The sequence below is a fragment of the Ascaphus truei genome, chromosome 19 (genome assembly GCF_040206685.1).
Source record: "Ascaphus truei isolate aAscTru1 chromosome 19, aAscTru1.hap1, whole genome shotgun sequence".
In the NCBI taxonomy this organism is placed as follows: Eukaryota; Metazoa; Chordata; class Amphibia; order Anura; family Ascaphidae; genus Ascaphus; species Ascaphus truei.
In genome coordinates, this window is record NC_134501.1 from 23,715,819 (window position 1) to 23,787,907 (window position 72,089).

At 46.6% G+C, this 72,089-nt stretch overlaps 2 protein-coding genes across 4 annotated transcripts in view; both read right to left on the bottom strand.

Moving 5' to 3' along the window:
• Positions 1 to 5,276: 5,276 nt before the first annotated feature.
• Positions 5,277 to 29,228, bottom strand: SLC6A2 (solute carrier family 6 member 2). The gene is made up of 4 exons (XM_075577187.1): positions 29,031 to 29,228; positions 28,005 to 28,441; positions 7,962 to 8,093; positions 5,277 to 5,730 (listed from the first exon to the last, which is right to left on the bottom strand). The coding sequence occupies exons 2-4, from the start codon at positions 28,312 to 28,314 to the stop codon at positions 5,489 to 5,491; spliced, it is 684 nt and encodes a 227-aa protein (XP_075433302.1). The 5' UTR covers positions 28,315 to 28,441; positions 29,031 to 29,228; the 3' UTR covers positions 5,277 to 5,488.
• An 18,910-nt stretch (positions 29,229 to 48,138) lies between these two features.
• The window catches only part of LPCAT2 (lysophosphatidylcholine acyltransferase 2), a 52,424-nt gene continuing 28,473 nt past the window's right edge, over positions 48,139 to 72,089 (bottom strand). For all 3 annotated transcript variants that reach the window (XM_075576965.1, XM_075576966.1, XM_075576967.1), the window contains exons 3-15: positions 67,029 to 67,165; positions 66,316 to 66,533; positions 61,833 to 61,945; positions 60,510 to 60,570; positions 59,203 to 59,261; positions 58,729 to 58,763; positions 56,954 to 57,008; positions 56,722 to 56,804; positions 54,883 to 55,008; positions 53,430 to 53,583; positions 51,903 to 52,001; positions 50,293 to 50,434; positions 48,139 to 48,653 (exon numbers count right to left, since the gene is read on the bottom strand). In XM_075576965.1, the coding sequence (XP_075433080.1) occupies positions 48,445 to 48,653; positions 50,293 to 50,434; positions 51,903 to 52,001; positions 53,430 to 53,583; positions 54,883 to 55,008; positions 56,722 to 56,804; positions 56,954 to 57,008; positions 58,729 to 58,763; positions 59,203 to 59,261; positions 60,510 to 60,570; positions 61,833 to 61,945; positions 66,316 to 66,533; positions 67,029 to 67,165 (1,491 nt within the window). In that variant the 3' untranslated portion in view covers positions 48,139 to 48,444. The remainder of the gene's footprint in view (positions 48,654 to 50,292; positions 50,435 to 51,902; positions 52,002 to 53,429; positions 53,584 to 54,882; positions 55,009 to 56,721; positions 56,805 to 56,953; positions 57,009 to 58,728; positions 58,764 to 59,202; positions 59,262 to 60,509; positions 60,571 to 61,832; positions 61,946 to 66,315; positions 66,534 to 67,028; positions 67,166 to 72,089) is intronic.

Below are 72,089 nucleotides of genomic sequence, written 5' to 3' on the forward strand. Positions count from 1 at the left end.
GCAACTCGAACACAGTATACGTTGCTTAGAGGGTGTGCAACCTTTCTGCATTATAGCGTTTGCTCCATATACCTTTGATCAATTCTGGCCATGTCCCCTAAGCAGCGCTAGATCATAAAAGCACCACTAAGGGCCCATTCCCTTGAATGCGCTGGAAGGTGTCTCACGGAATAGCACGGTCAATACGAGCCTTGGGGTCAGAGTGACCGGTTCGTGCCGTTTCCTGAAACTGCCCAGCCTTCCTTGTGTTCAGCCCTCACCTCCTCCTCCTCCTCCTCCTCCTCGCACAGAAATCTGGCGTCCGGATTTGCCAATCTGTCATTGAGACGGATAAAACTTCTCACACGTGGTTCTCGCGGATCCACCAACCGTCTTCTCCAAAACCACAAACAAGAACTCCGTGGCATTAATCTCTGCTCCAAAACCATCGGAATACCCGCCTGAAATGTGCCCGGAATGTATTCTGCCCCGTGAGTACAGCCCCGTCCAACCCCTCTACGCTTAATGTGTGCGCGCTGGAGAGCGCGCCCTGTTCCTGTTTTTGCTTGGCGCGTTCTAATGGTAACTACAGTATTACCACAATGTCCTTAGCAATCATAATAAAAATGTCATTTTCCAACCGCAAATTCTGTTCGTCCCCCCCTAACCTTCCTTTTGTGTTTTAAGTAAATACAAATACCTCTTGTGGTGGATTTGCAGGTTTCAGGCAGGTCTGCAATCCTCTTTCACCATTATCGCTTAGCAAACAGTGCTTCCACTGCAGCAAGGGATTCTGGTAATGACATGCAAATGAGCACAGTGTATTGTATTTTTGAGAGCCTAAAAAATGCTGAACATCTTCCTGTATGCTAGTGGAACGGATCAACAAATGCATTCTGACTATTACATAGAGATATAGTATTGGAGTCAGGAAGCCATTTATTTTCCCCCTTATGAGACAGAATTGGATAATGCAACAATGGGGGGGGGGGGGGGGGGGGGGGGGGGGGGGTGGAGGGGCGCGGCTGTGATGTCTTCTTCTGGATCAATAAACTTTAAATACAATGTCTTTTTTTCAACCTCATCTACTATGTAACTATGTGACTACAGTATGTGACTATGTGTAACTATGTGACTATGTAACTATGTGACTATATATAACTATGTAGAACTTGACAGCAAACACAGTAAGAACCAAATGCCCTTATCCCCACCCCCTCGCATGCCTGCCCCACCAATCACCCCCTCGCATGCCTGCCATTTCCTTACCTGCTGTAAAACCTCAGACCCGGTTTGATCCTTGGGGCTTTGTTTCATATTGAAGATTTAGCCTTCTGTCTATCCAAGCATGTTTTCATTCCCTTACTGCAGTAGCCCCTACCACCTCTGCTGGAGGCTCTTCCATGAAACTACAACCCTTCTGTAAATAAGTACTTCCCCTTAGCTGCCACCCTGCAGCTTCACTGCACAGCCTCTTGTTCTAGCGCTTCTACTCCTCGGATACACTATGTGCTTCCTTCCTGTACTGTGCTGAAATCCTTTATATATGGGACAGCGTCTCTCATATCCCCTCTCCCTTCTCCCCTATAAGCTGCACATATTAACCCTTTTGTATGTGTGACAGTTTATCTAATCCCCTCTCCCTTCTCTCTCCTCTAAGCTGCACATATTAACCCTTTTATCATATTCCCCTATCTCTTCTCCTAGCTGCACATATTAACCCTTTATATATGTGACCGTTTCTCTCATACCCCCCTCTCCCTTCTCTCCTCTAAGCTGCACATATTAACCCTTTATATATGTGACAGTTTCTCTCATATCCCCCTCTCCCTTCTCTCTCCTCTAAGCTGCACATATTAACCCTTTATGTATGCGACAGTTTCTATCATATCCCCCTTTCCGCGTTACGTGTTTGGGATATATTAGGGTACCTCTATTAGTGCAGCAAGTGGGAAATATATCGGCCCCTCAACACAACCCTGGTTTAGCCAATTCTAATCTGAAATCTCCCCTTTCCCAGTCCTGCCGCGCGGATAAAACATCGCCCTCTCTCTGTCTCTGGAGAACTCCCAAAGCACGTGATGCAAATACAGAACGTTTCCAATAGAAACGATAACATCCAACGTCCTTCCACAACCACGGACGCGTCCTATGCATCTGATATCAAATGCGTCTGATATCAAACATTCCTTGCTTCTATAATATCTTATACTATATTAGTGAAAGCACTGTATGTTTGCCTGCCTGCATGCATGCCTGCCTGCTGGATGTCCGGTGTCCCTAGGGGAAATCTCATTGGTCCCTTGGGCCGCCCCCGCACACCTCTCATTGGCCTGAGGCGGAGTGACGGCCCAAAGGACACACAGGGACACACACACACACAGGGACACACACACACGGACACACGGACACACGGACACACACACACACACACACACACACACACACACGGACACACGGACACACACACACACACACACACACACAGGGACACACACACACAGTAGGGGGGGTGTGTACATTAGCAGCATGTATAACCCGGGGGGGGGGGGCCCTCACATACCCGCCGGAGCCTCCGCCTCTTCCTCCCCGAAATCAGCCTCCTCCTCTCCCCGTGTCTCCCGCGCTTTCAACCCCCCCCCCCCGGCGCCGCTACAGTCAGCGGAGCAGCGAGTGCCCGGGACACAGCGGGGGAGCGGCCACAACAAGCTGCCTCCCGCCTCAGTTCCACGTGGAGCGGCCGGACGGGTGAGGGAGCTGCCGGACGGGTGAGTGAGCGGCTTTCACCCACCCCTCACCCCCCTTCAAATCACCTCCCCTCCACCCCCCCCCCCCCGGCGCCGCTACAGTCAGCGGAGCGAGCGAGCGCCCGGGACACAGCGGGGGAGCGGCCACAACAAGCTGCCTCCCGCCTCAGACCACGTGGGACCTTCCGGACGGGTGAGTGAGCGGCCTTCACCTCCCCTTCACCCCCCCTTCACCTCCCTCCACCCCCTGGCGCCGCTACAGTCAGCGGGGGAGCGAGCGCCCGGGACACAGCGGGGGAGCGGCCACACAAGCTGCCTCCCGCCTCAGACCACGTGGGAGCGGCCGGACGGGTGAGGGAGCGGCCGGACGGGTGAGGAGCTGCCGGACGGGTGAGGGAGCGCCCTTCACCTCCCCTCACCCCCCTTCACCTCCCCTCACCCCCCTTCACCTCCCCTCACCCCCCTTCACCTCACCTCCCCTCACCCACCCCTCACCTCCCCTCACTCCACTTCCCTTCCTTCCACCTCCCTCCACCCCCCCCCTTCACCTCCCCTCCACCCCCCCCTTCACCTCCCCTCCACCCCCCTTCACTCCCCTCCACCCCCTCCCCTCCACACCCCCCTTCACCTCCCCTCCACCCCCCCCTTCACCTCCCCTCCACCCCCACCTTCACCTCCCTCCACCCCCACCTTCACCCCCCCTTCACCTTCCCTTCACTCCCCCCTTACAACCTCCCACCACCTCCTCACCACCTCCACCCCCCAAAGCCAACCCCACCCCCCTTCCCAACTCCCCACCACCTCCCCCCCTTCCCACCACCTCCCCCCCACCCCCCCCTTCCACCACCTCCCCCCACCCCCCCCTTCCCACCACCTCCCCCCCACCCCCCGAAACTGTCACATATATAAAGGGTTAATATGTGCAGCTTGGAGGGAGAAGGGAGATGGGGATATGAGAGAAACTGTCACATATATAAAGGGTTAATATGTGCAGCTTAGAAGGGAGGGGGGGATATGAGAGAAACGGTCACATATATAAAGGGTTAATATGTGCAGCTTAGAAGGGAGGGGGGGATATGAGAGACACTGTCACATATATAAGGGTTAATATGTGCAGCTTAGAGGAGAGAGAAGGGAGAGGGGGATATGAGAGGTGTGTTATTTGTTAATAGCGGTATCAAATATTAAAGCCCATATCTCCCAAGAATTTCTATGCCACAAGACGCTCTTTCAGCACCGCTTTGTAAATATGGGCCAATAGTTGTCTTATCATAAAAAGAAAGATTTTACTGGAAACAGGGAACTCTGGGAATAATAACCGTTTCATGCGCAACCTTCCACAGTTCCACTGACGTTCAAACCGCAGCCACAGTTCAAAGAATTAAGTTCCGAATTTCATTTGATGAGATTGTTATTCTTAGTATTTTATTATTATTTGAAAGACAAATGCTTTGATTGTATCTGCAAGGATTGTGTAATTACCCCGTTGAGTCTGCGTTTCAGAGGTCAAACATTAAAGTCCGATCCTATTCTTTTAACGATAGATGTTTATTATAGTAAGGGAATGCGGTTTCCTGTCTTTTCTCTTCGGACGCGTTCCTGGAATTCCGTTCGCCTCCCAACTCTTTTTATGCCGAAATCTAAATATTTATGTCCCAGTATCTGAATGAGACAGGACCGCCTAAGTCCTGCAACATCAAACCCACTAAATACCAAGATTTATGTCCGATGCACAAAATATCCGTTATATATAATGGGGTGTGTGCGTGTGTGTATGCGTGCGCGTGTGCGTGTGCGAAGGCGGTATTTATTATGTGGGAGAATAGTGATTATAGGAGGTTTACAATAATGATATGGTGTTAATGCAGGTTTCAGGCAATATAGTCCTTCTTGTGCACCTTACTCAAGCAGAGGCTCTAGAAGAAGTCTTTTGGAAGACGTGTTCTTCTGGGTCACTTCCAGTTTCGGACAGCTAGGCCCCCCTCTGATGCCAGCTCTCTCCGCTCCTGTCGGGGCCCTGGGTGTAGCTAGGAGGAGCCTTCCAGTTGTGAAACTACATTTCCATAAGACACGGTCTGGTTTAGATAAGAATAGTAAATACATGGGTACGGTTTCTTTGTAACCGCCGCCATGAAGTCTCCCCCAAACTCCTAGACTGTCATATCTTCCAGCCATGAAACCAGGGAGCCTGAAACATTACCTCAGACTCTGAAGGAACTGATGTCCCCAAGACCCTGAATGTCTTGATGTCCCTCAGATCCTGAAGAAGTTTGTTCCTCAGACCCTGAAGGTGTTGATGTACCTCAGATCCTGAAGGAGCTTTTCGCCCCCGGACCCTGAAGGTGTTGATGTTCCTCAGACCCTGAAGGTGTTGATGTTCCTCAGACCCTGAAGGAGTTTGTCCCTGAGACTCTGAGGGAGTTAATGTCCCTCATATCCTGAAGAAGTTGATGTTCCTCAGACCCTGAAGGAGCTGATGTCCCTCAGACCCGTAAGACATTGATGTCCCTCAGACCCTGAAGGAGTTCATGTCCTTGAGACCCTGAAGGTGTTTATGTCCCTGAGACCCTGAAGGAGCTGATGTCCCTCAGGCCCTGAAGAAGCTGATGTTCTTCAGACCCTAAAGAAGTTTATGTTCCTATGACCCTGACGGAGTTGGTATCCCTCAGACCCTGGAAGTGTTCATGACCCTCAGACCCTGAAGCAGTTGATGTCCCTGAGACCCTGAAGGAGCTACAATTCGTTGCGGAAAATGCAAACACTTACTCATAAAACTCAGCGGCCGGTGTGATTTTATACTTGGAGTACTTGGTTCCGTTGCTAAACAAGGACACGTTCAGCAGCTTTGGGTCGGTACAGTTGGGGCTGTTCCACTTATTGCCACACCTCGTCCAGGGCAGGTCAGAGGTGAATGAGCACACAAGGTAATACAAAGACCACGCGATGATGACGTTGTAATAGAAGCCCACGTAGAGTGCAATTAATATCACGGCGTAGCCCACACCTGGTCAATAAAACACAATAAAACACAATAACTCGTCCACATTCACTGGGAAACAGATTTCCTGCTATGGCTCCAGCTGGGAAGGGTGACCCCGAAGCACAGGATCTAAATGGCTCTCTCCCCCGCCTCCTCCTCTGTGCTTATTCTGTACAATGGCTATTGTTTGCTATTCTTTGCTTGGTGCACTGCAGGAGCATAACAGCTACATTTGTCTTTACATGTGTTTATTTTTCAGTGTTGACATGATAAAGCTTGCAACCCCTCCTAGGACCAAAGTGAACTAATTCCAGTAACATGTTTATGGCGTCTCATATAGGGGGATTGATACTTGGGAGGGGTGTGATTTCCTCTGGCTGCTCTCTTGTGTGTGATGTCACTGTGTGATGTCACCGTGTGGTTAGCGAGCGCTTGTACAGCCAGCGTTCCCCCTCCCCACCTCCCTTTATAATGACAGGGGGGGGGGGGGAAGATAAGGGGAATTAAATCACTTATAAGAAATGTAACTGGCCGCCTATACGGGATTACACATTTAAGGCCGCGCTTATAGTGCCGGCGATGGCGACAGCGACGCGATGTCGCGTCAAAACAAATGCATTGCCGTTGTCGCGTGCGCTTATAGTAAGAGCGACGTGACGGCGCGACGGCTTGGTCGCGATCGCTGGAAGTCATCTCAATTTGATTTTTACAGCGACCGTCGCCCGACGTTGTCCTCGCCGGCACTATAAGCGCAGCCTAAGGCCGCGCGTATAGTGCCCGCGACAACGACACGACAGATGACATCACCCGTCGCCGTCGCCACGTGCGAAAGTTGAATTTCGCTTTGCAGCGACGTCACAAGCGACCTGGCCATTGATTGGTTCAGAGGCTGTCACATGTGGCGACAGCCTCTGAAAAATCAAATTTGACCGGTTACCAAATCCCGCCGCGTCGCGCTTACTATAAGCGCTTGCGACGGCGACAATACATATGTTTTAGAGCAACGTCGCGTCGCGGCACTATAAGCGCAGCCTAAGGCAACAATCCCCTCTACTCACCATAAAGAAAAATACACATTTTCTTTTTGCCATTGCCAAGTCCTATTGCTGTTATCTCTAGAAAAGTCACTTAAAAAAAAATTGTTTTGTATTTGCATTCTGGAGATATTAGTTGTTGCAAATATGCCTCTCGGGGGAATTAAAATGGCCACTGCTATTCACAAAACAAAGGATGGCGTAGTAACAGCTGATACCAGTGCTAGTAATACACAGCAAAAATTAAAAGCATGACACAACAATGCATGTTATTTCTTTAGTTTTGTTTATTTTTGGGCAGGGGAACAGCTTTTTTAAAGTTAAAACTTGAAGGTATCGCTATGTCTGCAGTGCACTAGGGGTTCTCTGTCTATGTTGGGAAGAGTTACAACCTCTTCTGTGGTCAGTTGTAGTGAATTTAAATTCTACTGATCAGAAATGACCACTCCGCTTGCAATGATTGCATTAAAGAGACCACCACATGTCTTGGGAAGGAATGTTCTTCTTAAAACCAGGGGTACCTCTCAAAAAAAGTCCCATCTTTTGAAAAATGTGATGAATATCTCAATATTCCTGCGAGGGGACTTCCAGTCAGACACGGGGGTAGCACCACACGTGGGTTCCCACAGCCCACACCCCATTGACGTTTCTAGCTATGGTCCCTGGAAACTGTGGGGAGAGTTACCTGAAAAATACTCTACTCTGTTTTGGAGATGGGCAGCAAACAGGGACAAGGGTCCCCCCTTCAAACAGCCAGGATGTCATTGTAATTAAAAATATGTGTACAGTGTGTGTGTGTGTGTGTGTGTGTGTGTGTGTGTGTGTGTGTGTGTGTGTGTGTGTGTGTGTGTGTGTCAACTCCAGTCCTCAAGAGCCACCAACAGGTCGTATTTTCAGGATATCCCTGCTTCAGCACAGGTGGCTCAATCAGTGGCTCAGTCAAAGAGCCACCTGTGCTGAAGCAGAGATATCCCTAAACCCTGTTGTGTTGGTGACCCTTGAGGACTGGAGCAGGGATATCTGCTGGGGACTGGAGTTGGCCACCTTTGCGTTTATCACTGTGGCCGTGAAAGGCGGTTACGTTGATGGGAGGCGCAGTCATTTAGTACCAAAAGTCTACGGCACTGTCCAAACTTTGCCTATTTGTGTCGGTAAAATAACGCGGGAGGGAATGATGCCCGAGATTTGCGGAACGAGAATATAGTAACAAACCCCACTTACCTTTAAAAAAGGGGCATATTTTCCAAACCGTGGCCGCCCCTTCCCGGTTATATTGTCCAAGGGCTAATTCCATGTAGAACAGCGGCATTCCGGCGATGATTAGGAACAGCGTGTACGGGATCAAAAAGGCGCCTGCAACACGTAAAAAGCCTCGTAAATTTGCAGAATACGACACACTGCGCATTCACATGCGCGCATCACAACATTCCCTGCGCATTCACATGCACGCGTCACAACATTCCCTGCGCATTCACATGCACGCGTCACAACATTCCCTGCACATTCACATGTGTGTGTCACTGCGCATCCACATGTGCGCGTCACTGCACATTCACATGCGCGCGTCACAACATTCCCTGCGCATTCACATGTGCGCGTCACAACATGCACTGCGCATCCACATGCGCGCGTTACAACATGCACTGCACATTCACATGCGCGCGTCACAACATGCACTGCGCATTCACATGCACGCGTCACAACATTCCCTGCGCATTCACATGCACGCGTCACAACATACACTGCACATTCACATGCGCGCGTCACAACATTCCCTGCGCATTCACATGCGCGCGTCACAACATTCCCTGCGCATCCACATGCGCGCGTCACAACATTCCCTGCGCATCCACATGCGCGCGTCACAACATTCCCTGCGCATCCACATGCGCGCGTCACAACATTCCCTGCGCATCCACATGTGCGCGGCACAACATTCCCTGCGCATTCACATGTGCGCGTCATAACATTCCCTGCGCATTCACATGCGCGCGTCACAACATTCCCTGCGCATTCACATGTGCGCATCACAACATTCCCTGCGCATTCACATGCGCGTGCCACAACATTCCCTGCGCATCCACATGTGCGCGGCACAACATTCCCTGCGCATTCACATGCGCGCGTCACAACATTCCCTGCGCATTCACATGCGCGTGTCACAACATTCCCTGCGCATCCACATGCGCGTGTCACAACATTCCCTGCGCATCCACATGCGCGCGGCACAACATTCCCTGCGCATTCACATGCGCGTGTCACAACATTCCCTGCGCATCCACATGTGCGCGGCACAACATTCCCTGCGCATTCACATGTGCGCGGCACAACATTCCCTGCGCATTCACATGTGCGCAGCACAACATTCCCTGCGCATTCACATGCGCGTGTCACAACATTCCCTGCGCATTCACATGTGCGCGTCACAACATTCCCTGCGCATTCACATGCACGCGTCACAACATTCCCTGCGCATTCACATGCACGCGTCACAACATTCCCTGCGCATTCACATGCGCGCGTCACAACATTCCCTGCGCATTCACATGCGCGCGTCACAACATTCCCTGCGCATTCACATGCGCGCGTCACAACATTCCCTGCGCATCCACATGCGCGCATCACAACATTCCCTGCGCATCCACATGCGCGCGTCACAACATTCCCTGCGCATTCACATGCGCGCGTCACAACATTCCCTGCGCATTCACATGTGCGCGGCACAACATTCCCTGCACATTCACATGCGCGCGTCACAACATTCCCTGCGCATTCACATGCGCGCGTCACAACATTCCCTGCGCATTCACATGCGCGCGTCACAACATTCCCTGCGCATTCACATGCGCGCGTCACAACATTCCCTGCGCATCCACATGCGGGCGTCACAACATTCCCTGCGCATCCACATGCGCGCATCACAACATTCCCTGCGCATCCACATGCGCGCGTCACAACATTCCCTGCGCATTCACATGCGCGCGTCACAACATTCCCTGCGCATTCACATGTGCGCGGCACAACATTCCCTGCACATTCACATGCGCGCGTCACAACATTCCCTGCGCATTCACATGCACGCGTCACAACATTCCCTGCGCATTCACATGCGCGCGTCACAACATGCACCGTGCATTCACATGTGCGCGTCACAACATTCCCTGCGCATTCACATGCGCGCGTCACAACATTCCCTGTGCATTCACATGCGCGTCACAACATGCACTACGCATTCACATGTGCGCGTCACAACATTCCCTGCGCATTCACATGCGCGCGTCACAACATTCCCTGCGCATTCACATGCGCGCGTCACAACATGCACTACGCATTCACATGTGCGCGTCACAACATTCCCTGCGCGCGTCACAACATGCACTGCGCATTCACATGCGCGCGTCACAACATGCGCTGCGCATTCACATGCGCGCGTCACAACATGCACTGCGCATTCACATGCGCGCGTCACAACATGCACTGCGCATTCACGTGTGTGTCACAGCATTCACATGTGCGTGTCACTGCGCATTCACATGCGCACGTCACAACATTCACTGCGAATTCACATGTGTGCGTCACTGCGCATTCACATGTGCGCGTCACAGCATTCACTGCGCATTCACATGTGCGCGACACTGCACATTCCTCATCCATTTATCAGCCGACCTACCGACGCACAATTACGTCACTGCGCATTCACATGTGCGCGTCACAACATTCACTGCGCATTAACATGTGCGCGTCACTGCGCATTCACATGTGCGCGTCACTGCGCATTCACATGTGTGCGTCACTGCGCATTCACATGTGCGCGTCACAGCATTCACTGCGCATTCACATGTGCGCGACACTGCACATTCACATGTGCGCGTCACTGCGCATTCCTCATCCATTTATCAGCCGACCTACCGACGCACAATTACAACGTTTCCACACTCGCTGTGTGTAAACCCAGCACTAACACCCTGATAACAGGCATTATATTCCTGGAATAGGAAGTCTCCGGAGCAGCAGGAACTACAAATACACGCGACATTCAGTGGAAACGACTTTATTCAAAAGATCTTTTGATCTATATTGTTACCAAGAATACCTGGGAGGTCCTTGGTGTAGTGCAGGACTGGCATGGCACGGAATGGTTCATTTGTCCAGATTATATAGGATACTCTAAATCAGGGGAGCGCAAATTTTTGCAGCTGCGCCCCCCTGTCTTGCTTGCCCCGGTTCTCGCACCCCACCCCTCCCCCCCACCTTCCACCCGTGTCAAATGACGCTGCGGGGGTCATGCAATGTCACGTCACGTGACCCACTGGGTCATTTGACGCGTGTGACGGCACATGGCCTCGCGGCATTATTTGACGATGCGTTGCCATGGCTACGCGTCACACATCTGGCTGAATCACGGTAAGTGGAGTGTTGCAGGGGCTTCACGCTATCCCCCGGCATTTAATTGAAATGCCTCGGGGAAGAGCGCTGGGCCTCTGCAACCGCCCGCGCCCCCCCCAGAAAAATCTCCCGCCCCCTCTGTCACATCAGAGATCAAAAGGGCATCACATTTTGTTTTTTTAATACATTTGGAAATTATGTTTCTCCGAGCGTGAGACCATTGTGGTCACACTCTGAGACTACCTCAGTGTAGGTCCCGTTGGGGTCCAAGTGGAACAAGCCAAAAACCATGTGATCGATGCCTTATGTTTTCAAGTCAAAATAAGCAGAACTAAGTACTCTTTTTCATCGGCTTCTTCAGTAAACGTGACAAAATGAGGCCAATATTCACATCACAGCACACACCGACATTTCCCAAAAAATACATCTGATTTTTTTTCCCCAAACAGATTTTCACTTGAGATACAATAAATAAATAATTGCAATGTGTTTTCATCCTGTAGTTAAGAATAAACGTCATTCATGTTTGTTTTAGCATCTCGAACCAGCAAAATGAAGCCTCATGCAACACATGGTGCAAGACTTTAATAAACATTCTGGCACAATGACTCTTCGTAACTAAGACAAACATGTACCCATGCCTCCTTACAGACAGATAGCATCCTGATATTCAGCGTGTTGTAGTAATGTATGGATTCTCCCAGAATTCAGCTGGATTCTATCACAATGCAGTCAGTCAGGGGCACAGACATATCATGTGGGGATACTTGTCTCTGAAGTGCACTACCCAAGTCTGAGACTCCCTACTACTACGATACGCTCCCGTTTCCAATGAATCTGTTGACACCCAACTTGAGAGTATGACCAACCACTCTGGAAACATACAGTATAGCACCAGGGTTTCCAACTCCAACTCCACCACCAAAAGGTCCGGTTGTAATGTTGTCCCTGCGTTAGCACAGGTGGCAGAATCACTGCCTCAGTCAATGTCTACACCACCTGTGCTGAAGCAGGGATATCCTTAAAATTTGACCTGTTGGTGGCCCTTGAGGACTGGAGTTGGCCAACCCTGGTATAGGATACCCTCCTGCTGCACCTTTTGATCAGGTACACTATGTGGTGTAGTGTTCTGTAAGCCCAGCTGTACCAATTAAACAAACATTGTTGTGGGTGGTAAGCTGCATGGGTTAGGGGGACTTCTATTGGAACCACATGGAAGGGTCTCCATCCATCACGAGTAGAGAAACCACAGTGGTAATGACTTTTATATGCAACATGTTGGAGGGTCTGCTATAGGCCCATATTTACAGAAGACCCCTTCACCTAAATGAGCCATACAGTGTTTTTTGGCATAGTACTACTTAGTAAACATGAGCCTACATGTATAAAACGCTTCTCTCCTGTGACTTTAGGGGAGATCAGTATTAGTACAGTATTCTCTGCCGTGACTTGTTCCATTGTTTGGCCAGTCCAGACCAGTCCCTTCTTCTGAGGGTATGAACAAAGCATCACTGCATCCAAGTGAATGGGGTGCCTCTTCGTTTATTAAAACTGCTCTGATACTTGGTATCATTATACAATCCAACATGTTCTTTTCCAAGAGAGCTAGGGAATCTGCTTATTTAAATGGTAATGCTTAAAGCTGCAGTTCAGTCAATATCCTGCATGTGTGGTTTTTTTAATAAATCACTTCTGTAGTAAGAAAAAATACTTTTAGCATTTTCTGTTTTAAAAAAAACAACTTTGAAAGACCAATTTTCTTGTATTCTATTTAAACAGCCATTTGCTAAGGCACTGCCCGTTCATGTCCTGTCACAAGCCCTGGCACACCCCTTTGTCAGCCCTGTCCTCCCTCTAGCACATGTCAGTGCAGGAGTGCTCATGAATATTCATGAGCTTCCACTGACAGACAAGCAGATTATAAACAAATCCCAGCTTTTAATATGTCACCAAATTTCGACCTATCAATACATGGAGAACGAATTGACTGGCAGCTATACAGTTCTTTAGGTAATTAGAGATTGCACACATGAAACTATTGAAGTAAAAAAATAAATGTAAAAAAAAAAAAAAAAAAAAGACTGAACTGCAGCTTTAAAGGCAATGCACGGGAGACTTTTTCCCCAAATCAATGCATTTCTGAGCTCCCTGGTTGCCAGGGGGTTAATGTTGCAATGAGATGATAATGAGATGATGAGATGATAATGAGATGATGAGATAATGAGATGATAATGAGATGATAATGAGATGACACAATATTAAATGTGAGCAGTGAAACTGATGATATGACAGACCCTCTGAAGCCAGCGTCCTGACATTTCTCCAAAGGGCAGAGCAGAAGATATCCAACAGAATGAATAAGGGTCTTCTCCTCCAGGACGTAAAGGACAGAGCATCAGAAACCCTGTCCGCAAGGCTGGGAAAACCTCCTGCAAAGGAACAAGCCACGAAAAACAATTCCAGGCGTGGCAGAACTCCTTCCAACCACTAGAGACTCTAAGGCACGTTCTATAGTGCCGTGCGTGTGCTGCGCCGGGCGTGTGCTACGCCGCTGCCTGCGCTCAAATGTGTGTATGCGTGAATAATTGCAGAAGTAAAAAAAAAAAAATCTTATCTAGGACTTACTTTCACTCACACAACCCATGCACACACATATACTCACATATACTCACATATACTCACATATACTCACATATACTCACATATACATTACCTGCAGCTCCCGGCACTATATACAGGAAAAGCATGCGGCACGTACACGTGCGTTCGCATAGGAACGCGCGGCCGCATGCTGTATATTACAGCCCTTATACAGAGAGCCAAGCCTCCTTATTACCTCCCAGCAATAATGACAGCAGCTGACCCATTCCTATATGCCTTTGTACCCCAAATATGAGACCTAATGTGTAATTATTTTTAAATCCTAGTGGGACGAACTGAGACTTGGGAGGGGGTTTCATTTCCTCTGGCGTCACCCTTTTGTGTGATATCACTGTCTGATCAACAAGAGTTTGCGCAGGCAAAAACCGCGCCCCCCTCACATCTCTGTGTTGGCTCTCTAATAAGAACAGGATGGGCTATGGGTGAAGAATACCCTTGATTTACAATTCCCCCTCTCATTCCTCGGCCCCTAAGAAATTCAATTTGTAATAAATTTCCGCAGATACAAAATAAGTCACATTATTAGCACGGCTAGATTAATATGAGGAACCCACAAAATGGCTAAACTGCTTACAAAAGGCTGCTTTTTAAACTCACTACCTGTGTTTATGTCTTTGTATAACAGCTCTGAGCAGCATGTAGAATTATAATAATTGCAGTGTGCATCAGTAGGACAAAGTTAAGGGTTTCCTTCTGCTTAGGACTGGCTGGTTTAACAAGGAATGCTTCAGCAAACCATATGTCGACCACACAGCCACACTTCGCACAGCACAGCACATCAATCCTATAACAGCTTAATTTATATTGCATGCAACCCAAACCCTCCCCGGTTATTCCCACAAAGGATGACGTAAAAGATTTTAAATGCGTCAGCTGAACCCGAGGGGAACGGGGAAAGCCTATTACTGTAATAACCAAGCATTAAGATGTCAAATACATATTTTATCTCTTCCTCAAAAAGTACCCCTGTGGGATGCCCTCACCTCCAAGTAATTGTAAGGTTAAGCACCAGTTAATGCGTTTGGAACTTGCAAAGAATGTTACTTAGTGTCTGGTAAGTCTTCAGCGATGCCAGATCTATGGCAGAAATACGCTAGCATCCTCACGAGGTTACCGAGAGTACCATTAACTTACTGTTTCAAAAACACACACGGTTTCAATAAAGGCAGCGCTGAAAGAAATCGCCAGCTGGAAATATTAGTGCGAGAGAATCTCAGCCCCTAATTGACGGTAAAAGCTGCGTTCCCCTGCAGAGCGAGGGTTAATGCAAGTGGCCAGAAGTCCTACAAAGCCCCCCCATGCCCCCCACCCTCAGAGGATAATTAAAAGAATTGTAGACCTTCTGTAATTAGTACCTTTTCCCGTTTTTAGCTAGAGAATTTTTGTTAGAAATATTTTTTTTTCCCAATGGAAAAAAAAAAAAAGGGCTCAAAATCTTGCCCCTTTTTTTGTCCGAATATGGCCAATCAGAGAGATTTTCCATGAATAAAATGTCTTTCCAATAAATGATGGGTTTTGCGGCTCCACCTTGTGGTTTGAATAAGATGCATCTGTTATTTTTTTTTTTAATGCATCATCCGTGTTCCTGGCGAATAGTCTTAGGGGCCTATTCTAGAAACTTAGATCCCTAACGCATCGAGGATTCCGAGCGGTTCCCGGACGATTTGGCAAGTTTGCTATTCAGAAAGCTCAGATGACCTACCAAACTCGTACGGGAAGTGCATCTCCCTGAGCGGTCTCGCTCCTGCTCAAACACACCGTGCGGGAGATGAAAAACAGCGTTTTTGGGAAAGTCCTCCTATTCTAGAACCTCCGATGAGAACATCGAGGCTCTCACCCAGCGAGCTTATCAGAGATCTCATCTCGCCAACCCAAGGGTGGGCCCATATGCCTGTATCTCGGGAAGCAGGGTGTCCCCGGACCTGACATTAATGCGGTTCTGCTCCGGAGACCCCCTGCACGGTAATTAAAATGTAAATAAAAACACTGCAGTCTCCTGTGAGAGCTGTGTAGGTAGATGCAGCTCTGTGCAGCTCTTACAGGCTGCGGCCAGATCGTACGGGGAGAACATAGAAAAAGGCTGAGATCCCATCGCTGCTGTCCCGTACAGTATTGGTGTCTTCCTACCTCACGGTTTGAGACGTGTGGAAATGCTTTCAGATTCTTTCTGAATACCGTGATAACACAAATGACAAACCGTGCGATGGGCTCATGCCAACCGTGCGATGGGCTCATGCCAACCGTTCAATGGGGTCATGCCAACCGTTCAATGGGGTCATGCCAACCGTTCATTGGGGTCATGCCAAACCATTCGCGATGGCAGCAATTTTATCGAAGCTACTAGAATAGGCCCCTTAGGGTTTATACTGTAGGTTTAGGGAGTCTTCGTTGTGTAAATGTCCCTTGCACCTATTGTGCCACATATGCAAAATATGGTTTGTGATTTGAGAAGTATGGCTTGTACCAATTATAGTAACATGTCTACTAAATCATGGGCTGTTCATTTCCTTCCTTCTTTCTCCATATATTATTAACAGATCAACAGCCAACCATCTAATCTTCTCCTGCATGGTCAACTTTCTTCATTTCCATGCCCTCCTGGACCCTCTGTAATCTGGCTTCCATACAAGTGACTCAACTGAGACACTCACTAAGTTGGCAAATGATCTCCATGAAGCAAAACCACAGGTCGTTCCTCCCTTCTTATCCTACTTCATTGCTCTGCTACCTTCAGAGCCGAGCATGCTCTTCTTATTCAGATTCTACACTCTCTTGGTATCCGAAATATCGCTTTATCCTGGTTCTCCTCATACCTGTTCCACCGCTCCTGTCTCTTGTGTAGACATGTCCTCAACCTCATGTTGATCTGACTGTTGGTGTATCTCAGAGTTGTGTTCAGGGACCTCTCCCTACACAGTATCGCTTGGTGACCTCATCGACTCCTTTGACCTTTATGTAACACTTCTATGCAAATGATACACGGATGTATCTACCCATGCCTAACCTCACACCTGCTATCCAGTCCCAAGTCTCAGATTGCCTCTTGGTCCTTCTGGATGGCGCCTCAAACTCAATAGGGTATATGTATCAAGGCAAAAATGATGCAAAAAATTGCATCAGATTTATCGAAGAAAACCATCACCTGTCGCCAAAACACATTGCCGATATGTGACCTTTGACGCCTCTCTCCATTCAAACTACTGCCCTGGCTAAAACCAGTTGCTTCTTCCTTCCTAACATCGCAAAGATCTGACCTCTCCTCTTTCATTCAGCTGCAAAATATCTACAGCATGGCTTTCTGTTCTCCCATCTGGGTTATTGTAGCATATTGCTGACAGGTCTCCATGCCTTGTAACTTTCATCATTTGCAATCTATGCAGATTTCTGCCGCTGCAATCATTTCACTTTCTACCAGAAAAAAAGTATTCACGTCGCCTTCCCTTGCTTTCAAGGCTCTCCCCTCATCTGCTCCTCCGTACATATCAGCTCTGATATCTCGCTCTGCCCCTGCTCGTCTCCTGCGCTCTGCCCATAATTGTCTCCTTTCCGCCCCTTTCCACTCTACTGCTCTATCACCGTAAAACTTATCCCGCACTGCCCCTTACCTGTAGAACTCTCTCACACTCAGTATACGCCAAGCACGTTCTCTCCCAACCTATAAGTCAAACCTAAAACTCACCTCTTACATGAAGCGTATCAAAAGCCTGGACTCATGGCTACTGTCCCACACCCACAGTCGCTGAAGATGTATAAGCCTGTCACGGTAGCTAGTGATAGGTTATAATACACACCAAAATATCTGGGTTGAATTGAACACGACTTAGATATAATAAATATAGTTTATTCCTTAAAGAAGGTGAACACACAAGATATACAAATAACAGACAAGAATTAGCACTTACTTAAGGGTTGGACAATGAAGCAATCAGGATACGGGATTGGCAATTCATTCAGCAATACAGGTTCAGATGAAGACATTACGAAAAGACACGAAGACCCTGAGTATAGAGCTTACACTCGTTTATATGGAGTTCCACTCCTATACTCTGGCATTGAGTGCAAGTCATTGGAGAACAATTATCTGCACCCAATCCCTCCTTGCCACCTCACCTGAGGGGCACAGTCATACCTGCCCACTGGGCGGATATTATTCTAATCAGGGGCTTATTTCCCTAGCCCCCCTCCCACAAGACTGGCGTCTTAAAGTCTGGTTTGGACAGGAAAGCCTTTGTCCCAAGGTGTGAAACACAACACTTATCATAAAGTACCCACGTCCTGCTTTCCTTTGGGATAGCATACACAAGCAGGCTGGGGGAGTCTTTGATCAGGGGTTTATTGTAGACCACTTGTCTCCCCCCCTCAGCATTAACATACCATATGGGCTCTGGGTTTTTCTACCAGACCCAAAATACAATACCTTCTTTAATATCTACACATATTAAAATAATCCGTTCTGTGGGTCTGATCGGGCTGAAATTTGACAGGTCCTCATGCCGGAAGACCTTTGCCAAAGTGGCCAAGTTTCAGCCTTCCACAGCCCCCAGAACCGGAGATACAAAAAACAAGTTAAAACCAACCACTGTGCCCAAGCACTGCCATCTACTGCACTTATTCCCTCACCTGCTGTCTCTGTAACTCTCCCAACATACCACTTAGATTGTAAGCTCCCCGGGTCAGGGATTTCCTTTCCTATTGTCTGATTTCATGTTTGTGGCACTCATTGTGTTATAATTTCCTGTACTGTATTTTCTTTTTTTGTATAAAGTGCCGTATACATTTGTGGCGCTATATAAAGACAAATATTCAGACGTCAGCAGCAAATGTAAATCACACAATTGTATTTCTAAACTGGATGCAAGTGCACAGAATACAGTATAATTCATGTAAATAAGATACACTTTGTATAAGGATGATACATTTCTCCATGAAGTACAAGGGGGGAATTTCGTCTGAAAATGATCGAATGCTTTGGTGGATACAGAATAAGTCCCATGTCCCTTAAAGAAGGAATGCCCTTTTAAAGACAAGTTTTAGATCTATAATATCCTTTAAACTCCCCCAGGATATTATCAGGAGGCATGAGACCGTCCAGGCGTGACCCTGGGGTCGTTTAGCTGCTGGGGGACACTCTGCTGTTCGCTTTAACAAGAAAGTACGTTTTAGGGTAAGGGGATAACTTTAGGGGATTTAGCAGTTAGGGTAGGGGGATAACTATAGGGGTTTTAGTAAGGGGGTAACTTTAGGGGATTTAGCTATTAGAGAAGGAGGATAACTTTAGGGGTTTAGCGGTTAGGGTACGGGGATAACTATAGGGGTTTTAGCAGGGGGGTAACTTTAGGGGTTTAGCGGTTAGGGTAGTGGGATAAATGTAGGGGATTTAGGGGCTAGTGTAGGGGGACAACTTTAGGGGTTTAGCGGTTAGGGTAGTGGGATAAATGTAGGGGATTTAGGGGCTAGTGTAGGGGGACAACTTTAGGGGTTTAGCGGTTAGGGTAGTGGGATAAATGTAGGGGATTTAGGGGCTAGTGTAGGGGGACAACTTTAGGGGTTTAGCGGTTAGGGTAGGGTAATAACTTTAGGGGTTTAGCGGTTAGGGTAGGGGGATAACTTTAGGGGTTTAGCGGTTAGGGTAGGGGGACAACTTTAGGGATTTAGCGGTTAGGGTAGGGGGACAACTTTAGGGGTTTAGCGGTATGGGAAGGGGGACAACTTTAGGGGTTTTAGCGGTTCCGGAGTGGGGATAACTTTAGGGGTTCTAGTGGTTGTGGGACTGGGTTTGGGACCGGAGCAGGTGTGTGGGACGGACCGGAGCGGGTGTGGGAAGGACCGGAGCGGGTGTGGGAAGGACCGGAGTGGGTGTGGGAAGGACCGGAGCGGGTGTGGGAAGGATCGGAGCGGGTGTGGGAAGGACCGGAGCGGGTGCGGGACCGGAGCGGGTGTGGGACAGACCGGAGCGGGTGCGGGACAGACCGGAGCGGGTGCATGACAGACCGGAGCGGGTGCGGGACAGACCGGAGCGGGTGCGGCACAGACCGGAGCGGGTGCGGCACAGACCGGAGCGGGTGCGGGACCGGAGCGGGTGCGGTACCGGAGCGGGTGTGAGACCGGAGCGGGTGTGGAGTTGTGCCGCTGGTAGTGTGGATAAATAGCCAGTGAACCAGCACATAGAAATACAAGATAAACCAATTGCACATCCGAATGAATAATCCAATTCCCTGCCAATATCCAACAAGTTAAATTACCCTTTGGAAAAGTATTGATACAAGTGTTTAAATGAACAATTTGACATCATCATTCTAACTAAGTGGATTAGCAGCTCTCAGGGCTGCCAGGCAGCGGGCAAATCACATTTTGATTAGAGACCGATGTCGGTGACCTGAGGCTCCGGCTGGCTGATTGTTTCACCTTGTTACTGTAATGCCTGTAGGGTTTGTCTTGTAATAGTGTAACAATCCCTGCTACGTGACACACTCACATTCATTGTCTGTCTTGTGAAGTTATTTCACTGCGTGGAGCTATAAAGCAGCTATCCGTGGGCACCACTTTTTTGGGGCGTTTTTTTTTCTTTCACATAGCAGCAGATCCCCAACAATTTCATCTCCGCTTCTCCAGATACTTTCATTTGTAAGGGGTGGGGGGGGGGGGGGGGAGGGAGGACAGTTGGCTAGCTGGGGTTCTCGTAATGGCGACATACGAAATCTCCTGCGTTCCTCGGGCCAATAGGAGGCTGTGACATCATCCTGTGCAGCTTCCTATTGGCCTGCGAGACCAAGACTGAGATACCGGCACCCCCTACGGAGGTATGTATTTCAGGGAGCAGGGGACCCCCAGAGATGAAATTAATGTGGTTCAGCTGCAGAGACCCCCTGCTTCAATTCTATGTTCAAAAACAAAACAAGAATAAAAAACATCCGCTTGGATTGTTGCTATAAAGCAAAGTTTCATGTAGGAAGTAAACATGCGGCAATATAAATCCATAGCAAGTATAAACAAGAAGCAACTCCTCCTATTGCTCCATATAACTGCTCCCTATAACTCCTCCTATTACCCCATATAACCCCTCCCTATAACTCCTCATATTACCCCATAAACCTCTCCCTATAACTCCTCCTATTACCCTATATAACCGCACTCTATAACTCCTCCTATTACCCCATATAACCCCTCCCTATAACTCCTCATATTACCCCATAAACCTCTCCCTATAACTCCTATTACCCTATATAACCGCTCCCTATAACTCCTCCTATTACCCCATATAACCCCTCCCTATAACTCCTCCCATTACCCCATATAACTGCTCCCTACAACTCCTCCCATTACCCCATATAACCCCTCCCTATAACTCCTCCTATTACCCCATATAACCCCTCCCTATAACTCCTCCTATTACCCCATATAACCCCTCCCTATAACTCCTCCTATTACCCCATATAACCGCTCCCTATAACTCCTCCTATTACCCCATATAACCGCTCCCTATAACTCTATAACAAATGCAGATTTACATTATATTACCAGAAACTTTTTGATCATTTCTGACTGGGTGTCCCCTGATCGGTATATCCGGCTTTCTAACCGCTTCAGTGCCAGATGTTTTCAGGCCCAAGAGACAGCATGGGGTAACGGGAGTGCCTTCTGTTCTAATAATCACAGCGCTCATCAAACATTCTACAGAGGAACAACGCCACAATATGTCAGCAATATGGGGCAATGAGATTAGCATTACAACAAAAGGAAGCAGGATTTTAGGGGTTGCTTAAAGACAATTATATGACATAAATTATTGAGGAGCCAACCAGGAGAGGGGCAGTACTGGATTTGGTCATATCAAACAATGTAGAAGTAATAACAAATATTCAAGTCCTGGAACATTTGGGTAACAGTGATCATAACATGGTCTCATTTGAAATAAATTATCAAAAAACAGATTAAAGACCTTAACCTTTAGAAAGGTAGGTTTTAATCAACTGAGGTCTAATCTACAAGTAATACACTGGGATGATGTTTTGGCAGGGAAAATGTAGTAGATAAATGGGCAGTCTTTAAAACATTGTTAGAAAAGCACACTTATCAGTGTATACCCTTGGGTAATAAGTATAAAAGAAATATGTCAAAACCAATGTGGCTAAATAAACAGGTAGGGGAGGAAATGGACAAGAAGAGGAAGGCGTTTAGATTCAGAAGGGACGGAGACATTGTATCAGAATTATAAGGAATGTAACAAAAATTGCAAACGGGCAATCAAATTAGCAAAAATGGATAATGAAAAAAAGGATTGCAATAGAAAGTAAGGTCAATCCTAAAATGTTCTTTAAGTACCTTAATAACAAAAAAATGAGAAAAGAAAATATAGGACCCTTTCAGTGTGAGATGGGCAGGCAGATTATTGGAGATAAGGAAAAAGCTGAGGTATTAAACAAATTCTTTGCCTCTGTTTACCAGGGAAGAATCAAGTTCAATAGTAGCGCCACAGGAGGAAGCCACAACCTCCATATTAATGTACAATTGGTTAACTGAGGAATAAGTTCATAAGCGACTTGAAAAAATTAAAGTAAATAAGGCACCTGGCCCCGATGGCATACATCCAAGAGTTCTCAAGGAGTTAAACTCAGTAATAGCCAAACCATTATATTTAATATTCAAGGACTCCATTTCCACAGGCTCAGTACCACAAGATTGGCGTAAAGCAGATGTGGTGCCTATATTTAAAAAGGGAGCTAGATCACAACCGGGGAATTACAGACCTGTAAGCCTGGCTTCAATAGTGGGGAATCTACTTGAAGGTTTAATACGGGATAATATTCAGGAATACCTGATGGAAACAAAATTATTAGTAATAGTCAGCATGGATTTATGAAGGATAGATCTGGCCAAACTAACCTTATTTGTTTCTTTGAGGAGGTAAGTAGGAATTTAGACCAGGGTAATGCAGTTGATGTGGTCTACTTAGATTTTGCAAAGGCTTTTGATACGGTTTCACACGAGGTTGGTGTACAAAATAAGAAAATTGGACTCTGTAATAATATAAGCGCCTGGGTTGAAAACTGGTTAAAGGACAGACAACAGAGGGTTGTCATAAATGGAACTTTCAGGTTGGGCTAAAGTTGTGAGTAGAGTACCTCAGGGATCGGTACTGGGACCCCTGCTTTTTAACTTCTTTATTAATGACCTTGAGGTTGGCATCGAGAGCAAAGTCTCCATCTTTGCCGATGATACTAAATTGTGTAAGGCAGTGATTTGCAACCTTTTTTGTTTGGAGGAACCCTTCAAGTATTTCAAAAAATCTCGGGGAACCCCTATCTGGCTGACACATATTAGGTTCGACAGGTGTCAGTCACAAATGTCACACCTCACGAGCCACCTCTATTTCCCACAATCTACCCATGTATTTCTCTCCCATCCATCTCACTAAGGCTGCGTCCATAGAGATGGGAGCAGTGCTGAACCGCGCTGACGCTGAGGCTCGCCTGCTGAAGATTTCATGCCCATGCAGGCGAACCAGCGGGCGCGATCGGTAGGCGGGGGGAGGCTGAGGGAGGCGGGGCAGTGACATCGCTGGGCCAATCACCCGTGACGTCGGCGCCGTGACGTTGACGCTGCTTCGCGCTGATTGGATGTTTTCAGCCGACAGCGCGCTGAAAAACAGCTTGGCTGTTGGCTGAAAAATCCAGCGCCTCAGCACGCCTGCGGACGCTCGCGTGAGCCCCCTCTAGAGACATCCTCATTGAGGATGCCGGGGCTCAGCGCGGAGCGTCCGCATGGCTCAGCGCGGCTTGTCCTTCTATGGACGTGGCCTTACTCTCCCCCGCTCCCCGCCTTGCATGTATTTATCCCTTGCGTCTCACTCTTACGCCCTCTTTTCCTCACTCACTCCCGCCCCCCCCTCCCTTCTCTCACTCGCCCCTACCTTCCATCAATTACCCCACTCTCACTCAATCCCCCGTACAAAATACATACCAAAAAACCCCATCGCCACGGAACCCTGGTTGGGAATCACTGGTGTAAGGTAATAGAATCAGAGCAGGAGGTAATTTCTCTTCAGAAGGACTTGGAGAGACTGGAAACGTGGGCAGGTAAATGGCAGATGAGGTTTAACACAGATAAATGTAAGGTTATGCATTTGGGATGCAAGAATAAAAAGGCGAATTACAACTGAAATGGGGATAAATTGGGGGAATCCTTGATGGAGAAGGATTTAGGAGTGCTTGTAGACAGCAGGCTTAGCAATAGTGCCCAATGTCATGCAGTGGCTGCAGAGGCAAACAAGATCTTATCTTGCATCAAACGGGCAATGGATGGGAGGGAAGTAAACATAATTATGCCCCTTTACAAAGCATTAGTAAGACCACACCTTGAATATGGAGTACAGTTTTGGGCACCAATCCTAAGAAAATACATTATGGAACAAGAGAGAGTGCAGAGAAGAGACACCAAATTAATAAAGGGGATGGACAATCTAACTTATGAGGAGAGACTAGCTAAATTAGATGTATTTACATTAGAAAAGAGGCGTCTAAGAGGGATATGATAACTATATATACAAATATATTTGGGGACAATACAAGGAGCTTTCAAAAGAACTATTCATCCTAAGGGCAGTTGGAGGTTGGAGGAAAGGAGATTTCACCAGCAACAAAGGAAAGGGTTCTTTACAGTAAGGGCAGTTCAAATGTGGCATTCATTACCCATGGAGACTGTGATGGCAGATACAATAGATTTGTTCAAAAAAAGGTTGGACATCTTTTTAGATGGGAAAGGTATACAGGGATATACCAAATAAGTATACATGGGAAGGACGTTGATTCAGGGATTAATCCGATTGCCAATTCTTGGAGTCACGAAGGAATTTATTTTTCCCCTTATGAGATATCATTGGATGATATGACTCTGGGGTTTTTTGTTTGCCTTCCTCTGGATCAATAAGTACGTATAGATATAGGATAAAGTATCTTGTCTAAATTTAGCATAGGTTGAACTTGATGGACATGCGTCTTATTTCAACCTCATCAACTATGTAACTATGTAACTATGTAACTATGTCAGCTCAGCACTGGTTAACTATTAATCTATAGAGATCAATACATAGAGACATGCAGATAGACAGACAGATAGACAGATGACTGGTGCACGAGGGAAAAGTCATCTTATCTTATTGTGCCAGAACAGCACATTTTGATTATAATTATATTATTAGTTATGGTTGGAGACTAACTATGAGAATTGTTATCAAGTGATAGAAATACAATTCCCTCGCTTGGAACAATTTTGATACAGATAAAAGGCCGCTCGTATCTGAAATGTCCAAATAGTTACACAGTGTTGGGTTTGTAGACATGCGTCACTCTAAATATACACACAGTTTGCTGTTGGTGCATATTTAGGGCCATTTCTGTTTTATTGAGCTTGCAGATGATAAAATAACACATTGTGATCATGCAAAGGGCACGATGTTTGTTTTAACACGTTCATTGCAAATATTTAAGGTTGCAAAAACAATCAATCATTCTATAGACAGATGTGTCTTATAAAAATGATATAGAAGGAACGTGAATGTTGATGTTTATATTGATGCTAGCAAACCGAGTGTGGTATAGTTGATATAATATTGTATATAATTATATAATATTGTATATAATGATGTAATATTGCATTTAATTATATAACATTGCATATATTGATGTAATATTGCATACAATGAAGTAATATAGCTTATAATGATATAATATTGCATTGTCTGTTTACACTACAAAACATATCAACTGCTTTGACAAGAATTGGTTTTCTGAGACAGTAAAAGTCAGGAGAAGACTTTATTCTTAGTGTATGTAATGCTCCGTGCGTATACAAGCTCTCCAATAAATAGGATTTAGTGATTAATAGAACCGGGACAGAGTTCTCCTGTCGTAAATGAAACTCGTATTGTTTTATACCTTCTCTGTATCTAATAATACACATTAAGATGTGTGCTGACGTATCTGGCAAATGAGAAACCAGACTTTAATCTTGTCCAGAAAGTTCTCTATTGTGTTGGCAAAGTGTCTTAAAAGTTACACACTTTGGTATCTGTATGTGCTAAGCAGCAATATTACATCCCCCCTTTTTTCTTCTTCTTATTTGTATATGTAAAGCGTGTGGCAATGTATAATTCTACGTTCTTACCTACGCTGGAAATCATTCGGTGCTCATGTTATACGTGTCAAAATCCTGATTATGTGACGTAATGGCTGCTTCTGTCAGTGTAACTCAGCAGCTACAACGTATCCTTATATTACTAAGGTAACATTATTTATTGTTACAGTTTGCAGCTCAAACTGCTGGGAGCATTGGCAACAAATGATCACAAACAGGAAAGTGTTGCAAATATCTTGCACTGCTGGGGAGGTGGGATAAACCTGCTATAGAAATCACAGGATGCTCAGTATATTAACACTCATTAAAAATGGCATTAAAGCAGCAAACGTGAAATCTTATAGGGTTTTTAAAAATAAATCAGTTTTGTAGTATTAGATCAGGGGTGCGCAAACTGGTGGCGCGAGATTTTTTGGGGGGCGCGGGCGGTTGCAGAGGTCCCGCGCTCTTCCCCAAGTTATTTAAATAAAATGCCGGGGGACCGCTCGAGACCTCTGCAATCTCTACTTACCACGATTAAGCCGGCTTCAAGTTTGCGCGCCACTTATTATTCAACTTTTTATGATATTTTTAATGCGTTTTAAAGCATCCTTTGATTTCTAAAGCAGGTTTTAGCTCACCTCCCCAGCAGTGCAAGATCTTTGCAACACTTTCCTGTTTGTGATCATTTGTTGCCAATGTTCCCAGCAGTTAGCAACTACAATGTATCCTTATATTACAAAGGTAACATTATCTATTGTTACAGTTTGCAACTCAAGCTTCTGGGAACATTGGCAACAAATGAGCAAAGATCTTGCACTGCTGGTGAGGTGAGCTAAAGCCTGCTATAGAAAGCAAAGGATGCTTTAAAACTCAATAAAAAATGGCATTACGTGTTGAATAATATATATTTTTTAATGCAGTGAGTATTATCTAATACTACAGAACTGATTTATTGAAAAAAACAAAACATATAAGATTTCAAATGTTTTGTTGCTTCAATTCCACAATTGCTGTACGCCAGGGGGTGGCCAACTCCAGTCCTCAAGGGCCACCAACAGGTCAGGTTTTAAGGATATCCCTGGTTCAGCACAGGTGGCTATATCAATCAACCTGACCCGCTGGTGGCCCTTGAGGACAGGAGTTGCCCACCCCAGCTGTAGGCGCATGGCATGTGAACAGATCACCAACATTTTGCACCGAAAATAGGCGCAATGTCACCGCAGTTACTCTGCGTGTGCGGAACAGAAAAACAGGGCGTTTGTGGCACACACACTCTGATGGTTTGTGGCACACACACACTCTGATGGTTTGTGGCACACACACACTCTGATGGTTTGTGGCACACACACACTCTGATGGTTTGTGGCACACACACACTCTGATGGTTTGTGGCACACACACACTCTGATGGTTTGTGGCACACACACTCTGATGGTTTGTGGCACACACACTCTGATGGTTTGTGGCACACACACTCTGATGGTTTGTGGCACACACACTCTGATGGTTTGTGGCACACACACTCTGATGGTTTGTGGCACACACACTCTGATGGTTTGTGGCACACACACTCTGATGGTTTGTGTGAGCCACAAACACCCTATTTTTCTGTTCTATTCTACTACTAGGAGAGATGTGGAAATCCCTCCTATAAGGACGTTGGTTGCTATACTCTGGACAAGGTTTTCTTATGTAACATATTTTATATTTTTAATATTTGTATCCACTTGATGCATCTTGGTTTCGTAATATATTTTATATATAGATTTAAAAATTTTGGGGGGACCGTTAGCGCTTTCTTTTCTCTCTTTTTGACTCTACTTGTGCTGGATGGAAACACTTCTAAGCAACTCCTTTGGAAGTCCCATAAACTCAGCAGATTACCACACAGAAATCTTTCTCTTGAATAGCGGGTCTTACAGGACCCCCAAAGATTTAGTGTACCCGCTGAATAGGTACAGTTGGGAGGGCATGTCTAAATTGTGTATAAAACATAATCAGGAAGAGAAATGACATCTGCAAGTTAGAAGTCCTGTCTCTATAAATAAGTATATGAAACACAAGACTTAGGGAGACAGTTAGAGGCACAGGACATAGTCTTACCTCCTCCATTCTTGTAGCAGAGGTAGGGAAATCTCCAGATATTGGCAAGATCCACTGAGAACCCAATCACTGAGAGGAGAAAGTCAATCTTTTTGCCCCAAGTCTCCCTCTCTTCTTCTCCCTGAGCTGGGACCGCATCCTGCGGGGATGACTCTGGGGCAATGATGCTGCTGTTGGTGTACTGGACTCCATTCTGCTCCTTCACTAAAATCAGCTCCACTTCTTTCTTCTCAGAGGGGCACTCTCTGATGGGGGCTACTGCTGACAGCTTGTGGTCAGACTGACCCTTGGGCATCTTGACTTTCAGCATCTGGGAGTTGGTAATCACCAAGTACTGGGTCTAACTGTGTGGGGTGGGTGGGAAGAGGGCAGCCCGGGCAGTCTTGAGGGAAAGTTGTTGACCATGAAGGATTCTTTCTCCCTCCTTGATGAAGAAGCTGAGACAAAGAAAGTGAATGTCCATTCCATTACTCCAATGAGTGATTACAAATGTATGTGTTGGTCTTGATCAGCAAATTATCTTTATGTGAATTACATCTGATTGCAGAACAACCACCATCCTACTGCCCAACTGTGCAGTACACTCCCTCTGCACCTCCAAAGCTGGGGAAACCCACAAGACTACACAGAGACATCCCAGACTCATCTGCTCTACCAATAATTATCACTGTAGTTCAATAAATGTATGTCATATTGATGTTGTCCTTCAAGGACAGTGACTCTAACACAACGTGGTCTCTACTGAGACGTGCTCTTCTGAAATCCCAACACTCACTCCTAATGTTAGTGTAGACTTTGCATGGAGAGGACACTGGCTTTAGTAATTATACACAACATGTTTGGATGCAAACTCTGGAGATACTGTTACATCAACCATCTTGTGCTAAAGTATAAACCTCTCATTATTATCCAGGGTCACCCACCACCAGGTCCAAACTTTATCTGAGTGCTGTGAAGTGACTTCTACAGTGTCAGTTGCTCCATACATTTCAGATTCACCCGTTTACGACAGACATATGAACTTACCAAAGTGTGGGCAGGTAGGTGCACTGGGCAGAGCAGGTACAGCACACAAGGAGCAAAGCATCAGCTTCTACAGCTCAACTAAACGACGGGAGTGCTGAGTGGTCTCCTCAGGCTTGTCCATCTTCTCCTCACTGCAGCTGGACCTCTCCCCCTGGCTGATGGAAAGTGTGTGGCTCCTCTGTGAGAGGGAGCTGAGGGGAAAAGTGAAGATGGGAGCTTTTTAAATCAAGCTCCACTCACTCCACGTGATGTGTTTTAATCAAGACACCCTCTGGTGACATTGGAAACTGCGCAGCACCACCTGCTGGCCATGAAATGTATGGCAAGTGGGGCTACCCTCCCTGAAGACTTTGCATTGAGAGTGAGGAAACTGGATCCTTCCCCCTCTGAGGAGAGATACTGGATCCTCCCACCTCTGAGAAGAGATACCATGAAGCAAATTAAGGGAGTTATTCTGTATCTCTTGGGCATCACATGCAAAGTATAGGCAATCTGGTGAATGTAAACCCAGGTGCCCTAAGGGGAAAATCCTCAATTGATTTAAGAAGAAGGAGATGGGTCACCTGCATCCTGTTCTTTATAATAGATAATGACAGTAAAGGAACAATCCCGAAAATCCATGTCAGACACTGTCTCTCCTCCTACACCTGCCTCACTGTCATGGCACTACTTAGTTATCAGTGTTCTTTTCTACTTGATAAGCACACCTACAATCGTACTAATGCAAAAATAGCATTGGGACAACAGATGTGGTGCAAAGGTTATACTGTATATAAGGATAATTATATGATGTCCCTGTGTTGAGTATCGGGTTAATAGATTGAAGTAAAATTAGAATCTTTTGTTCTGAAAGTGGATATGCTGGACCAGTCTCCCCGCTAACATCCCCACCCCCAACCCTTAATGGGATCAGCTGTGCGGCTGGACCACACTCCATCCTACCTGAGCCATACTCCATCTCACAAAGAGCAGCCACTTTTTGTAACACCCTTATCCCTCTTTCTCTCTAGAGCAGCGGTACGTGCAAGTGGTGGGCGTGACCCGCAGGGGCGGCGGAAGATTTTGCTGGGGGGGGGGGGCGCGGGCAGTTGCAGAGGCCCCGCGCTCTTCCCCCAGGCATTTAAATTAAATGCCGGGGGATCGCGTGAGGCCCCTGCAACTGTTTACTTACCGGGATTCAGCCGGCTGTGTTGCGTCGCCATGGCAACGGGGGCGCGAGAGCCGGGGGGAGAGAGACGGGAGCGCAGCACTTAAATTCTGTGCTCCCCTGCTCTAGAGCGTAAGCTTCCTGAATTAGGGCCCTCATTACCTTCTGTTTGTACACGTTTCTGCTTATGCGCTGTTATGCCAATAACAGCGCAACTAAACACTATAATTACAAGCCTGTATCTTATTATTAGATATCACTGATCCACGGACATCCCAGATTTTGGTTTTAACCAAAAAAGACCCAATAAAACACCGTCCGCCAGTCATTTCGGTTTTCCGGTTAAACCGATAAAGCCCGGGAAATGCTTGAGCTGGAAGAGTGCAGAAGGGCAAACCCAGCGAGTAACCTTCATCCTGACGGGCCCAACTGGGACCCGCGCGTTTCACAGGCTTCCACGCGTCACAACCACCTAGCTGCTCAGGGCGAGAAACAGAACGCAGACCGCGTCCTGATGCTTAACAAGCAACACAGAATGATACTATTATATGTCATTGTTTATGCTGATGTATCTGATTAACACTGGAAAGCGCTGATTTCTTGCCTCTGGAAAAATATACAAAATATATATAAACACTGATCTTACCCCAAAAATTAAACACGGACTTTACCAAAAATATAAACTCTGACAAGCGGAATCGCTGTGCAGTGTCCTTTACACCATTCATATAGTCACTTTATTTAAATGAATTTAAATCAAACAATTATGAGCGCTTAAAGCTGCAGTTCAGGCAATATCCTTCATGTGTGTTTTTTTTTAATAAATCAGTTCTGTAGCAAGAAAAAATACTTTTAGCATTATCTGTTTAAAAAAACAACAACTTTGAAAGACCAATTTTCTTGTATTCTATTTTAACAAGCATGCTTGTTCCTATAGCAACGATTTACATTCCCCATATTTAAAGATGTCGCCAAACTTTGCCGATCAATAGACGGAGAACGAATTGACCGGCAGCTATGCAGTTCTTTAGGTAATTAGAGATTGCCCACATGAAACTATTGAAGTAAAAAAGTTAATAAAAAAAAAAAAGACTGAACTGCAGCTTTAAGCCAAAAGCCTATTCTATAATGTGTATATATCACACTAATAATAAGCACATTAAAGCAGCAGTACTACTTTTCCCCTTGTTTTAATGTTATTTGTATATGTAAAGCCTGTGACGATGTATATTTCTACATTCTTACCTAAGCTAGCAATCGTTTGATACTCCTGTTATAAATCTGTAAAAAAATCCTGATTGTGTGCCTAACTAAATGGCCGCCTGTCAGTTTCAATCAATCCTTGATTCAGTCAAACTCAGCAGCTACAATGTATCCTAATATTACTAAGGTAACAATTTCTGTTGTTACAGTTTGCAGCTCAAACTGCTGGGAACATTGGCAACAAATGATCCAAAACAGGAAAGTGTTGCAAAGCTCTTGCACTGCTGGGGAGGTGGGCTAAAGCCTGCTATAGAGATCACAGGATGGGCAGTATATTAAAACTCATTAAAAATTGCATTAAGAGTTGAATAAAATAAAAAATAATGAAACAAAAAAACCCCAGTCATTATTACCGTATACTATAGAACTGATTTATTTAAAAAAAAAAACCCATATAAGATGTCATGTTTTGCTGCTTCAAATCATAAGCTTCATATTGTTCTTTGCTCAACACATACCTAGATATAGATTGTTACACCCCGGTATAACCAAAGCCCCAATTCTCACCTCTTTTAAGTCCTCCTGTTGCTCTGTCTCCCCCGTTATTACTCAATCATAAAACGGGCCGGACACGAGGAAGACGTGAGGATTTCAGATAAAGAAGAGATATTTGAATGGAAAAGCTCTGATTTCCAGGAGTCAGACTTCACCGAAACCAACAGTATTATAAATGAGAGACACTCACTTCACGTGAGTGAAATTGGATTCCTATGAGTGACACTCATTGCTAATGAGTGAGACTGCCTTCCTATGAGTGACACTCATTGCTAATGAATGAGACTGCCTTGCTATGAGTGACACTCATTGCTAATGAATGAGACTGCCTTGCTATGAGTGACACTCACTACTAATGAATAAGACTGCCTTCTATTGAGTGGCACTCACTACTAATGAATAAGAGTGCCTTCTATTGAGTGACACTCACTGCTAATGAATGAGACTGCCTTCCTATGAGTGACACTCATTGATAATGCATGAGACTGCCTTCCTATGAGTGACACTCACTGCTAATGCATGAGACTGTCTTCCTACGAGTGACACTCATTGCTAATGAATAAGACTGCTTTCCTATGAGTGACACTCACTGCTAATGAATGAGACTGCCTTCCTATGAGTGACACTCACTGCTAATGAATGAGACTGCCTTCCTATGAGTGACACTCACTGCTAATGAGTGAGACTGCCTTCCTATGAGTGACACTCACTGCTAATGAATAAGTCTGCCTTCTATTGAGTGATTTATCACATTAAACTATACGTTTTTGTTTTCTTGGATAAATCTGAGTCAGTTTCTTTCCATCACTGTTGTCCCCGTTTTGCAGTCGGACGATATACATGAAAACTGTCCCCAAATGATGAGCACTTCAGAGGTTGGGTGGCCTTTTAATGCCAGAGGATTAAGGCAAAGTGAGCTGATGTATTAATGCACACATTTCCCACGACTAATCAAACTCTTCCCACTTTAAAACCAGGGCAAAACTGGGGCAAAAACACAGCACCAGATTCCCCATCCGCTTCAATGAGAACCTTTTTCCTTAATAAATCTGGTGCTGTTTTTTACCTCCGTTTTGCAGCTGAGAGACCTCCATAACCCCCCTAAATGAGCAATACTTAATACAAGGCTGTCATGTATGTGTGGGCGTCAACTTGGGGGTGTTACTGAAACGGCACCAGATTTATCCTGTGAGCCAATAAACTCAGCACAAAGCACAAAGCACCACCCTGACTAATAGTATGAAGGTAAAGTGCTTCCCATATACCACGCTCTGACACAGCCACGCTCGGACACAGCCACGCTCGGACACAGCCACGCTCTGACACTGCCACGCTCTGACACTGCCACGCTCGGACACTGCCACGCTCTGACACTGCCACGCTCTGACACAGGCACGCTCTGACTGCCACACTCTGATTAATAGTATGAAGGTAAAGAGCTTTCCATATACTACATTCTGACACAGCCACACTGACACAGCCACACTCTGACACAGCCACACACTAACACAGCCACACACTGACACAGCCACACTCTGACACAGCCACACACTGACACAGCCACACTGACACAGCCACACTCTGACACAGCCACACACTAACACAGCCACACACTGACACAGCCACACTCTGACACAGCCACACACTGACACAGCCACACTGACACAGCCACACTCTGACACAGCCACACACTGACACAGCCACACTGACACAGCCACACTCTGACACAGCCACACACTGACACAGCCACACTCTGACACAGCCACACACTAACACAGCCACACACTGACACAGCCACACTCTGACACAGCCACACACTGACACAGCCACACTGATAATAGTATGAGGGTAAAGAGCTTCCCATGTACCACACTCTGACACAGCCACGCTCTGACACACAGAGAGCTTCCCATGTACCACACTCTGACACACACTGACACACAGAGAGCTTCCCATGTACCACACTTTGACACACACAGACACAAACACACAGAGACATACACACACAGACATACACACACAGACATACACACACAGACATACACACACAGACACACAGAGAGCTTCCCATGTACCACACTCTGACACACACAGACACAAACACACACAGAAACACAGATCCACATACAGTACATACAGACCCACACATAAATATACACACAGACACAAATATACACACAGACATACACAAACAGACATACACACACAGACATGCACACACACACACAGACACTGACACACAGACAGACATAGACACACGGACACAGACATACACACACACACACACACACACACACACACACACACACACACACACAGATATACACACACAAAGACACACACACAGACATAGACACACTCATATACACACAGACACACAAATACACAGACACACAGTCACATACACACACACGGATACACACATAGACACACACAAACATACACACAGATACAGACACACAGCTGCACACACACACAGAGACACAGACACAGCCAGAGACATAGACACACACACATACACACACAAATACATACACAGACACACACACACACTGCCCTGAAAGTTATGACAAGTCAAGTATTTGCCATATATTGCTCTGACTTATATTTCGATGCCTGATATTGGATTATTTCTTAAGAGGCTCTTTAACCATAAAAGAATTATGTTTATTCGGCTGCGGCAATGTGAAATCAAATTAAAGTTGGCAATTACTTAGGAAGCATCAAGACGAACTGCTCCTCAGGCCCTGCTGCAGCCCAGATATTAGGGCTTGGAAATAACACAGAAAAGGTATAATTGATCTAAGGTAACTGTGCTAATCTAAATGAAATAAAGAGACGCTGATAAGCTGAAAGGTTACAAACAAGGAGCAGAACTGAGCGAGGCCGGGAAGCTGAAGGAAAACAGGAGGCTTTTAAGTGAACTTCTTTTGAATCTTAGAGCCGGAGTAATATGTAATATTCCCCCTAATGTCCCTGCAGACAGGATGGTGCGGAGACAGCCGGGTGAGACGGGTGAGACGGGTGATACCGGCCTTTCCATCCGGTAAATCATGCTCCACCAATCTTTCTTTGATTCACTCTTTTTTTGATTCACTCTTTTGCAGTTAAACCAAATGACAAACCAAACTTGCAGTGCGTTTTATTCTCTGTGGGTTTAACCATTTCAGAGGCTGCGATGTATGTTAAGACGGTGACTCCCTCTGCTGCGTTAATATAGTGGGGTGTGCACCCCCAACTCGTAGCAATACCCATCGTAAGAACCCACAGCAGTGATTGCGTCACGTGAATAAGTCCAGGGGGAATTAGAGCAGGTTTAGCAGCTGTATTTATTGGTTATACAGTGTGTTATACAGCTAGGAAGACACTATATTTGATACCGTGTTGTGGTATGTGCAATTAAACCTAATAGGACAAAGATTCTTAACACGGGGAAACAAAATGGCCACCTCCATCAATTTGTGGATTCTGTCATCAGATTGTCCTAGTATTGTCAAACTCCAGTTAAAAAAAGATAATGTCTGGTCAATGTGATTCTCGCACTGTTGTGCGATATTATACCAGCCAATAAATAAACCACGTTTCCACTGAAAGGCGAGGCTGCGGTCACGAAGTTGCCCCGGAAGGCGGCTGTTCTCTAACGACGATCAAGCGCGGTCTTGAAGTGACACAAAAATGTAAATACTGAGTATCACCTCAACTCTCACATTATGGCGACTTGCAGAGAAATACGTTTAATATAATATCACAAACGGTAAAACACTTCCATGTAACAATCTCATTCGCAGGAAACTGCCTGAAGGTTGAAAAACAAACAAACAACACAAAACTCATTGTTCTCAAGAAGGCCGTGATGTATGAACATAGTTACATAGTTATATAGTCACATAGTTATATAGTTATATAGTCACATAGTTACATAGCTATATACCTGTAGTTACATACAGTAGTTACACAGTAGTTGAGGTTGAAATAAGACATATGTCCATCAAGTTCAACCTATGTATGCTAAATTTAGACGACAGATACTTATCCTATGTTTGTACTTACAGTATATTGATCCAGAGGAACGCAAACGCAAACCCCAGTGAAATATAATCCAATGATATCTCATAAATTGAAAATAAATTCCTTCCTGACTCCAAGAATTGGCAATCGGATTAATCTCTGTATCAACATCCTTCCCATGTTTACTTATTTGATATATCCCTGTATACCTTTCCTTTCTACAAAGATGTCCAACCTTTTTATTTTAACAAATCTATTGTATCTGCCATCACAGTCTCCATGGGTAATGAATTCCACATTTTAACTGCCCTTACTGTAAAGAACCCTTTCCTTTGTTGCTGGTGAAATCTCCTTTCCTCCAACCTAAAGGGATGCCCCCGAGTCCTTAGTACTGCCCGTGGGATGAATAGTTCTTTTGAAAGCTCCGTGTACTGTCCCCGAATATATTTGTAAATAGTTATCATATCCCCTCTCAGATGCCTCTTTTGTAATGTAAATAAATCTAATTTAGCTAGCCTCTCCTCATAAGTTAGATTGTCCATCCCCTTTATTAATTTGGTGGCTCTTCTCTGCACTCTCTCTAGTTCCATAATGTCTTTTCTAAGGATTGGTGCCCAAAATTGTACTCCATATTCAAGGTGTGTTCTTACTAATGCTTTGTAAAGGGGCATAATTATGTTTACTTCCCTTCCATCCATTCCCCATTTAATGCAAGATAAGATCTGACATCGTGGATATCGTGAAAAAAACAATCAAAACCCTATTGGGCAGTGAATAATTATCCCTGCCACTGAGAAGTCGAAGTAAAGCTACAGGTTGTTATTGTCCAGTATTGTTTGTTAACATGGTTACCAATTTATTTTCCTTTTAAATATTTAATTTCCCTGAAACACTTCAAGCAAATTGTTTGAAAATGTTATACAGGTTGCAAAATAATACATGAAATGTTTTGTATCAAGAATCCGGTCGATGAGATGTACTGTTTACATTTTTTTGTTCTTCACTTCAAAAGACAAAATTCCAAGATGGCGGCTGCACTGATTTGGTTGAAACATCTGGCCAATTTAAGTTAGGACGGCAGACATGTATCCCCAGGATTTCATCAAAACCGGTCAAGGCGTTTGGCCACAAAGTTTACTTGAAGTCTTCGCGTCGCTCATCCAATTAGAAATGAAAGTTCTGGTAGTGGTAAAGTTCCTGAAGAAATGTAGGTTTGTTGTTGGTTGATAGTCATGATAGTCATCGCTAGTATAGATTTATGTGGAAGCCTGGTGGTTAGTGACTGGTAAGGTGGTTAGTGACTGGTCGTTAGTGGTTACTTGTGGCTTAGTGATCGGTTAGCGACTCGGTGGCATTTGTGAGTTAGTGGTTAGTTGGTGGTTGTGAGTTAGTGGTTAGTTGATAGTTGTGAGTTAGTGGTTGGTTCGCGGTCGTGAGTTAGTGGTTGGCTGGTGGTTGTGAATTAGTGGTTGGTTAATGGTTGGTAGTTGTGAGTTAGTGGTTGGTTACTGGTTGGCTAGTGATTGGCTGGTGGTTGTGAGTTAGTGGTTGGTAGTTGTGAGTTAGTGGTTGGTTACTGGTTGGTTAGTGATTGGCCGGTGGTTGTGAGTTAGTGGTTGGTTACTGGTTGGTTAGTGATTGGCTGGTGGTTGTGAGTTAGTGGTTGGTAGTTGTGAGTTAGTGGCTGGTTACTGGTTGGTTAGTGATTGGCTGGTGGTTGTGAGTTAGTGGTTGTGAGTTAGTGGTTGGTTACTGGTTGGTTAGTGATTGGCTGGTGGTTGTGAGTTAGTGGTTGTGAGTTAGAGGTTGGTTACTGGTTGGTTAGTGATTGGCTGGTGGTTGTGAGTTAGTGGTTGGTAGTTGTGAGTTAGTGGTTGGTTAGTGATTGGCTGGTGGTTGTGAGTTAGTGGTTGGTTACTGGTTTGTTAGTGGTTAGTTTTTGGCCCTTATGTGTGGGTAGCTACTGATTCTAGTTCTTATGATCAAGGCTGGAAAGATAGAATCCAACACGAGGGATGTCAAATAATTTCCTACAAGTATCAGAAGCCTTGGGGCTAAAACGCTGGCCTTTAAAGTGGGATACCATACATCATGGATGTTTACTCCATATGATTTTAGGCAAGTCACTTTGTCTTCCTGTGCATTTAGCTCTAAATTATACTTAGAGTGTAAGCTCTTCGGGGCAGGGACTCCTTTTCCTAATGTTACTTTTATACCTGAGCCACTTATTTCCTATTATTGGGTCCCGTGTGTAGCTGCTGCAAGGCGCTGTGTACACAGATGGCGCTATATAAAGAAAGATATACAGACAAGATATACAGACATGGAGTCATGTACACACTAAGCAAAGACTATTCATTGCGATTCCTTTTCTCTGAGGCTGTTTTGCACCAGTTTGGCACCTGGGAAATCTTTATAAATAACGGTGCAAGATGTGGTTCCAAGGCCCATGTCCACGACACGGTGCTAAGCCACAGCACGCCTCAGCGTCTATTCATATGTATGGGAGTAATGCTTAGCACCGTTTTGTGGATCGGGGCCTATGTGTGATGTCTGACAAACCCCTGTAGCCCCGGTCACATTCTTTATTTCTCTCCATTTACATTGAGGGGGCAGTGGATGCATTGAAAGTTGGTCAAGTAGCCAGACTGCACGTATCCCCTCCCCTGCTGTCTCTGTAACTCTCCCAACATACCACTTAGAGTGTAAGCTCCCGGGGCAGGGATTTGCTTTCCTACTGTCTGGCTTTGTTGCACCTATCGTAATATAATTACCTGCGCTGTGTTGTCTCTTTGTAAAGCGCTGAGTACATTGTGGGCGCGATACAAATAAAGATATGGATGGATTGGGTGAGATAAGTGTGGCCTTCTCTTCTCTTCAATCTATCTTCAGTTTAGACGTTTATACAACAGGGGGCGCTCAACTCCAGTCCTCAAGACCCCCGTTCCCCCCCCCCCCCCCCCCCCAACAGGTCCGGTTTTCAGGATATCCAAGCTTCAGCACAGGTGGCTCAATCCGTCCCTGCTACAGCACAGGTGGCCCAATCAGTCCCTGCTTCAGCACGGGTGTCTCAATCAGTCCCTTCTTCAGCATAAGTGGTTCAATCAGTCCCTGCTCCAGGAGAGGTGGCTCAGAGGCTCAGTTATCGACTGAGCCTCTCATTGAGCCACCTGTGCTGAAGCAGGGACTGATTGAGCCACCTGGGAAGAAGCTGGGATATCCTGACAACCTGACCTGTTGGGGAGGCTGGAGGACTGCAGCTGAGCGCCTCTGCTCTACAACACACCAGCGCTGCCGTCAAGCGCCCTCTGGTGGACGAACGTCATTGAACATGTCTATAACTAGGGATGAGCAACACGCACTTGACTTGATTGGCAGGTACGGCCGGGGACACAGGACCTTCCCGCTGCAGACTGCTGCTGCCTTCCAGCCTAATGCAGAGCAGAGGGAGATAACGATGATGCTGATATGTGAGAAGGTGAGGGGGAAGAATGCACCTATACAGGGGGCCTGCCCCATCCCTGCTCACGCCTGTACGTCCCACTCTGACCCTATTACAGGCGATGACATTATAACGTGGGGACAGGAATCTTCTGTTCATAGCAAATCTGCACAGTAACGATGGGACTGGAGGGGCGCGGGTCTTTGTTTCAACCTAATCTACTCTTACATTCCAGGGTTAAAAATGCTACATGTGCGCGCACATTTCCGTGCGCAGGCCGGGAATATGATGTTTTAGGGCAGCGGTGCGCAAACTGGGGGGCGCGAGATTAACTGAAGGGGGCGCGGGGTTTACAGAGGCCCCGCGCGCACCCCGAAGGCATTTAAATTATGTGCCGGGGAAGCGGCGAAGGCCTCACCTTACTTACCTTGGTTCAGCCGGCATGTGGAGACGCGTCGCCGTGGCAACGTGGCATCAAATGACGCCGTGGGGTCATGTGACGTCACGTTGCTATGGCAACGTGACGTCATGACGCCCAGACGCAGGTAACCACGGTAAGGTGGAGGGAGGGGGCACGCGGAGAGGACAGGCGGCAGGGGGGCGCAGGGGAAAAAGATTGTGCTCCCCTGTTTTAGAGACTCAAGAGGTTTGGGAGAATTGTTTGCCGGGTTGTGCTGCATGGTGAAGGGGTTTTGTCACTTCCGTTACCCACTATAACTTATATAATGTGGAGGTGAAACCGATCCCAGCTTCAAATTGCAAAGCCAGTACAACCAGCCTCACACTGAAGAGACGCAAAAAGTGGAAAACTGCTGTCTGTGTGTAGGGTTACTGGCTCTGCACTTCTTTAACACAGGCTGCGGCGAAAAGCTGTGTAATGCGGAAGGCATACGCTTATAGGGGGGTCCATGTTAAAATGGACGTGATTCAAAAGGTGACACTGTGTGCTCATTTGCGTGTCATTACCCAGAATCCCTTGCTGCAGTGGAAGCACTGCACGCTAAGAGATAATGGGGAAGGGCGGGGGTTGCAGACCTGTCTGATACACGTGAATGTGCGCACACGCGGGGATTTTATTGGCTGATTACTGGGGTTACCATTTCTGGAAGTCAAACACGGGAATCACCAAGAATTTGTAATGTATGTATTTTATTTCCAGCCCTAAAACCCCTCAACCCGTGCACGACCGAGACAATCAGAGGTTATGTTAAATTGAAAAAGTATTTGTTTCTACGAGACGCAGAAGTAACGGCCCCCTCAGGTCAGAGAGACAATACGTCTCAATAAATCTACATCCTTCAGGTTCCATAAAAGAAATCGGATTTTGGTTTCTAGAAAACAAGCTTACCCTTTTTCCGACCCGTTCCTGTAATGGGTCTCCGGGCGTCAAATGAAAAATCAGGGCGGCAAAACTGTCCAGGGGTGTCTAAGAAGGAACATTTTGGATGGAGCAGTTCTTGCACGGATCGATAGCTCGCCCGGAGCAGCGCTCGGTCTTGTTAAACATGTTTGCGAGTCTTTATGCTGTTTGTATCGATTATGCACCGTAAAATGCCAAAACATCCTGTCTCGCCCATATATCTGGGATTTGGACGCTATCGTTTAACCATTTCAGCACCAGAGGGGTCTGCGATGCGTCTGGTGTAATCTGCTTTATTGGGCAGGGATTAACATACATACATACATACATACTGTACATACATACATACTGTACATACATACATACATACTGTACATACATACATACTGTACATACATATATACATATATATATATATATATAGCCCTTTTAACTCTGCTAAATATTTAAGAAGGCCCCATAAATACATTTATTGTGCTGTAAGGTAACCCTTTATTGCGGTTGTGCAGTGATTCCCAACAGGGGCTTCGTGAGGCGTCTCCAAGGGGTTCGCCAAATCAGTACTGGCGCGGTTCCCAGGCAGTATAGCGCGGTCCTGAGCCCGTGTGGGGGCAGCGCACTTAGTAAGGCCCCAAACTGCACCTCAGCGTGGGGGGTTTCACTGTCACTTACAGCAGGAGATTCCCACAGTGCTTTGCAGCCATAGCAGCAAGGCATTGTGGGACGTGACTTTGGAAGCTCCCGCAGTGAGTCACAGCTGTACCCCCCATGCTGTCTCCACACACTGAGGGGCAGTTTAGGGGCCCGATGAAGGACCCTGAGAGGTTGGAAAGCTTGTAACATATCAACTACTCGTTGGTCCAATAAAAGGTGTCACCCCCCCTCCCTCCCCCCTCCCTCTGTTACTTAATAAGAAGATGGGAATTGAAAGATATGCATAAAAAGTTAAAAAAAATGTGTGTATATATATATACACACATTTTTTTTTGTGTTTTTAATGTGTGTGTGTGTATATATATATATATATATATATATATATATATACACTTAGTTAAGTTATGGTGGGTAAAAAAAGTGACAAAAACCCTCCACAGCAAAGCATATAGCAAATGGAAATATTACTGTATGCTCATTTGCATGTCTTAGCACCTATAGGGAACCATGTTGATGGTTTTGAAGCAAAAGGTGACACCCGTTATTTTTCTTGGTTTGTTTGAAGGTATTTCCAGGTTGTGGTGACTTTTACTGGACCAGCACAAAACCGCCTGACACATATTGTATTTCCTGACGATCTGTCATCAGATGATTTGTGAGGACATCAAACTGAGCTCTAAACACTGGCAGCATTTAACAAAAGAGGAGCCCAGACCGGTAGGGGAAAGAGGCAGTATGACCACTGGCCAAGACACCCAAACCTCACCCCCCCTTTTCCCACTCCTGGTGGGGGATGTGGTAGTGAGAGGCTGAGGATGAGTGGAGAGGTTGGGCTGAGGATAAGTGGTGAGGTTGGGCTGGGTGTGAGGAGGTTGGGCTGAGGATGAGTGGGGAGGTTGGGCTGAGGATGGGTGCAGAGGTTGGACTGAGGATGAGTGAGGAGGTTGGGCTGGGTGTGAGGAGGTTGGGCTGAGGATGAGTGGGGAGGTTGGGCTGAGAATGAGTGGGGAGGTTGGGCTTTTGATGAGTGGGGAGGTTGGGCTCAGGATGAGAGGGGAGGTTAGGCTGAGGATGGGTGTGGAGGTTGGGCTGGGTGTGAGGAGGTTGGGCTGAGGATGAGTGGGGAGGTTGGGCTGAGTGTGAGGAGGTTGGGCTGGGTGTGAGGAGGTTGGGCTGAGGATGAGTGGGGAGGTTGGGCTGAGGATGAGTGAGGAGTTTGGGTATGAGGAGATTGGGCTGAGGATGAGTGGATCATAGGGCTGGGTGTGAGGAGGTTGGACTGAGGATGAGTGAGGAGGTTGGGTGGGTGTGAGGAGGTCCCCCCAGAGACCCTAAAAGTCTTCTAGGGGGAGGACCCTATCATCCTGCACCCAGGAGAAAGCAGCCCCCCCCCCCATAATCTGACATTGTTAGAGTTGTGGAACTGTTATTGCTTCATGTTTATCAGTTTATTTTGATAATGTTTATGTCACACCTGTGAGCACATGACCTGTATCTGGGATAAGGGCTAATACACACCGCTCTTTCACGTTTGTCCATGCATGGACCCTCAAATTACTAATATCTCCCCTCAATGCGCCCCAATATATTATATCATCTGTCATGAGCAGCACACTTGTGAACATGTGACCTATATGTACCAGGGTTAATGCACACGTACAACTCACTGCCTCATCTGTCTCCTTCGCAAACATTCTTCCAGTAAGTTAATATTTACCCTTACTCAGTTACAATAAATATATAATTATCTGTTGACACCACCAAAGAAAGAGTCTCTGGTCCCTTTTTATTAAGAAGAACTAGGCAGTTAGAACAAAAATCTGTTGTAGCAAAATGTGTCCGAAAATGTAATTTACTCTACAAAGCGTGCAACAGTTCAATCAGAGTCCAAAGTATTTCTTATTAAAGATTAGCTTTATTATACAAAAATACAGTGCTTAGGTTACAGACAAAGACTATTGCAAGAACACAGTTATAATAACTGCAGACCAGTTTCTTAAAATAAGAGTAAACATAAGCAGAAATCCCTAGACGTTCCCACGTCATAGGTTCTTCCCAGAGAGGTCACTGGAGTAGAAAAGATGAGAATTCACGTGTCTAATCCCAAAGCACGCCTCTTATTGAATTCTGATTCATAATTCAAACGCAAGACTTATATTCTATTCTTCTCTCATTGAAAACAACATAAGCCCACCCGTTATCAATCAGCCACTGACATAGTTACATAATGGATGAGGTTGAAAAAAGACGTACTGTACGTCCATCAAGTTCAACCTATGCTAAATTTAGACAACAGATACTTTATCCTATATCTATACTTCCTTATTGATTCAGAGGAAGGCAAACAAAAAACCCCAGTATCATATCATCCAATTATATCTCATAAGGGGAAAAATAAATTCCTTCCTGACTCCAAGAATTGAAAATTGGATTATTCCCTGGATCAACATCCCTCCCATGTTTACGTATTAGGTATATCCCTGTATACCTTTCCTATTTAAAAAGATGTCCAACCTTTTTTTGATCAAATCTGTTGTATCTGCCATCACAGTCTCCATGGGTAATGAATTCCACATTGTAACTGCCCTTACTGTAAAGAACCCTTTCCTTTGTTGCTGGTGAAATTTCCTTTCTTCCAACCTTAAGGGATGGCCCGAGTCCTTTGTACTGCCCGTGGGATGAACAGTTCTTTTGAAAGCTCCCTGTACTGTCCCCGAATATATTTGTATATAGTTATCATATCCCTCTTAGACGCCTCTTTTCTAATGTAAATAAATCTAATTTAGCTAGCCTATCCTCATAAGTTAGAATATCCATCCCCTTTATTAATTTGGTGGCTCTTCTCTGCACTCTCTCTAGTTCCATAATGTCTTTTCTAAGGAGTGGTGCCCAAAATTGTACTCCATATTTAAGGTGTGGTCTTACTAATGCTTTGTAAAGGGGCATAATTATGTTTACTTCCCTTCCATCCATTGCCCGTTTGATGCAAGATAAGATCTTGTTTGCCTTTGGAGCTATTGCATGACTTTGGGCACTATTGCTAAGCCTGCTGTCTACAAGCACTCCTAAATCCTTCTCCATCAAGGATTCCCCCAATTTATCCCCATTTAATTTGTAAGTCGCCTTTTTATTCTTGCTTCCCAAATGCATAACCTTACATTTATCTGTATGAAACCTCATCTGCCATTTACCTGCCCAAGTTTCCAGTCTCTCCAAGTCCTTCTGAAGAGAAATTACATCCTGCTCTGATTCTATTACCTTACACAATTTAGTATCATCAGCAAAGATGGAGACTTTGCTCTCGATGCCAACTTCAAGGTCATTAATAATCAAGTTAAAAAGCAGGGGTCCCCGTACCGATCCCTGAGGTACTCCACTCACGACTTTAGCCCAACCTGAAAAAGTTCCATTTATGACAACCCTCGGTTGTCTATCCTTCAACCAGTATTCAATCCAGGTGCATACATTATTAATGAGTCCAATTTGCTTTATTTTGTACACCAACCTCTTGTGTGGAACCGTATCAAAAGCCTTTGCAAAATCTTGTCGACCACATCGACATTTTTATGACTAAAAAGAAAAGAACTTCCTTTGGACTTTAAAGTTTGCATCAATATAGAAAAGATTTCATAAGTTTGTTTCTATAATACTTAGATAGAGGCAATCTTCACTGTTGTACTTAATATACTCACCTAAATATAACCATTTAACTTCTATTTTTGCATGAGAAATAGATATCAGAGATTATACATAGAAAACCATGTTTTTTTCTACCATTTGATTCGTGCAATCACAACAGTTACAAATATCTGTTGCTCTTGCAAATTGATGTCAGGCCCATGATATCTTCATATTTGATACATTTAAGGGCCTATGCTAGTAGCCTTCATTACCCACTTATCAAGGATTTTTAGCTGCTATCGGCCAAAAATACCTACAGCGATTCAGAAAGACGTGATAAGTGGGCTGAATCGCCATTTTTTGCTGCTGTCAAAAACACACAGCCAAGTGAGCGGTGATAAGCCAATATGACACTTATCGGCGGGTTTTGAAACTTGTGCAATTCTAGTAGCCTCGATAAGGTTATTGAGGCTTATCGAGGCTCTAGAATGGTGATTTCCTCCCAAATTCCTCTCGCCAGAAAAAGTTGGCGTGAAGCTGCCAAGAAACTTCAGAGGCAGCGGCGAGAGAGGAACTTTAGAAAAAAAATGTATTCCTCCTGCCTCGGATTGATGCCGTGGGTCTCCGGAGCTGATAAGCATTAGTATTGGCACCGGAGCCCCCCGGCATGAATCAGATACATGCAAAATGCATTTACAGGCAACTTCATTTTCTTAGCGGCTAACCGCTAAGGCAATGAAGGGGTTAACTACCAGTGCCCAGTTTATTGTGGGTAGTGGGGGTGGGTAAAGGTGGTATTTGTCCCTTTGTGGGTGTTTATGCCTTCCGGGGGGTAGCGGGACTGGTTTACCCATTCATTACCATAGCGGTTCCCACCGTTATGGCAGTGAAGGGGTTACCTCCTCCTGCAACCTTCTCGGCAGGCCTAACCACCCACCCTGGGGCTACTGCCCCCCTTCAGTTACCCCCTCTGCCCCCAATAAACAGGCTATTACAGTTGAACCCCTTCATTGCCTTAGCGGCTAGCCGCTAAGGTAATGAAGCTGTTTTAATAACAATTTTAATACAAGTGTACGTGAGAAGGGGGTCTCCGGAGCAGAATCGCATTGATTTCTGGTCCGGGGCCCCCCTGCTTCCTGAGATACAGGCCCAGTTATGGGGTGTCGGTATCTCCTATGCATTTAAATGTCCCGCGGAGGAGTTTGGGGGAGTTACATGGGGCACAGATTATAATGAGATGTATCACATTCTGTGTCTCTGTCCCAGCTTGCACCTTGGGGAGAGTCAGTGGGAGGAGTTGGGGGAGTTACATGGGGCACAGATTATAATGAGATGTATCACATTCTGTGTCTCTGTCCCAGCTTGCACCTTGGGGAGTCAGTGGGAGGAGTTGGGGGAGTTACATGGTGCACAGAATATAATGAGATGTATCACATTCTGCATCTCTGCCCCAGCTGGCACCTTGCGGAGAGTCAGTAGGAGGAGTTGGGGGGAGTTACATGGTGCACAGATTATAATGAGATGTATCTCATTCTGCATCTCTGTCCCAGCTTGCACCTTGGGGAGAGTCAGTGGGAGGAGTTGGGGGAGTTACATGGTGCACAGATTATAATGAGATGTATCACATTCTGTGTCTCTCTGCCCCAGCTTGCACCTTGGGGAGAGTCAGTAGGAGGAGTTGGGGGAGTTACATGGTGCACAGATTATAATGAGATGTATCAAAGTCTGCGTCTCTCTGCCCCAGTTTGCACCTTGTGGAGAGTCAGTGGGAGGAGTTACATGGTGCACAGATTATGATGAGATGTATCACAGTCTGCGTCTCTTTGCCCCAGTTTGCACCTTGGGGAGAGTCAGTAGGAGGAGTTGGGGAGGAGTTACATGGTGCACAGATTATAATGAGATGTATCACAGTCTGCGTCTCTTTGCCCCAGTTTGCACCTTGGGGAGAGTCAGTGGGAGGAGTTGGGGAGTTACATGGTGCACAGATTATAATGATATGTATCACAGTCTGCGTCTCTTTGCCCCAGTTTGCACCTTGGGGAGAGTCAGTAGGAGGAGTTGGGGGGAGTTACATGGTGCACAGATTATAATGAGATGTATCACATTCTGCGTCTCTGTCCCAGCTTGCACCTTGGGGAGAGTCAGGAGGAGGAGTTGGGGAGGAGTTACATGGTGCACAGATTATAATGAGATGTATCACAGTCTGCGTCTCTGCCCCAGCATGCACCTTGGGGAGAGTCAGTAGGAGGAGTTGGGGGGGAGTTACATGGTGCACAGATTATGAGATGTATCACATTCTGCGTCTCTGCCACAGTTTGCACCTTGGGGAGAGTCAGTAGGAGGAGTTGGGGGGAGTTACATGGTGCACAGATTATAATGAGATGTATCACATTCTGCGTCTCTGCCCCAGTTTGCACCCTGGGGAGAGTCAGTAGGAGGAGTTGGGGGGGAGTTACATGGTGCACAGATTACAATGCGATATATCACATTCTGCATCTTTCTCCATTTTATTCACCCCCAAAATCCTCCATATCTGCCGGGGCGTAAATCTAAAATTCTGTATCAGGCGTATCTGTATTCTGTTCTAACATACGTCGCAGCTCTGCCCCCCAAATAGGAGGAGAGCGTCTAAACACGGAGCAGCTGCGCCTGAACACACTTTTCTCTACATTGACACAGACCGCGATATAGAGAGAGAAAGGCCTGGACTTGTAAGGGGAGCGGCGGCTTGACGCAAGGCCTCCTTCCCTGAGGAGCAGTAAGGTCAGGCCAGGGGTGGAATTAAGGAAGACTACTGTGAGTGTGGGTGAGTGTGGGTGTGAGTATGGGTGTGAGTGTGAGTGTGGGTTTGAGAGTGGTTGTGGGTGCGGGTGTGAAGAATTATTTGAAATAAATTTGAATATCTGATTGATACAATTTAAATTAAAACAGAATGTTGTGTGTTTTAAATTCAGAACTACTATTCGTGAATATAAATGATTAGTGTAATGTTATTTATAATAGCCATACTGTGAAAATAACACACTGTGTTCACCTATATAATGAAAACGTCCGAGATGCTTCAAATACATTTGTGGTCGATAGATAGAAACTTCATTCTGCGCTAATATAAACAGACTTTTTAGGGTTTACGCCGGGTTCAATTTGGAAGTCGATTTTGGCGCACGTTATACTTTTATTTTGGCAAACGGGTAACATTTTTTTTTTTAGTACAATATACAGTAGTTTATCACATTCACATCTGTGCGCCAAGCGCTTCCATATCAGTGCGACAAATAATCGCCGGAAACCACGATCGATGCATAAGGCAAGTACACAGGCGCCGACAACGCAATTACATTCGAGCTTTCCGTGAGTCAACTTTACAGCAAAACGGCCACTTGCGGCACCCGGTACAGAGGACCTTGTGTGCGTGACCTTGGGCTCAGTCCTCCTTCTTGTCGGACGTGCGGAGACTGTCCTCCTCACTGCTGACCGGATAGACCTTATTTGAGGCCACGTGTGGCAGTACGTTACCCTCTTCCTCCGCCTCCTCTTGCTCCAGCATGTGCAGATAATACCGCTGGTGCTCTAGGTAGGTAGTGAACAACTTGGCGTATTCCGGATGGTTGAGTGAAAAGTCCTTAAACTCGTCTGGAAGCAGAGAATGGAGGCGGAGATTAACGGGAGAAGAACGTTAGTCAAAATGTAGCAGCAGTGTGTCTGAGATCTGAGTCCCTTTAAATAACGTGGCACTGAAATGAACTCATTTTTACATGTTTTATATGACATATTATATATATACAAACAAATCTACGTAAGTACCAGCACTCACTGTCTAATAGCTAAATGATGAAAACAGTTGTAATGCAGAATAAACATTTAATAATAAAACGAACCAGAAATAAATCAAATGTGTTTGCAGAAACCAGTATCACAAATGGGCATGTCACAAAGTGAGGGGTGGGGGGGGGGAGGCAGCAAGAATCCACTAAAGTCAATGCCAGTAGTTCAAGTACCACAAGACACTGTGGCACTCCACACGAGCACAAGGAGCAGAGCCACAGGGTTTGATTACTGTCTTCATTTGCTATTGCCATTAACCTTTCATTGACTGTTGTGGACTCCTGGTGCTTCTTTGCAAGCTGCTTTCTTGCAAGCTGTGTTCAGCCTTTACTGTACCATTGCCCACAGTGTCTTGTGGTACTTGAACTACTAGCATTGACTTAGTGGATTCTTGCTGCCCTGCTATTAGCTGTTTAGCTGTATTTAGCCTACACTGTATGTTTGCTATCTATTTTCAGGGGTGTCTGATTTGACCAGTTATAGGGGAAGGGAGGCTTAGGGAAGTACCTCTGGGACCTGTTGAACCAGGGGGAATGGGCCAGATGAAGAGGTAGTCCCTCGAAACGTCGCCCCCCTAGCATACTTGCCGTTCTCCATTTTTTCTGTGTATATTCCTTGTGTTTCATGTTTTTTCCCCTTTTCCTTCCCCCCCCCCCCCCCCTCACTTTGTGACATGCCCATTTGTGATACTGGTTTCTGCAAACACATTTGATTTATTTCTGGTTCGTTTTATTATTAAATGTTTATTCTGCATTACAACTGTTTTCATCATTTAGCTATTAGACAGTGAGTGCTGGTACTTCCGTAGATTTGTTAGTACTATACAGGGGAATAAGGGTCCCCTTTGGTTCCGTGCACCCTGCAATTGCATTAATTTAACACTATCAGAGTGCTGTCTATCGTCCCCTTTTACCATTATATATATACACTTCTATCACATTGATAGTGTACGAACAGAAAGAGAGAACATTTTTTTCGCCCCAATAATTTTTCATGAAAAAAATTGATGTTCATTTTTTTGGAACTATACAGAATTAACTTTTTTGGTGTGTGCAGATTTCTTGTCCATTAACTACACGGGGAAAATGTGCAGAATGATAATGCATTTGTCCGATCAAAATTACAAACATCACCATCATATCATCTTGAGGTCCAAGTTAAAAAAAAATAAATAATTGGCCAGAATTCACACCGTTGAACAGATATACAGAAGAATCAGCGACATTGAAGACATTACGTCCTGCGTCCGTCACTTTGCTTTCTATCCTAGATCCCTCGTAGAATTTTTTGCCTTGTTTTGCAACGACCGCTTTTTGATTTGGACATTTTACGCCTGTAATGTGCAGTTGCTGCAACGTGTATTTTCCACGTCGCTTTGCTACCGCCACCACCTTGTGACCATCCTTTCCAGAAGGACTTGTACCGTTAACGTGGAAAAACGTCTTACCGTAGGAGATCTTTCCCGATTCATCTGCGTCCATATCCCGGAAAAGTTTGGAGACATCAAGATCTGGCACCCCGAGTGAGGACCTCAGCAAGGAACTAAACTCCACTTCCGTGATGCTGCCATCTTCATCAACATCAAACAGCTGGAGAGGGAAGAAGAATAACAGCTGTATCAGCGCGTCAAGAAATATCCGATAATATCATTCCTCCAGCTAGAATATAAATATAATAGCCCAAAATGGCAGCGTGAATTTTAAAGACTGAGCTCACCCGACAACGATTTCCACCTCCACTGTCCAATTTCAGAGGAGTTCAAACTAAGGATCTGCCTTATTACCCTATTTCGATTTACGAGCGAATTTGTGAAGAAATCTGGCTGAAGGTGATACGATTTTTTTCTGGAGTTGGCGAAGACTAGTTTCGGATTTTTTGTTCCCCCTGTCCCAACAGGAGCAAACTTTGGCCGATTTGCAGTTCTATCAAAGTTCACCAACAGTTCTGCAGACATTGCAAGAGACTGCAAAATGCATAGTGAAAACGGCTAAGTTTCAGGAAACTCCCTCAAATTTCAGTGCAAAAAAGATGGATCTCTCTGTGATATATATATATATATATATATATATATATATATATATATATACACACACACACACACACACACACACACACACACACACACACACACACACACACACACACACACACACACACACACAGAAAGATTTTACCAGATAGAGATCCAGGAAGAACGAGACAGCACACTGTCAGGGAAAATCCAAAGCTGATGTATTCAGGATAAATACATAGGCACTGCATCCCTATAATATATATTTGTCATTTTGACACCTTTTCCAAAATTTGCTAGTGGCTGAAATGTCCTGTTTTTGTGAAGAAATGTCCTGTTTTTGTGAAGAAATGTGCTGTTTTAGTGATGAAATGTGCTGTTTACCGCTAGCTGAAATATTGAAATGTAAACATTATTGCAGATTTATCGAAGCTACGTGGCAATGGAGACGGTAAGAGGAACTGGGAATTTGGTTTCAAATGTTCATCCAAAAAATAAAAAATACATCAATCTCTTCATTGTAACCTTATCAAGACTCCATTAACAATAACCCACCAGAGGCCACAATAATACCCCTATTATCTGAAAACAAAACAAGATGTTCCACCCGGGCAGGAACAGCATTGTTGAAAGGCCAAGCAAACTGGAACGTGAGAAATACAACAATGGCGGCTCTGTCCGTCGCTGTTTTTAATGTTTGGTTATGGGGAAACCCCAAGTACTTTAGCAAGAAGACGAGGTATCAATGAGCCACCTTACACTTGAGTATGGGGTAATTGCTGCTCGGGGTGAGCTCTGATGCTGCAGTACACATGTACTTGGCTTGATGGGGAGTTGGGATATGTTCAAGATTAGTGGGAAATGGCTGGTACTGTTTTAATGATACTTGTATGCAGCTTTGTGCACATTGGGAACGGGCTGGTTTCTGGAACATTAATGTCCATGAAATATGGTTTTATTTCCGCTGAATTACTTCTGAATAAGAACTGGGGTTAGCTTTGATTTCTTGACTTCACGTCTCTCTTACCTGGAGTCTTATCTCTTACCTTAAATGCCATTTGAATGGTCTCCTCGGTGTTGGCCGGATTGCAAAGGACGGACATACCAATGACATACTCTCGGAAATCTATGGTGCCGTCTCTGTTCTAAAGGAAAGGCAGAACAGCCTAAGGACGTGCTCAATAAATACAAGATGGAGACAGGTCGATGTTGTTGAGCATAATTCCTGAAAGAGTCTCAGGGGTTCAGTGACCCGATTTGTAAGGCACTGAGTGGGCAAATTAATTATGCGGTGTGCGTACATACATACACCGATACATACATACAGCCAGTCCGTGTACATGGGAAACTCATGCTAAGCTTTGGACTACCAACCACTTGGGTCTTGCAGACAGGGGATATGTCTAAAAGATATTGTGTGATCTACACACCCGTCCAGTGCTTTGTCCGTGACATTCACACACTGGTAACTTGTGATCTCGCTGACACTTATTACAGTCACACAAAGGGGGGGGGGGTTTCAAAGAAAAAAAAGTCTAAAACATTATTAATTAAAGGGGCAAAACACAATGTCACAAGTTCACACATAACACTGCCCTTTCTAAGCTGATTACAGAATGGTAATGATTATATATGTGCTTAACACGTATTTCTTCTAGTGCGTGTGCCAAGTGTTTGACTGGATCAATAAGGATTACAGTACATTACATAAAGCATATAGTCACAGTCTGTATATAGGGTATAGTCACAGTGTGTATATAGGGTATAGTCACAGTGTGTATATGGTGTATAGTCACAGTGTGTATATGGTGTATAGTCACAGTGTGTATATAGTGTACAGTATAGTCACAGTGTGTATATAGGGTATAGTCACAGTGTGCATATAGTGTATAGTCAGTGTGCATATAGTGTATAGTCAGTGTGCATATAGTGTATAGTCAGTGTGTATATAGTGTATAGTCAGTGTGTATATAGTGTATAGTCAGTATGTATATAGTGTATAGTCACTGTGTGTATATAGTGTACAGTATAGTCACTATGTGTATATAGTGTATAGTCACTGTGTATATACAGTGTATAGTCACTGTGTGTATATAGTGTACAGTATAGTCACTGTGTGTATATAGTGTGTAGTCACAGTGTGTATAAGGAAGGGTGGGTAGGCGTGTTATGATACCCGATGAAGAACGCTGAGAGGTTGTAAAGCTTGCAACATAACTATTTGTTGGTTCAATAAAAGGTATCATAACCCCTACTCCCTCTCCCTCCTTTATTATGTTACTGCAGTGTAGTTACTGTATATATAGTGCATAGTTACAGTGTATATATAGTGCCTAGTTACAGTGTGTATATAGTGTATAGTTACTGTATATATAGTGCATAGTTAGTGTATATATAGTGCCTAGTTACAGTGTGTATATAGTGTATAGTTACTGTATATATAGTGCCTAGTTACAGTGTATATATAGTGTGTAGTTACAGTGTGTATATAGTGCCTAGTTAGTGTGTATATAGTGTATAGTTACTGTGTATATAGTGCCTAGTTACAGTGTATATATAGAACACACACATACCCTGTCAAACAGAGCGAAGAGCTCCCTGAGAACGTCGGACACTGGCAGCTGTAGGTGACTCGCAAACTCCTCCAGCCCGATTCTCCCTCCTCGGGACGAGCCGGCGATGGAAGCGAAAACCTCCAGCTGCGTCCTGACGTTGTCCCATTTTAGGCTAAAATCAAACACATTATCAGAAACATTAGGGTTTCCGCGGAGCGGCCCGGGACAGCGACCGCGCAGAAAGTGTTAATGTTATTACAACTCATCATCACGGCGCTCTGCGCTGCACCTGCCCCCTTACACGCAACTCTGCTCCGAAGAGCTTGCAATCTAAGCGTGGCCTCTGGGTCAGGCTGATAACGTACCTGGCCCCCAAGGGGGTCACTTTGATGCAAACCACGTTCTGCAGATTCAAAGTCTGTGACATTACAGCTCAGCCACAGAGCCCACGTCACTCTCCCGCTAACGGGAGCTGGCACTAGTAGGGTTAACAAGCTGAATCCGGTGACTTTGTGGCTGTGATAATTAGGGACTCGGCGTCAACCTGCAAAGTGTTTCTCCGAGCCTCCCGGGGGTAATAATGCTGCCAAAATAGTGGAAGATTTAGCCCTTTTGTGAGGTTTCGGCAGGCAGCGAGCGAAACGCGCGGGCCTTCCCCTATTTACAGTCTCCGCATTCAGCGAATCTAGTGATCCTACAAAATGTAGCAAATTAGCAAAATAATAAATGAAATGGCGAAGCCAGCGGGCGCAACGCCGCCATCGCTCGCAAACTCCGACTCAGCGGTGGCTTTCCGTGCGACACAAAAAGGGCAACCCTTGCACGGCCCGTGACCTCTCCCTCTCCCCTGCCCTCTCTTCCCCATTCCTTCTCTCTCCCCCACCTCCGTCCCTCTCCCCCTCCATGCCTCTCTCTCTCTTCCTCTCCCCCTCCGTCCTCTTGCTCTGTCTTCTCCTCCATCCCTGTCTGTCTCCATCCATCCCTCCTTCTCTCCCCCCTCTGTCCTTCTCTCCCCCCCACCTCCGTCCATCGCTCTCCCTCCCCTTCCCCCTCCATCCCTCTCTCTTCCCCTCCATCCCTCTCTCTTCCCCTCCATCCCTCTCTTCCCCTCCATCCCTCTCTCTTCCCCTCCATCCCTCTCTTCCCCTCCGTCCCTCTCTCTTCCCCTCCATCCCTCTCTTCCCCTCCATCCCTCTCTCTTCCATCCCTCTCTTTACCCCTCCATCTCTCACTCTCTGTCCTCCCCTCCATCCCTCGCTCTCTCCCTCCCCTCCATCCCTCTCTCTCCCTCCCCTCCGTCCCTCTCTCTCTCTCCCTCCCCTCCGTCCCTCTCTCTCTCTCTCTCCCTCCCCTCCGTCCCTCTCTCTCTCTCCCTCCCCTCCGTCCCTCTCTCTCTCTCCCTCCCCTCCGTCCCTCTCTTTCTCCTGTTGCCCTTGGCGCAGGATGTTCGGGGTGATGGGAAGCTCCTCACTTGAGCTTCCTGCTGATTTTAGTGAACTCCACCAAACCGGCCTCCATGGGTAAGGTCAGCGCCCCGGCCGTCATCATGAGCCTGCAGTCTTCATACGTGTGGTCAGTGACGGGGAGACCCAGAGCTCTGGAGAACGGAGACAGAAAGTGTTTTCACATCACGTGGCCACCGGGGAAAAAATGGTTTCATGACTCAGGACTGTGACAGTAACCGAGCGGAATGTCCTATTACCCTGCGCGGAGACACCCGCGTGTACCACCACACGGACATGGGCCACTCCGAGTCCAGTGTCATGGATGTTATAACGGTGTCACATACGTGCAAACAGAGGCTGCCAAACCTCACTAGCTAATGGAGGAGCTCGGCTTACGGATTCCTGTTACAGGTTATGTTTCTATAGGTAGGGGCAGAGTTGCCACCTTTTTTTTCCAATTGAAATCCAATTTTTAACAGTGATTTGATGTTGATATATTTAACTCTCTTACCTTCTCCGGCGGCATCTCCCCCCTGCATGGTCCTTTTAACGTGGCGCCGCGACGTTAAATGCCCCTGTGTTTCCATGGCTACGGGACGTCACGGCGTCCCATTGCCATGGGAATGTGACGCTGCATGGCGCCGTGATCTCCCGTTGTCATGGCAATGTGACGCCTTTTGCTGTCCCGGAGCCAGGTTGACGGGACCGTGCAGAGAGAGATGCAGCCCCCCCCCCCCCCACCCCGGAGAAGGTAAGTGCCGAGGCACCGCTCCGGAGATTTCGTATATAAACCCGTAGCCTGGAGATACGTGACCAAAAGCAGTAGTCTCCGGGTCAAACCCGGAGTGGTGGCAATCCTGGGTATGGAGCAGGGGGTCCAGCAGATGAACCGTCTTCATTTCAGCACTGGGGACCCCCTACTCCCCGTGAAAACACACCTCTGAGATAAGTCCAGAAAGCCCACGAAGTCATTGCACAGTGTAGCTTAGTGGAAGTACCAAAGCTGTTTGATGTATATAGCAAACAGCGCTCCTCTGCAGCCAGGGATTCTGGGTAATGACAAGCAAATGACCACAGCGTGTCACTCTTTACTTCTCAGCCTCTGTGTTTAAAATGATTGTGGTATTGTGCAATCTAGCCCTCGCCTATTCTGTTTCGCCACTTTGCACACTACAGTATGTCATATCTCACGTTATCATCACAATAATCTGTGCCTACAACATTCTCCTGGTTAAAAAATATGAGATTAATAACACAATTCAAATAACCTCTTCTGTTTGGGAGGCTCCATTATGTACTGTAATTAAGAGAAAAATAGGCCTTCGCTTAAGTGGACTTTTTTTTAAAGTTCAATTCAGTGAATAAGTAGCTGTATCTTTTAAAACAGGGGTGTTCAACTCCAGTCCTGTAGAGATAACCAACAGGACAGGTTTTGAGGATATCCCAGCTTCAGTACAGGTGGCTCAATCAGTCCCAGCTTCAGCACACGTGGCTCAATCAGTGGTTCAGTCTTTGACTGAGCCACCTGGGCTGAAGCTGGGACATCCCAAAAACCTGACCTGTTGGTGGCCCCTGACGAATGGAGTTGAGCCCCCCTGCTTTCAGATATATTTTTAATGAAGACGCTTCCCGTACGGAGACCGAACCTGTTTCCATTTTGTTTTTCTCACGTTAAATATAGTTACTTAAAACGGTTTCTCTGCCCATCCTTTCATTTGGATAAGTTCCGCGCCCCGGGCGTGCGGTGTATCTAGGCATTGTAATACACCCTTTGTGGTTTTTCTAACCGGGCGTTCTTTCCCACATGTCCCCTATATTTTATTATTACAGTATATGCTGCGCGGTGCCGCAGTCTGTGAACGCACTTCGCCATGACGAGACGAATGTTGTTGGCGTAACGAATGGGGTCCTTTTTCTCAGCCTCGGAAGGAACATAGACGGGAAGAAACTGCGAGGATAAGGAAATTCAGATTAAATCGCCGGGCGGGGGAAAAATGGCGTTATTTCGTCACGGAAAAAACACACTCCATGTAGTCTCCTCCCCCTCCCCTTCCCCCCCCCGGCACCGAACGGGTTAATGTTTCTGCCAGATCTCACCTCCACTTCCACCTTGGTGCAGATTTGACACACGGTCATCAGCAGAAGTTTGGCGCTGCAAGAAAGAGGATGAAGTCTGAAGAAATCCAAGGTTGATGCTCAGAAAAGCGTTGAGTTTCGGGCCATGGATCTAGTCTGTTTGGGGAGAGGCGCTGTCTGCCTCGATGTGCCACGCTGTGTCGCCCTGGCGGTTTGCCCATATTATACCAGGACGAATCCCCCCCCCAAAAAATCTCAAACATTGGGTTTGAAATGCCCGAGAGGAACACAGCAAACACGCGTTTCATGGGCACGGAGAGGAAGAGGACAGAGACATCTGTGTGTCTAACAAGCTGGCCCGTATGACAGAACCTTCTGGTTTAATTCACATTATAATTAGGGGATCCAGTTTGCGGTTTTAACCAAAAAATAATCTGGTAAAACGCCGCCGGCCAATCGTTGGGGATTTTCGGGTAAAACCGTTAAAGACCGGGAAACTGAAGAACCCCGTCCTCCAGCACACCAACACTCCCAGGATGAGAACCCCCTCCCACAGCACACCGACCCCCCACTCACCAAGGACTAGAACCCCATCGCCAAGAACACAGACCCTCACCCTCCCCAGGACTAGAACCCCCACCTCCAGAAAACCAACCCCCCCTGGACTTTAACCCTTGCCCCCAGCACATCAACCCCTCACGGACAGGAACCCCCTCCACCAGCAAACCGACCCCCAGGACTAGAACCCCCCCAGCAAACCAACCCCCCCCCTGGACTTTAACCCTTGCCCCCAGCACATCAACCCCTCACGGACGGGAACCCCCTCCACCAGCACACCGACATCCTTAGGACTAGAACCCCTCCAGAAAACCAACCCCCCCCCCCCCTGTACTTTAACTCCTGCCCCCAGCACACCAACCCTCTACCCCCGCCCCCCAGGGCTTGAACTCCTTGCCCCGGCACACCCATCCCCCGTTACCATGTCAGGTGGCGTTTGTGCTACTTGATGTGTGCGTGGTAAAAATATTTTAAAAGAATTATATGGGTGTTTTGCTATTTATTATTATTATATATTATTTAAACACTGAAAACCCAGATTTTTTTGCATTTGGAAAAATATATACACAGGCGGCCCTCGCTATCCACCGTTTGACTTTACGACGGGTGGCATATCTGACGCTCCACAATGCAACCCAATGGGGGCGTTTTCCGACGCTCACCGCCACTGATTCACATGGGACTCACTTTACAACGGTTTCATTATCCAACGCTACTTCCACAACGTGTGTTGGAGTCCTCAAGGAGGTAGGAGCGGAGCACAGCGGAATGGATGCAGGGGCTGAACACCAAGGTAAGTAAAAATCCTTTATTCCACGATCAACATCATGGTGGTGGATAGACAAACTTCTCTAACGCGTTTCAGGCTTGCGCCCTTTGTCAAAGAGAACTGGCTGAGCACGGTATTAGGGAGTTTATTCTCCTACCTATCACCTACTTCCACAACGGATCCCATTGGATAACCGAGGACCGCCTGTACTGTGTATAAAAATAAACGCCGCAAACCGGAACCCCTAATTATAATAGGAAATGATTTGGGGTGAACCAACCATTCCTACCCCTGCAGGCCCCTTTATATCCCTGAGCCTGCAAGCTCTTTGGGCGAGAGGTTTCTTACAGGACTGTCTGTGCAGAGCTGTGCACACTGGTTTATACTGTATGTAATGCATTGGGGGCGCTTCTGACGATGGGAAGGGCTTTGGTTTCTTATATTTACAGGTTTATTTGATGCAACTTACGCGGTGTATCCTTGCCAAGTCCATGTCACGGTATCCTACATCCACCAGAAGTGACAGGTAATAGGTTAGTACAGCGTTAACCCTTTCATAACTCATCTCACAGTCACTGCATCCCTTTTGCTTCCAGGCAGCAAGATATCCCAACCTGTTAACACTCGACACCAAGGGTGGCCAACTCCAGTCCTCAAGGGCCACCAACAGGTCAGGTTTTAAGGATATCCCTGCTTCAGCACAGGTGGCTCAATCAGTGGTTCAGTCAACAACTGAGACACCTGTGCTGACGCAGGGATATCCTTAAAACCTGACCTGTTGGTGGCCCTTGAGGACTGGAGTTGCCCACTCCTGCTCTACGCAATCCCAGGGCGGCCACCCTACCATCGAACTACTCACATGAAGCTAGCGATCGTTAATGAGTTGGTTCATTTTGTCCCCCTGATTCAGAGGGATATTAGGGGGTGGGAGGTGTGTACATACCAGGGCGTTGGGGTATCGCAGAAGAACGGGCTGCACGGGGACCCCTGGGAGAAACGCACCTGAGAGAGCAGAGAAATAAAGATTATATCTGTAGGACACATCAGCGTTGGAGAAATGTCCCACTGCATCACTTCCCACCAGAGAGCCAGATAGATGTGCGCCAATGGCTGACCAGCTAATGGTCACTAAAGATGAATGTGTCCACCACACACTTTACCGCACTGAAAGATGGCACCAACACAGTTTTTAGTGGAAGTTACGTTAGGTCACATAGCTTTATTGTTACTAACAACATGATGTTGAAAAAACTTCGGGGACCCGTCTGTCTCTTTGATCTGGACCCTGCTCTTTTAAACCCAAAACCCCACCTCCTTTCTTCACCTGGCCCGTGGGGCAGGGAAGGTCCTCTACTACCAGGCGTCTCGCCACCCGCTGGCCAGCCTGGCCTCAGCCTGATCCCTCCCACCTCCCCATTGGTGCTCCCACCTTAAGTTGAATAGCCTCGTAAAGGGGGGTAGGCGGGTAGTGGTTGGGGAGAGACGCCCGAATCCCTGTTCCCCCTCGGACCGCCCTCAACCCTTATGGGGGTGACGGCCACATGCTGGGGCCTCTGCTTTGTAGGCCAAGCTGACGGCTACATCTGCAGGTCACTTCAGAAGAAGAATGACCGTGTTTCTCCACCAATGTGTAGAGTTCGGGGGGGACAGTCGTGCAAAACAAGGTGCAAATCTCTGACAATCGGATGTACGACACTGTAAGTAATCCCACAGGCCGATGTGATTATCTGTTTTCTGCATAAAACATTCAACTTTTTGGTGTAGAAGTAGAAATAAAACGGATCACAGGCAGAACAAATAATGCAACACTACAAATACACAAAGCCCCGCTCCTCCCTTTATAGCGTCCAAGTATTGGTGTATACCAGGGGTGGCCAACTCCAGTCCTCAAGGGCCACCAACTGATCAGGTTTTAAGGATATCCCAGCTTCAGCACAGGTGGCTCAATCAGTGGCTCAGTCGAAGACTGAGCCACTGATTGAGCCACCTGTGCTGAAGCTGGGATATCCGTAAACCCTGATCAGTTGGTGGCCCTTGAGGACTGGAGTTGGCCAGTCAACGACTGCCCTACTGATTGAGCCACCTGTGCTGAAGCTGGGACTGATCGTGGCTCAATCCAGTGGCTCAGTCAACGACATTAGTGACGTTCTACATTTTAATCCGAAATCTTTTAGCTGCATCTTTTGGTCAAAAAAAAAGTATTGGCGCCAGCTAACCCCGCGTCACGCTAATACAGGATTACAGCATTACCTGGTTTAAAGGAGATTAAGCAGGAGCGGTTTGTACACGTTCCCTCAGGGAAAAGCAAAAGCTGCAATAAAAAAAGACAGAATTTTATTCAGCAATTTCACAGAAAGGGGCAACGTCTTTTTTTGTATTATTTAATACACGGAGTTGTGAATCCATGTACCGTTATTTATATCAGCTATAAACTGTTATAGGGAGCGGTTACTGCACCGACACACTTTATTCGAGCAAATACCCAGTATGTACCTGGCAGATACCTGGAATGCGCCGCTCCTCACCTCTAACAAGCCCCGTTGTGTTTGCCTTCCCAGCCTGGGTTCATGCCTGGCTGACGGGCGGCTGATCTGTTAAATGATAATGATTAGGATTTAATAGGCTGCAATGCTTCGCGTGTCTACCAGATGGCATAAATTCATGAATTGTAATGCAGTATATATATAAATACTGTGCAGTATTGCAGCCAGCGGGAATAAAATGCTTCAATCCCTGCCTGGAAAATACCTCAATGCACTCGGGCAGAAAACAGTCACAAACCTCAATACACCCGGGAATACCCGAATTCGTGGGACTAGCCGAGCTCGAATAAAGTGTGTCGCCAGTGTATATAGAGTAATAGGAAGAGTTATAGGGAGCAGTTATATGGGGCAATGGGAGGAGTTATAGGGAGCAATTATATGGGGTAATGGGAGGCGTTATAAGGAGGGGTTATATGGGGTAATAGGAGTTATATGGGGCAATGGGAGGAGTTATATGGGGTAATGGGAGGAGTTATAAGGAGGGGTTATATGGGGTAATAGGAGTTATATGGGGCAATGGGAAGAGTTATAGGGACTGGTTATATCGGATAATAGGATGAGTTATAGGGAACAGTTTTATGGGGTAATAAGAGGTGTTATAGGGAGCAGTTATATTGGGCAATGGGAGGAGATATATGGGGTAATATGAGGAGTTATATGGGACAATGGGAGGAGTTATAGGGAGCGGTTATATGGGGTAATAGGAGTTATAGGGAGCGGTTATATGGGGTAATAGGAGTTATAGGGAGCGGTTATATGGGGTAATAGGAGTTATAGGGAGCGGTTATATGGGGCAATAGGAAGAGTTATAGGGAGCGGTTATATGGGGTAATAGGAGTTATAGGGAGCGGTTATATGGGGTAATAGGAGTTATAGGGAGCGGTTATATGGGGTAATAGGAGTTATAGGGAGCGGTTATATGGGGTAATAGGAGTTATAGGGAGCGGTTATATGGGGTAATAGGAGTTATAGGGAGCGGTTATATGGGGTAATAGGGAGCGGTCCTGGGCCCTATAACATGACGCGTAACCTGCGGCCAGTCTCCTCCGGATGTCGCTCGTCTGGTTATTTCATTCATGGTGTTCCTTCGAGAGTCCGGATCCACGCGAGAGACGAGCACCGGCTGGAGAGCGCGGAGTATTCCTGAGAGACACACAGCCTGGCTCTTAGAGGACAAATCCAAGACATTCATTCCTTGATATATATATTTTTTTATGGCACGTTGGCGCTGGGGGTCTACGGAGATAAACCCCATTAATTTCAGCTTCGGGGACCCCCTGCTTCCAGAGATGCTTCCCTCCGAGGGGGGTGCTCTGTGCTTTTTAAAGGACCCACGTCACGTGGGCCAATAGGAAACCACACTGGATGATGTCACGGCTTCCTATTGGTCCGCAGGGCGTGGGAGCTTTGAATAGCGGCCATTACATAAACCCTGATAGGCAAGCAGAGTGGCTGCCGGCCCCCCTTACGAAGGTAAATCCAAGCGGATTTTAAAGCAGCAATCCAAGCCGGCGGAGTAGAGCTTCCAACTTCTGGCAAAGTTCTTTTTATTTTTTTAAATTGTATTGAAGCAGGGGGTCTCCTGAGCTGAACCCGTTAATTACAGTTCCGGAGACCCCCTGCTTCAATTCTCTGTTCTCTGGATTGGATTGCTCCTTTAACCCATCCTTTGAAACCTGTTTCTTTAGGGCTTGGTATCTCAGCAAATTGAAACACTGCACAGAACTGCCCAAAATCTGAGTTCAAGAGAGTGGGATCAGCAGATATAAAAGGTTAGAATAAATGTATTCCTGAGCTGAGCAGATTGCTCCTATAAATGGGGAAATAATGATCATTAAATTAATTATTTAAGCACTGCAAATGCGAAGAAATGCTCCATACATTATAATTAAATCTATGAAGAACTCTAAAAGTTTCACACCCTACGGTAAACGTAAACATCTGCAGAACCAGGAACTGTGCAGCTATCCTGCGCGTGGCGTACTGAGGTCTGTACTATAACTGACGCGTTTTGGGGCCCATTGGAAGAAAAGCTCTACATGAAATAAAGTTATTATTATTATTAATAATAAATAGGACATTTACCCTATTACCAAACAACAACATTTTTGAGGCCTTTAACCGAAGTGGGGTCTTTAACCGTTACACCGCTGGAAGGGGCAGGAGTCACATGGTTGGTCCTGGGGCGCACTAGTGATGGGGCAGCCTGTAGCGAATCGGGACACAGGGTTTTCTTCCAAAAGAATTGATTTGAGCCAGAAATGACGACGTTTCGCCTGCTGTAGTGGCCTTTTTCAAGCAAAGTGGCGTGGTTCAACGTGACCAAAAGAACGCGTTTACTAACTTAAAGAAGTTTTTATAAAGGATAACACAGAGCAATAACATCATATAATACACTGGAGGATTACTTGTCTGTATACTGGAGGAATACTTTCCCCTTGTATAGGTATTGCTCTCACGTTCATTAAAAAAAAAAATCAAAATATATCTTTGGCATATGATCTGGTTTTACTCACTAGGGGCTGTAAAAATATATACCTCTGCAAGGGAAAAGTGTCCTCCTGGTCACGATGGACGTTACTAGTTTATACACTAGAATTCCTCATGAAGAAGGCCTAGCAGTCACTAGACATAGACTTGTGGAAATACAGACAACGAATCCTCCAGTTATTGCTCCATTTTATCCTTTATAAAAACGTCTTTAAGTTTGAAAACACGCTTTATTTACAGGCAACAGACACAGCAATGGGGAGTGACGTACCGCCGTCTTATCCAAATCTTTACATGGCAGAATTTGAAAAGAAAATTCTTTTATTTTTGATACAATTTATTACACCAAAATGAATTTTTACTGTAGATTTATAGATGACGTGTTTTTGATTTGGGAGAGACGTCAGACGAACCGATTGAATTTGTCAAATATTTGGATGAACTTTCGACTCTGGTTCTTTTGACTAAAAACCGAAGTGAAAAACAAATTGCCTTTCTAGATGTGTTGTTAATTCGAGAAGAGGGTAAATTACGCAGTGATCGTTATCGTAAACCCACTGACAGGAACGCGACACTGTATGCCACTAGATTCCATCCAGAAGCATGAAAAGAAATGTTGCTCTTTTCTCCAAAAAATCAGGGCACCCGCGTTGTGGATAGGTAATTATAAGAGGACCTTAACAGAAATAATAATAGCAGCATGTTCTTGTATAGCGCTGCTAGTTTTATGTAGCGCTTTACAGAGACATTTTGCAGGCACAGGTCCCTGCACCATGGAGCTTACAATCTATGTTTTTGTTGCCTGAGGCACAGGGAGATAAAGTGACTTGCCCACGTTCACAAGGATCCGACACCGGGAATTGAACCAGGTTCCCCTGCATCAAACTCCGTGCCAGTCAGTGTCTTCACTCACTGAGACACTCATCTCACTCCTAAAGACACACTTCGTAGCAAGAGGGCATAAAGAATCTGTAACAGATAACGCCATCGCAAAACTACACACAGATCTAACACGGACTACACATCCGGAAAGGATCACTTTTGTGACAAAATTTAAAACGGCAAGTAAATTAATTTAAAAAAAATGTATTGATAGACATTGGAAAACTGACGAGATATTAGGACAAGTGTGTAAGAATCCTCCTAGATTTGCTTACAAAAGAGGACAAAATTGTAAAAATATGCTAATCCAAGCAGATAGAAAGGATTATTATACTGCTCCTCACTTTCTGAGTACACCGAAAGTGGGGTGTTTTAAATGCTTGAACTGCTCGGTTTGCAACAGTGTCAATATTGGAAACAAAAGCAGAAAGGCCCAGCGCAACACACAAAATGACACAACATATAGTACAATACTTCAGTGCTTATCTGCTCATGAGTAAGGCCTTTGGCCAAAAGGTTATAAGCCTGCAGCCACATCACGGCATGCCCAACCTGCAGGTCCTAACACTACCTGGCACAATTCTCATGTACCTCTCTTCTCTGCTGGAGGGAGAAAGACCACACTGGGTCTGTGATTCACAGGGACATGATAACAACTGCTACTGGAAAGTGGAGAAGTGTCAATATTGGAGATCAATTTAGCCACCCTAGAAGTGGCAAGATATATATTTAAAAGAAGCAGCAGGATTACATGTATGACGACTCATGTTATACTGTCCCGGCTAAGCTCATTCTAAAGCTTGCCGGGAGCGCAGCGGGCTAGCCGCGGGTCCGTTCTCCATTTAAAAACGGAGTTTCCCGCACGGCGGCCGCTTCAATAGATAAGCGCTAATGGCGCTTACTATTCAAAGCGCCCGAGGCGTGGGAAAACCGGCCGGGTTTCGGCCGGAGACAGCCCGCGCGCTGCCCGCGCTATTTTAAAACTGCGGGGGCGGCCGCATTAGAGTCAGCCCGGCCGCTAATGTATATGTGATAAAATGTCCTTGCGGTTTGTGTTATGTAGGAAAGTCAAATCGTATGTTAAAAACTCGGATCATAAACAAATACTAAACCCCCCAAAATGGTATCCATGTAACTGTTGTGCCATGTCCCTATTCACCCCTACCCCCCAACCCCCCTCTCTCCCTTTTTTCTCTTTCGTAACCCTCAATCCACCCATATCAATGTTATATGCATATTTCTGTGATGTTATCTGTTGTTTTACAAAAGAAATAAAAATACAAAGTTGGGGAAAAAAAACTCGGTTCATAGAACACAAAAGCAAAATGAATCATGCAGCAGAGGACCCTACATTAACCACATTGTAACACACTCATAAACACCCAATTTCCTCATTAAAAATGATGGGGATAGGGCATGTTAAAATAGCCACATCAGGGACGCGGCTCAGCCAATGAGGGCAAACCACTCACGTGACATCATGGGAACGCCTCACGGCACGCCGACCAATCGCGCAATCTCACAGGCCGTGTATCGCTCCAGCTACAGGCGAGCGTGACGCCGCGCGGACACAGCCGAAGGCTAAATTCTGTGAGATTATTATATTTTATTTGCTATTTTTGCTGTTTTTTTTTAAATCGCGCAGTGTGCTCACTCACCAATGATGGGGTGTGTAGAAAGATGGATTTATTCCCTGCTGACACCACCTTGTCTTCCTTGCTAAATATTACACATAGGCTGCAGAGGATTCGTACATCTGGGACCGCTGCTTAGCAACGACATCCACAACGGAGGACGCGCGCGCGAATCTGTGATGACATCAGATGTGAGAAAGAACATTGTGGGATTTTAAGTCAGGACCGAACTGCGCAGGCGTGAGACACCGACCTCGGGATTTCAGGACTATATATGGAACATTTTGGTCACTTTGAACCACGCCACTTTGCTTGAAAAGGCCACTAGAGCAGGAGAAACGTCGGCATTTATGGCTCAAATAAATTATTTTGGAAGAAAACCTGCGGTGGCCGGATTCGCTTTCTTACTTGGACTATACTTCGGATTAGTGGCAGGTTTTCCGTGGCCTCGGCTTGCATAATTACATTCGTGGACATTCATGTTCTGCAGAGTGACGCAACACGTACTGCCAAATATGGGCACCGCCACGTTTTCCTCGCGGGACACGGTGGAGGGCATGCCAGACACGATGACCGCGATGCCGTCGAAGAAGCTGGAGTGGGGGGCGGCCACGAGGAGGGGAGCCACGGAGGGGCTGGCCAGATTCCCTTTGACCTGAACGTGGAATCCCATAGAGAAGAAGAAGAGCCGGCCCAGGAAGCTGATCAGGCCACGGGTCACCTTACTGCGAGGGGACAGGAAGGGACAGAGGGTACAAGGCACGCTCTACATACAGACGCACGGTTACACGCCAAAGCTCGTATTCAATATACCCATCCCGGGAGAGGGGATCAGCTCCGGGGGACGAAAATCTTCCCTAGCGCTGGGAAAGTATGCAGTTTCACAGGTAGCTCAATCAGTCCCTGCTTCAGCACAGGTAGCTCAATCAGTCCCTGCTTCAGCACAGGTAGCTCAATCAGTCCCTGCTTCAGCACAGGTAGCTCAATCAGTCCCTGCTTCAGCACAGGTGCCTCAATCAGTGGCTCAGTCTTTGAAGCTGAAGCTGAGATATCCTTAAACCTGACCTGTTGGGGGAGGGGGGGGGGGAGTGGAGGACTGGAGTTGAGCCCCCTGACTCTACTTTCGAAGATTACAACCAGTGCGTGAGGGATCACCGTTGCTCCCCCAAGCCTGCACCCCGTCACTTTGCAGGACCCCCGGCGGACACACAAACTCTCACCTCCTCCACCTTCCGAGCGGCTCCGAGCTCTTCCCAGGACAGCAGCAAGCGAGGGTAGCGACCGGCCAGGCTAGCAGCAAGACGAGCGCGAAGAGAGCAGCCCGGAGAGGGAGCAGCAGCAGAGCGCATGCCCCCATCTGCAGAGACATAAGGACACGTTACTGGCTGGGGTAACTGTCACGGTAGCTTATGACAAGATATAATGAACACCAAATATCCGGGTTGAACTGAACGAGGCTTAGATATAATAAAATATAATTTATTCCTTAAAAAAGGTGAACACAGCAATATAGTACAATTAACAGGCAAGAAGGTAACACTTACTTAGGGTTGGGGGATGGAGAAGTATCAGCTAGCAATTCTCCATCAATCCGGTGACATTCCAGGTGGAATCAGAAGAACAACTAAAAACTGTAGGGTTGACACAGTTTATATACCTGTGTAACCCTATTCTTAACATTGAATACAGACTATTGGTGAAAATTATCTGTATCCAATCCCTAACGTGGAGACACAGATTAAAACATGCCGCCCAGCTAGTTCGCCCATGTGTACTGGGACTCTGAGGATCTTATTTCTGTAGCCCCATAATTAAATCAGGGGCGACGACCAGTCTACCAAATTAAGTATCTGGTAGGATCTGCATTGTTTGTAGGTGTAGACATAACACTTACAAACCACTCCAGTTTGATGATTCTCCGCCCTCAGGTAACAATTAGAGTGGCAGAGTCTGTTGATTAGTACTTGGTCTGTTGATTAGTACCTCGTGTAAACAATCAGGGCAGTTAACTTTTGATCACAGTGCTTATGCTCAATCAGCCGGCTGCCCTTCATGACCTATTAGCATAGCAGATGGAGTCTGCATTTTCAGAACAGATCCAAAATACCATACATATACACTTTAATATCTACACATATTAATAAGTTCCATTCTGGTGGGCTCAGTGGGTCGAAATTTGCCAGTTTTTAATGCCTACAGTGACTCCACACATTGGCCAAATATCAACTCTCTGCGACCTCCAGAACTGGAGATACAGAAATGCACTTTAAAACATCTTTAAAATACAGGATTATAATGAAACATGGGAACAGGGGAACATACATTTTCATGACATGACAAGGTGTAAACCACATTCCTGGACCGCAGTCCAGTTAACCCCTTGCCTCCCTGGTGAAGTCTGGGAGTGGCCATATGGGGTGCAACCCCTTTAATACCGGGCCAACCCCCATCTCCCTCTACAGTAACACAGGCATTCTCACGCAGCGAGACATGCTGTGCGTGTGGCTTTAAACAGGCCATCCAAACATCACTTTGTTGTAATATATGCCGCCTTTGATTACCTTTGTTGAAAACTCATTACCTAAGTTGACGATCAATTAGTTCTCCCATGATCGATCAGCAAAGGTGCTGCTTCCCAGGGTTCACTAAATGGCCGCCTTTCAGTTTCAATCAACCCTTCAGTCAGTGCAACTCAGCAGCTACAATGTATTTTTATGTTACTATAAGGTAACATTATCTATTGTTACAGTTTGCAGCTCAAAAGGCTAGGAATATTGGCAACAAATGATCACAATCAGGGAAGTGTTACAAATATCTTGCACTGACGGGGAGGTGGGATAAACCTGCTATAGAAATCAAAGGATGCTCAGTATATTACCACTCATTAAACATGGCATTAAGAGTTGAATTTAAAAACCGCAGTAAGTATTATCTAGTACTACAGAACTTATTTTAAAAAATGTAGGATATTGTATGGATTACTAAACTGATGACTTACGAACTAAACAGGCATTTTCGGCGATTAAGGTACTTCATGGAGGTTTAAATCTCCCGCATCACACCGCAACAGATGACGTCTCCGATTTAAACCTCCATTTTGTTTCCCCTGGAGGTGATACTACCGGCACCACCTTCCCCGGCAAAGATCTCGGTAACCAAGGGATCCCCGGAACTGAAATTAATGAGGTTCAGGTCCAGAGACCCCCTACTCCCTAACCTACACATGTAAAAACGTGGCAAGAAAAGCAACTCAAGGGGAACTGCCCCTTTATGATTTGAGGAGGGTCGGCAGGAGGAGTTAGGAGCGAAGAGGTACATATAGAGAAACATAGGAACAAAGAATTCGACGGCAGATGAGAACCACTTGGTCCAACTAGTGTATATATTATACAGTACAGTATATAATACTGTATATGTATTTGTGTGTACTGTATGTCAGGGGCGTAGCTATAGCCTGGGCAGCCCGCGCTCTTGGAGGGCCCGCTCTCCCCATGGTACGCTCCGGCTAACGGGGGGACAGACAGGGACCCGGTTGTTGCTGGCAGGCTGGAGGCCGCCGGGCCCAGCTCTCCCCTGCTGCAGATTTCTCTCCCTCACACTCTGTCCCACGCTGGCGCACGGCGGAACACACTGCCAGCGGAAGCTCCGCGTGGGACAGAGTGTGAGGGAGAGAAGCCTGCAGCAGGGGAGAGCTGGGCCCGGCGGCAACTGCTTTGTGCGGCCGCCAGCCATCCACCACCAAGTCCCGGCCTGAGACCAAGCTAAGTCGGGGTATTTATTATGTACTAGCTGAGAGCCCCGGCGTTGCCCGGGATGTTTGTGGTGTGGGTGTGGCATTTGGGTGGGGAGTGGTCCACACGGCCCATGTGCGGTGGTAGTGCTGCTGTGGCTGTACTGATGGTGATTGTATCGGTGTGCTGATTTGGGAGGGTTTGGTGCTGATGTGGGGGTGCGGATGTGGGTGTGCCGATGGGGGAGGTGCAAAGGTGGCGATGTGTGGGTGCTGATGGGGGCTGAGAATGGCGGGGAGCCGAGAATGCCAGTGTGCTGGGGGGCATGGGATACCGGTGTGCTGATGTGGTGGTGCTGGGGATAGTGTGTGTGTGTATACATGTTTGTGTGTATACATTGTATGTGTGTGTGTGTGTGTGTATATACATGTGTGTGTGTGTGTATGTGTACATGTGTGTGTATACGTGTGTGTGTGTGTATACATGTTTGTGTGTGTATACACGTGTGTATACACATGTGTGTGTGTGTATACATGTGTGTGTATACACATGTGTGTGTATACATGTGTGTGTATACATGTGTGTGTATACATGTGTGTGTATGTATACATTGTGTGTATGTATATATTGTGTGTATACAACATGTTTGTGTGTGTATAGACATGTGTGTGTATACACGTGTGTGTATACACACGTGTGTGTGTGTATACATATGTGTGTGTATACATGTGTGTGTGTATACATGTGTGTGTGTGTATACGTGTGTGTGTATACATTATGTGTATGTATACCTGTGTGTGTATACGTGTGTGAGTGTATGTCTCCATGTGTGTGTGTACGTGTACATGTGTGTGAGTATACGTGTACATGTGTGTGTGTGTGTACGTGTCTACGTGTACATGTGTGTGTGTGCACGTGTACATGTGTGTGTGTGCACGTGTACATGTGTGTGTGTGTGTCTACGTACACATGTGTGTACGTGTGTGTGTGTCTACGTGTGTGTGTGTGTCTATGTGTGTGTGTATGTCTACGTGTGTGTGTTTGTGTATACGTGTGTGTGTTTGTGTATACATGTGTGTGTTTGTGTATACGTGTGTGTGTGTGTATACGTGTGTGTGTGTATACGTGTGTGTGTTTGTGTACGTGTGTGTGTACGTGTGTGTGTGTGTATACGTGTGTGTGTGTGTATACGTGTGTGTGTATACGTGTGTGTGTGTGTCTACGTGTGTGTGTGTGTGTGTCCCTGTGTGTCCTTTGGCCCGTCACTCCGCCTCAGGCCAATGAGAGGTGTGCGGGGGCGGGCCAAGGGACCAATGAGGTGGGAAGGGGGGGGGGAGGAGGTGGGAAGGGGGAGGAGGTGGGAAGGGGGAAGGTGGTGAGGAGGGGGGAAGGTGGTGAAGAGGGGGGAAGGGGGGGGGGTGAGGAAGGGGGGGGGAGGGGGGAAGGGGGGGGGGGAGAGGAAGGGGGGGAAGGGGAGGGGAAGGGGGGGGGAGGGGAGGGGAAGGGGGGGGAGGGGAGGGGAAGGGGGGGGAGGGGAGGGGAAGGGGGGGGAGGGGAGGGGAAGGGGGGGGAGGGGGGAAGGGGGGGGAGGGGGGGAAGGAAGGGGAGGGGGGGGGAGGAAGGGGGAGGGGGGGGAAGGAAGGGAGGGGGGGGAAGGAAGGGAGGGGGGGGAAGGGGGGGGAAGGGAGGGGGGGGGAGGGAGGGGGGGAAGGGGGGAGGGAAGGGAGGGCGGGGAGGGAGGGGGAGGTGGTGGGAAGGGGGGGTGGAGGTGGTGGGAAGGGGGGTTGGAGGGGGGAGGTGGTGGGGAGGAAGGGGGAAGGGGGGGAGGAGGGGGGAAGGGGGGGAGGTGGTGGGGGGAGGTGGTGGGAAGGGGGGGGGTGGTGGGAAGGGGGGGGGGTGGTGGGAAGGGGGGGGTGGTGGAAGGGGGGGGAGGTGGTGGGAAGGGGGGAGGAGGGGGGGAGGAGGGGGAGGGGGTGGGGAGGAGGGGGAAGTGGTGGGAGGTGGTGGGAAGGAGGTGGTGGTGGGAAGGGGGGGTAGGTGGTGCGAAGGGGGGTGGTGGAGGGGAGGTGGGGAGGTGGAGGGTAGGTGAAGATAGGGGGTGGAGGGGAGGTGGAGGGGAGGTGAAGGGGGGGGGGGTGGAGGAGAGGTGAAGGGGGGTGGAGGGGAGGTGAAGGGGGTGGAGGGGAGGTGAAGGGGGAGGGTGGAGGGGAGGTGAAGGGGGGGGTGGAGGGGAGGTGAAGGGGGTGGGGGGTGGAGGGGAGGTAAAGGGGGGGTGGAGGGGAGGTGAAGGGGGGGGTGGAGGGGAGGTGAAGGGGGGGTGGAGGAGAGGTGAAGGGGGGGTGGAGGGGAGGTGAAGGGGAGGTGGAAGGGGGTGAAGGGGAAGTGAAGGGGGGTGGAGGGAGGTGAAGGGGGGGTGGAGGGAGGTGAGGGGTGGGTGAGGGGAGGTGAAGGGTGGGTGAGGGGAGGTGAAGGGGGGTGAGGGGAGGTGAAGGCCGCTCACTCACCCGTCCGGCCGCTCCCTCAGCCGTCCGGCCGCTCCCTCAGCCGTCC

Bases quoted from the DNA above. Each gene is read 5' to 3' on its own strand.
- SLC6A2 (XM_075577187.1), bottom strand. From the start codon at position 28,314: ATGCTGAAAGTCAAGATGCCCAAGGGTCAGTCTGACCACAAGCTGTCA. The intron at 8,094-28,004 runs GTAAGACTATGT...TACGTGTTGCAG, and splicing joins CTGCTACAAGAATGGAGGAG to GCGCCTTTTTGATCCCGTAC. The intron at 5,731-7,961 runs GTAAGTGGGGTT...TTTATTGACCAG, and splicing joins AATATGCCCCTTTTTTAAAG to GTGTGGGCTACGCCGTGATA.